Consider the following 71,766-nt stretch of genomic DNA (forward strand, 5'->3'; position numbering starts at 1 on the left):
AGACCACTCGCATCGCGGGCAATCTGGAGGATAAATAGGAAATCGTGCTCGTCGCCTTCCTCCAAGCAAATGTCGACGTATTCACATGGGAACCGTCGCAGATGCCTGGGATCCCTAGGGAGGTGATCGAGCACCATCTGGAGATCCACCCTGACGCCAAACCGGTGAGTCAGAAGCCTTGGAGACAGTCCATTGAGCGGCAGGATTTCATCCGTGAGGAGGTCCGGAAGCAGCTGTGCGCTGGCTTCATCGAAGAGGTCCATCACCCAGTATGGCTGGCCAATCCAGTCATCGTTCCCAAGGATAACGGGAAGCTTTGGATGTGCATCGACTACACCAACCTCAATAAGGCCTGTCCCAAGGACTCGTATCCACTTCCACGAATAGATCAAATCGTGGATTCTACCTTTGGGTGCGACCTCCTGTCCTTCCTAGATGCTTACTCTATAGCCGGCTCTGAACTTAAACCGTCTGTTATCGGGAGCACCAGCTTCGTAACCGAAGGTGCCGCAGCTTGGTTGTTGAACGAAGCCATCGTCTCAACAGTGGAAGTGAGTTCACCGGAGGTGGGCGCCAATGTTGGGGACTTGTTCTCAAATGCTATGAATTAAGAACAAGACAACATAAAATATTAATGGTTAAAGACCTTCGTTCTTCGAAGCATTATCTCTCTTAGGATATAATGATCTTCATACGAAGGTTATGAAGGACATACCTTCAACATCTCAGTATATAATAATGAAAGTAGGAGTATATGAAACATGAGAAGCATCATGAATAATCATATGAAATCATTAATGTATCATTATGAATGAATATAAACAATATTGAATTACATTTATACCTTCGGCTTGATAGAAGGCAAAAATCCAAGTGTGACGTGCAAGTGAATACAAGTCAGCGTGAACAGTACGGGGTACTGTTCACCTATTTATAGGCACGGGACACAGCTCGGTCAAAATTACATTTATGCCCTTGATGACTAGTTACAGTCATGACACAAATTATCATGGACTGATCGGTCTTTTCCTCTTTAAGTTGGTGCAGCCCTTCGTCTCAAGGCATGTCACTATACCGAAGCTTCCTAGATCGTAGCTTCGGCGTGTACCTTCGCGCTGTGTTTGCTTATATGCCGATCTTTCGAAGGTGTTTCTACTTAGAGGACCTTCGGCGAAGAAGCAGGCCCCCAACAGTGCACAAAATGGAGCACAACAAAGGGATGAAAATCTTCTCTTTTCCTTCCCAAACTATACTCACAAGTATCCCCTTTTGTCTTCAAGTGCAGACAACAAACAAAAGTAATTAATACCCACTGCTCACTGCTGCCATATACTCCAAACTGAATATTTACAGTGGAACTGGGCTCTCTAGACCTTGGTGATATATTTCACCCTCATCTTTATTAACATACACGAGTGAGAGCAGCAGGGGTGATCTTCTTCAGTTCAAATGAAACCCTGAACTCAACTGCCTTAAGACTGCTGCCCCATCTGCACACCTCCCTATTTAAGCCCCTGGTATCTTGCAATTTCCTTCAACAACAGACCTAACTCACTTACTCAAAGTTATTCTCTAGACATAGCTCTACCAACTTGGTATAGCAACCTCAGGTTGAAAATATTTAGAGCAAGAGTTATGGTAATCCAAAGTTAAGCAAAACACTGAAAATTCAGTTTCTGACTTCTGAAACAGCACAATACTGAGTTTGATAGAGGGTTTTGCAGCACCATTTTCTCCCAATTATATACAGCAGTAGCACCAATTCTTTGCAGTAACTTGTGCACCTTTATTTGGTCTCCAACTTTACTATAGAACCTTTAGTCCAACACCATATAGATTAACCACAACAGAGCTCCAAATTTGGCACTAAGCACTGAATTTTCGGTTTCAATTATTTGAAACTGCACACCTTGGAACAACTTTTTCTCCTAGATTTATGTGGAACCAAGTACACCTCAATATATAAAATTTGTTCACTGTACTCTGGTCTTCAACTTTACTGCAGAAACTTTGGTTCAAAACCACCTAGAACAGGCACTACACAGCTCCAAAACTGCACTAAAAATGCTGATTTCAGACTTTCAGTCCTGAATAAACTAAGTCATCAGAAACCTGATAATCCAACTTTGGGAAAGTTTTTCTCCACATTTTGTATAGGATCATGTCCATCCTCCTTTAAGAAAGTTGTTCAAAATCATATAGTATTCCTTTCCTCTACAAACATCATAGCCCAGAACCTTATAGAGTAGCCACAAATAGGCTTCAAAACTGCTATCAAAACACTGAAATTCAGTTTCAGTTACTGTTTCCAATATGAAAATTCAGAAATACAGCACCACCACTTGGAACCACTTTTTTTCCTTGGTTACAAATATTTCTAGGGGCAAGTTGCTTAATAAAATTTATACTCCTATAGTTCCTCTACAAGTTTTATACATTTGTTATAAAGACCATCTTCAAAATGCTTATAGGTCAGAATTTACAAGGGTTCAAAGTTAGCTAGTTTATATTAATTTCAGAAGTTCCCATTTGAACCCAAAACTGAATTTCTGCAAATTACTCCAAATTTATCCACACAACTTGGAATTCTCTAAATATGAAATTTGTTCACTTTTCCAAGTTCTACAACTTTGGTATATGGACTTTTAGCTAAATCTTTCTAGATTTTGAATTCCTCTTTTGGGCTAGTTTTAGGGTTTCAAATGTTCTTCACTTCCTTCAAGTGTTTCACCAATTTGATCCTTCCGCCAAAAAGCAAATGTATTCTTTGACCTAAGATCTGACTTTGGTTTATAGAGCTCATGTCCAAAGTGTCATTAGTTGAGCAGTTGTTTGCTTTGGTTATACACTATTTCACTTTGGCACGACTTAGGTTTTAAAGTCGATCCAATACCTCAAGTGTTTCTTCCACTTGACTAACACTTCAAAGTAGAATTGATCTAGGTTCTAAAACTGTTCTTTAGTAATTAAGACTCCAAGCCATCTTGTCACTTTCTTAAGAGATGACCATCACCTACGTGGTTCAAGCAACACTCTTAACCTAAGTCCTATGCTTTAGCACACAACCATCACACTATGGAAAAAGTTTAACCTAGTGAATACATTCTAGGTATATCAAACAAGATGATGCAAGTGCTTATGATGACATGCCACCGTTTTAGTTATCGTAACACCAGGAGTGTTACAGTCGTCTCGGTCGAAGGTGATGGTGTGGTCCGACAAATCTAGGTAGATTGGAGTCCCCACCTCAACCGATAAAACCTCCCGACGCTCTTGCTTTCGTTGCCTCAAAGAAAGGTTGACGGTGTCACCCCCAAAAAACATGTAGCAATTGTGCATGTCGGGGAAGCCATCACCCTTATCGTCCTCTCCATCGCTAGGAACCTTCTTGTTGCCTCCTTCTGTAGAGGGGTCGGGCTTGTTGTAAAAGCGTCGTAGCATGTCACATTCATCTTATGGTAAGGGCACGACTCCTTCAACATTTTGTCGAAGACACCCCCCCTTGAGGGGCTCGGGGGTTGCGTTTCTCGGATGCGGTGACAAGCTCGACGGCGAGGGCCTCAGGTGGGCCCTGTTGTATCTTCTTCTTCTTCTTACCCTTCTTCGGGTTGCGTTGGGTGGACGCCTCGGGGGCGCCCTCCTTCTACTTCCCATCGCCCTTGTCCTTGTGGAAGAGGGCTTCGACCTCCTCCTGCCCCGAAGCGAACTTTGTGGCAATGTCCATCAATTCGTTGGCCTTGGTCAGGGTCTTGCGACCCAGCTTGCTGACCAAGTCCCGACAGGAGGTTCCAGCAAGGAATGTCTCAATGACGTTGGAGTTGGTGACGTTGGGGAGCTCAGCGCGCTGCTTCGAAAACCGGTGAATGTACTCGTGGAGGCTTTCGTCAGGCTTCTGCCGGCAGTTTGGAGATCACAAGAGTTTCATGGGCGGACATATGTGCCCTAGAAATTCCCTTCGAAGACCCTGACTCGGTCTTCCCAGTCATGGATTTGTGCTGGCGGTAGGTGCTCGAGCCAAGCTCGGGCGGAGTCAGACAGAAAGAGGGGGAGGTTATGAATGATGAGGTTGTCATCATTCGTTCCCTCAAGCTGGCATGCTAGCCGGTAGTCGGCAAGCAAGAGCTCTAGTTTTGTTTCCCCTAAATACTTAGTGATAGTAGTCGGGGCTCGGAACCGAGGGGGGAATGGTGCCCTTCGGATGGCCTTGCTGAAGACCTATGGACCCGACGGCTCGAGAGAGGGGCTCCAATCCTCCCTACTGTCGTAATGGCCACTCCGCCGAGGGCAGTAGCCGTACGTCTCGTTGTGTCGAACGCGTCTGCCGAGACGGTCGTGGACACCTAGAGGTTGGCGGTTGTCTCGGAGACGATCGCGCACCGTGGATGCCCTCTCTCTGGTGGGCGCGGGGTGAACCGAGGCCTCCCTCTCGAAATGAGAGGGACCTGCCTGGTGACTTGAGGCGGGTTCTCGGAGTTGAGAGGCCGAGCTCTCGGCCTGCTGGACAACGGTGCATTCCAGGAGCTCCCGAAGTTCGCCGTGGACGTGATGTCCCTCGGTGGTAGAGGGCTCCTGCATGGTGCGGAGTAAGATCACAGCTGCTGCGAGGCTTTGACTGGCCCGGTTAAGGGCGGGAGGTGCAATAGCATCGACGTCCTCCATGATGCGACGCTGGATGTCAAGTGCCTTCGCGCGCGCCTTCGCCGAGGATTTTGCCGATGGCTTCCCTCTCCAGTGCCTGCCACAGCAGCTGCAACCGTTGTTGTTCCTCCCTGAGCTTGTCATGTAGTTCTCGGAGCTGCTCGAGGTGAGCCATGTGGCTTCCAGGAGGGGTCTAGGATCCACCTGGCTCCTCCGCTTCTTGAACGCGTGGGGGAGGCTGGTCACCCTCCCGTGGCATGCTGAGGTGATCTCCTTCGTCGGGGATCTCTGAGTGAATGTGGAGGCATTCCCAGGTTGGGTCGCAACCCTCCCCACCAGTGTTGTAACCTTCCGAGCTCTCGGAAAGCATTTTGTCGCATGCATACAAGAACTGCAGCATGGACTTAGGATCCCATAGCTCGAAGAAGTCCAAGCCAAAGCTCAGACCATCCTCTTCCTTGGAGTCCAAGCACCTCGAGGGGAAAGGAAGTCCGGCATACATCCTGGTGTCGGAGCTGGTGTCGAAACTTGGCTGAAAGGGAATAGGGTTGAACACAGACGGTTCTCCCCCAACCCTTGTCACATCTTGCCAAGGAACGACAGACTCCTCCTGACCCGCGGGTGGGAGGTTTGGCGTGGCTGGTATTGCTCGCTCAACAGCGTGGGAAGCTGGTGCTTGCCATGCGAGAGGAGGTGGTACCAGGAAAGTCGATGCAGGTGCCGTCGACGACGCTTCGGGCACGATGTCGATGTTGGCTAGGTACCTTGACAGGGAGTTTACGCCATGGGCCATCCCGGGGGTTTCACCAGGGCACGAGGTGCCATGGGTGGCACGTTTGCGGTTGTTCTGTCTTTGCCTCCTGCGATGAGAAGGGCGGCGACGGGTGCTCAGGCGCACGAGAGGGACAGACGGGAGGAGTACCATGTCGTACTCGATGCTGAGTGACATGAACTATAGGATCCCGAATCTAATCACCATCCCGAGCCTGAGCGGGTGATGAAAGCTTGCCATCTAGAGTCTTTGTAGGAACTGGAGGTGTTTCACAACAGACCCTTACCTGGCGCGCCAAATGTCGGTGTTCAGACTAAAAGTCCTAACCAACTAGTGAAAATGATGCTGCGTGCCTAGAATCTAGATGGTGTGCGAGCTGACACAATCGATTTATCCTGGTTCGGGCAATGCAAGGCCCTACTTCCCGCAGAGGGGTGATGAGGCTTATATTACTCGCACCAGGATGCCTGCAGTGGGAATTACAAGCACAACGGGAGAGGGGAAGTTCCCAAGTCCCTAAAACTGATTGAGGTAAGTGCCAATACCGAAAGACTTGGAGGGAAACTACTGAGTGTTCGTCTGCGTCTTGGAGGAACTACCACTGCCCTATTTATACACCTAGGAGATGTATGCTGTTGAGCCGGGGGCCGTCGTATTCCCAGGGGATATATCTTGGCGTCCTGTGAGTGACATGACGGTGCACTGCGTTGTTGACTTGTGCTCGCTGATTTCCTGCTGAGAGCCGAGGCCGAGGCTGAGGGGTTGGTCGTACGCCCGAGCCCCCAGGGGAGGGGTTGCCCATACCGTAGTTGTTGTAACAAGGATTCGGTATGGGTAAAAGCCCTGCTTATGGGGTGCGTCAGCGTCCCTGTGCTGGGTGACGTTGTGATTCCTTTGCTGTGATTATCGAGGTCAGAGCCCTGCTCGGACAAGACGAAAGTCTTCACGAGACGATGGTTGAGCCTTCCCTGACGTGTGCCACAGTTGGCAGAGTGGCCGCCTGCGGGATTTGCGGTGTGACAGGTAGCCGAAGCCGAGCTCGGGCGAGGCGGAGACATCACCCGAGGCCGAGCTCAATGTCGAGCGAGGCGGAGATTTGCTCCCGACGGCCAGTCTACTTCTCCAGTCGTATTAGATGTCCCATCGAGGGGATGGCAGGCGGCATGCGCGCACAGTGGTGAGAGCGTAATCATGCTGCTGCGCCTGGACATGGCCGCTGTCTTGTAGTCGCTGTGCTTCTGTGCCTCTGCGCGGGGTAGGTGTTTGTATTAAATGCGAGTGTCCCCTGCCAGTCTTCGGGTGCCTTTGTCCTATCTGTCTGAGATCGGCTCGGGCGAGACGGATGGAGCGGTGGTGACTTCAGGCGAGGCGGAGATTTGCATGAGGCGGGAGACCCTCTGGGAGGGGCCTCGGGCAAGGAGGTGACTCGGCCTCTTTCCTTCAGGGGTTAAGTCTTAACCTTTCCTGAGTGCGTTTTAGAGGGATAATATGGGTACCCCTAATTATGACACCCGACAGGCTCGACGCAGGCTTTTCTTCTGAGCCTTCGCTATCGTGGAGCTTCGCCTTTTGGGACCCCTCGCACTAGGCTTGGGGCAATCCACCCGGGCCCTCCGTGACATCGTGGGCGGCGAAGTTCGTGACTTCGTTCTTCACGTCTGGGCCTTCGCTTGTCCGCCATAGTGGGAGTCAAGCTATCATCTTTGTACGATGGTTGGTAGAGACTAGAGCGAAGGTCGTGTTGCGGAGCCCGACGATGCCTTCAATTTAGTCTGGTCCTGCAATCAGTCACGGTTAGTTTGTGGGTGAGTTCACAAAGGGTCGATTGAGGTCATCAACGTTAGGTTCAGCCTCCATACAAGCTTAATTAAATCTAACAAGTTTATCTCGTTTTTAGTATTTATTTATATAATTACTTTTATAATTAGAATATATTTGATATCTATAATTACCGTTCAAATATTTGATGTGGAATCACCGAACACCTAACTGCGGATACCAGCCTGCCCCATTCACCGTATCACCGTGACAATCCAAACAATACTTTGGCATTGTTTGTTTGTGCTTTTTTCAGCTTATGGTCACTAAAAGTTGCCGCGGATTGCTAAATGCCCGACTTTTCAGTTCGTTTTTATAAGAATCATTTTGGTAAAAACCATCCAAAATCAACATGAACACACAATCGGTTGAGTCATCGCGATAGTAGAAATCTATAGCTTTCTAGATCTTGAACTCTTTGTACCACTTCATCTTTCTTCGCACGTAATATTCACATAAATAGATTCTTCTCAGACAGAAATTTCTCCGCAGCCAAATTCTTAAAAAAATTGGTCAGAAAAAAAAAGATGAAGCCATTTGTCGATTGTAGCTCTCCGGCATCTGTCTCAGAATCTTTGCGCCCGCTGCCGTCCGCCGCTCCTCCTCCCACACCGGCGACCTCCGCCCGGTGTTCCATCCTCCCGCACCGCCTCCCGACGTCCGCGTCGCCCCCACGCATCCTTACCTTTTGTCGATTGCGCGGTACCGTCTACCCCACTAGGCAAGGCGGTACCCTCCGCCCAGCGTAGAGGCGCGCCTAAGCGAGCGCGTAAGAGCTCCTTTTTGAACACCCTTCCTACTGCCGACGGCAGCGGCGCATAGAAGAGCCAATCCGCCGGTTTGATCTGAAGCATGGACAAAGTAAGAAAGGGGGCGCCACTCGAACCCGCCCGTCCGGTGCTGCTACTTGTGGGGATCCTTTCTCTAATTCTCTATGTTTTTGGACTGATTTGGGTGTGGTTTTGTGCAGCAATCTGATGCCCAGGGGTCGGAGAAGGTTGCTGAGGAGAAGGTTCGTGTACTCACTCACCACACTTGTTTCATGGAAAAAGGTCCTTCGAGGGTACTTGGCACCTTTGTGCAGTCTGAACTGTATTTCTGTTTTGTTCAATTTAGCAACTTATTATATTCACTTTTTTTTGGTTATGCAGCAACTTGATGAGAAAGAGTTAGAAAGGAAGCTGAAAAAAGATCAAAAGGTATCAATCAAATTCTGTCTTGCATTGCTCTCTGTACTAGTTTCCCAGATATATTCTTTCGACTTGGCTCAGACAGTTTAATTGGTGATTGGATGGCCTGAAAACAGCAGTTAGTTAATACTTAACAGTAACTTCACGGAGTCAGCAATGATCTGAATTATGAGATCAGCCTGTTTTGTTATCGTGTATGTTATAATCATTTATGGGTTAAATGCTATGCTCTCAGGCAAAAGAGAAAGAAGAGAAAAAACTTAAGGCAAAGCAAAAGGAGGCGGCTAGGCTCCAGGTTCAAATATAGTACTCTAAATCTGTATATGACTGAGCAGATGATCCAGATGTCTAGTAGCTGAAATGCTTGCTGGATATGACTTAGGCACAAGCAACCTCAGACGGAACAAAGAAGGCTGAGAGAAAACAAAGGAAGAAAGCTGTGGAGGATGAAAATCCACAGGATTTCATAGACCCAAACACTCCTAATGGGCGGAAGAAATTGCTCGCGCCTCAGATGGCCAAACAATACAGTCCAAGTGCAGTTGAGAGATCGTAAGATGCTTGATTAGTTATTTGCATCTGTTGATTTTATAATTCGTAGCACTGGAGATGTCTGGCTCAACTGCATGATTCCTTTTATTGTATGCAGATGGTATGCTTGGTGGGAATCATCAGGATATTTTGGGGCAGATTCTGCAAGCACAAAACCACCATTTGTCATAGTAAGTGATTCATGCTCTTGAACAGTTGCAAAATAAGCTAGAAGCTGATTTGAATACTGCAACTTTTGACATCGCTGTAGTTCTTTTATATTGTCAACCACTGGTTAGCTTCCAACAAAGACTTGAGTTATTCCTTTTCAGGTTCTGCCACCTCCAAATGTGACTGGAGCTCTTCACATCGGCCATGCACTTACAGTGGCTATAGAGGTGTTCGTTTTTCTTTTTTGGTTTGCAGAGATCGTTATGCCATGTTAACGGTATAGATATTGGCTATACAATGGTTTTGTGACCAATGCAGGATGCTATGATACGCTGGCGTAGGATGTCAGGCTACAATGCTCTGTGGGTCCCTGGAGTGGACCATGCTGGCATTGCTACACAGGTCTGCATTTAGGAATTTGTTTACTATCAGATGATGCTTATATGATGAAACATGCAGTTTCTGGTGATGGAATTTGGCGAAAGGGCCTCTATACTAGTGGTTAAAGGCTCCTGAGTAGCACCTCCAAGTCCCGGGTTCGTGGAGGGTGAGGCGTCTACCTCGCTTGCTTTAGGGCATAAGGCGTCCGCTGCGGCTCATGGTGTCCGTAGGATGTCGTCGAGGTGTCATCGGAGCATCGTCGGATCGACGCCTTGGGGGCGAGCAGCGGCGAGAAGGGCACGGTGGCAGGGCGCGTCCTCGGCGGCGCGCGTGATCTGCTCCCTGCCCCCTCTTAGGCAGCGGCGGCGCGGCTGAGCGCGCAGGTCTCGGCGGGGCGACACGCAGGGAGAAAGAGGAGAGCTGCAGGGAGGGAGAGGGAGGGGATGGAGAACTGGTGGCTGAAAGGGCTGCAGGCTGTACCCTTGTAGCTGCTGGTGTCTGGGAGATAGATAACCCTAACATTGTGGGGCTGGGCTGGGTGACTGCTGGTGGACTTCTTTATTTTTTTCTCTTACCAGGCTGAAATAGGCCTACTAGGACTTACAGTTATGTTAGCTTGTTTATTATTTTCGAATTAGTAATATATATATATATATATATATATATATAATATTTGGTCTACTTTTTAATATTTATATATATAATTAAGGCGTCGCCTTACGCCTTTTCGCTTAAAAGGTGGGGGCGGGGCGCTCGCCTTACCGCCTTAATAATAACTATGAGAGTAATTCAAATTTTTGTACTTCGTTTTGACATCTGTTCTCATTTATACCAGGTTGTTGTAGAAAAGAAGCTTATGCGTGAAAGGAAGCTCACAAGGCATGACATAGGGCGTGAAAATTTTGTTTCTGAAGTAAGTATTTCTTTTGCATGGCATATGATTATATGTGGGCTGATGGAATAAGTCATGTGGTCAGCAGCAGTTGCAGTTTTGACTGCTGCAGGACAGCAGCAGTTGCAGCAGGACAACATGCAGCAGTCTTTTGACTGCACAGGACAGCAGTAGCAGCAGTCTTTTGACTGCGCAGCAGCAGCAACCTTTTGACTGCTGCAGGACAGCAGCAGTTGCAGCAGGACAGCATGCAGCAGCAGTCTTTTGACTGCGCAGGACAGCAGTAGCAGCACAACAGTTTTGACTGCACTTTAGTATCTAAAGGACATCACCTGTGTGCTGCAGCGTGTAGTGTAGTGTGTAGTGCAGTGTAGTGCAGCCCCTAGGGCTATAAATATGTGTCCCCAACCCCTCTAAGGGTATGACATTGTGTAGTGTTTGAGGAAATAAACAGAAAAATTGCCCCAACTCATAGTGTCATCCCCTTGATGAGAGTTAGAGTCCCTTTACTTACAATTGGTATCAGAGCCAAACTATCCTGCAGCCTAAACATCTCTTGCTCATCTCCTTCCCGCGCCTCACCCCACACTCAGTCGGCAGCAAGAGCTCCAACTGTTCCTTCCTCTCCTGCTCAGACGAGCAACCTTTCGTCTGAGACAGCCTCTTCCACACGCAGCGACCCCTCACTAGCCCACCATGTCCCTACGCTCGGTCACTTCGAGTGCGCGGCGCCAGCAGGAAGCCGAGGTCGCCGCGGCACAAGAACGAGAGCGAGCAGCAGCAGTGGCGAGGGCAGCACGGCTGGCGGCAGCGGAACTGGCAGCAGCGAGAGCGGAAGTAGAAGCAGCGGAGGCGGCAAATGCTGCACGTGCGGCGGCAGCAGAGCTCGAGGTTCTGCGAGGCAGTAGAGCTGGCAGCTCTGCTTCTGTCGACGACAACACCGACGAAGAGCTCAGGCTGGCGAGGGAAGCAGCACGAGAGCAGGCGGCACAGTGGGCAGCCGCGCACCCCCATGGGGGCGCGCGTGGCGGCAGCCCAGATAGGCGCCGACGCGCTGACGACGCTCCGGGCGAGGGCGCACGCGGCGGCAGCCCAGACGGGCGTAGACGCGCCGGCGGTGCTCCCGGCGGCGGCGACCGAGTCGACGGAGATCGCGGCCTCTACAGGCGGCGCGACTCTCCCTCCCCGGATCGGTACCATGGTCGCCGCATGGCCCAGGCCATTGTCAGGGACATCGGTCCCGGCGGTGGGTGGCCTACCCTCACCAAGACCAACTACGTCGAGTGGGCCGCGGTGATGAGGGTATGGCTCCAGGTTCGCCAAATGTGGGAAGCAGTTCGGTACGGCGACGTTGACTACCACGAGGATCGGCGGGCGCTGGATGCCCTTATTGCTGTAGTCCCGCCCGAGATGCAGTTTTCGCTTTCCCAGAAGCGAACTGCCAAGGAGGCCTGGGACGCCATCGCTGCGACCCGCATCGGCAGCGACCATGCCCGCAAGACCACACTGCAGACACTTCGCAAGGAGTGGGAGAACCTGGCCTTCAAGCCAGGTGAGGATGTTGATGACTTTGCTCTCCGCCTCAACACTCTGTTGCAGAAGATGGTGCAGTTCGACGACGACACCTACGATGAGGAGAGAGAGCTGTTGAGAAGCTCTTCCGTTGCATTCCCGAGAAGTATAAGCAGATTGCTCGCTCGATCGAGTCTCTGCTAGACCTCTCCACGATGACGATCGAAGAGGCGATAGGTCGTCTCAAGGTGGTCGACGGTTGTCGGGGACCATAATTAGGGGTACCCTCAAGACTCCTAATTCTCAGCTGGTAACCCCCATCAGCACAAAGCTGCAAAGGCCTGATGGGTGCGACTAAGTCAGAGATCGGTCCATTCGAGGGACTCGATCACGCCTCGCCCGAGCCCAGCCTCGGGCAAGGGCGGCTGACCCCGGAGGATCTACGTCTCGCCCGAGGCCCCCCTCCAGCGACGAACATACTTCCGGCTCGCCCGAGGCCCAGTCTTCGCCAAGAAGCGGCCCTGGCCAAATCGCCACGCCAACCGACCAAATCGCAGGGGCATTTAATGCAAAGGTGGCCTGACACCTTTATCCTGACAAACGTCCTCCAGTCGACAGAGCCGAAGTGACCGCAGTCACTTCGCCGCTCCACTGACCGGCCTGACAGAAGGACAGCGCCGCCTGCGCCGCTCCGACTGCTGTGCCACTCGACAGAGTGAGGCTGACAGGCAGCCAGGCCCGGCCTCAGGCACCATATGAAACTCCGCTCCGCCCGACCCAGGGCTCGGACTCGGGCTCAGCCCCGGAAGACGGCGAACTCTGCTCCGCCCGACCCAGGGCTCGGACTCGGGCTCAGCCCCGGAAGACGGCGAACTCCGCTCCGCCCGACATAGGGCTCGGACTCGGGCTCAGCCCCGGAAGACGACGAACTCCGTTTCGCCCGACCCCAGGGCTCGGACTCAGCCCTGGCCTCAGCCGACGGTCTTCGCCTCGCCCGACCCAGGGGCTCGGACTCGACCTCGGCCTCGGAAGACAGACTCGACCTCGACCTCGGAGGAGCCTCCACATCGCCCAACCTAGGGCACGGACCGACCACGTCAACAGGAGGCGCAATCATTACCCTACCCCAAGCTGACTCAGGCTACGGGGAACAAGACTGGCGTCCCATCTGGCTCGCTCCGCCAGACAAGTAATGATGGCGCCCCGCACGCTCTATGACGACGGCGGCTCTCAGCCCCCTTGCGGAAGCAAGAGGACGTCAGCAAGGACTCGACAGCCCCGACAGATGTCCTTCCGCCAGGCTCCAGCGCTCCTCCGACGGCCACGACACCACACGAACCGGGTGCCAAAACCTCTCCGGCTGCCACGATGGCATGTACTTAGGGCGCTAGCTCTCCTCCGCTAGACACGTTAGCACTCTGCTACACCCCCCATTGTACACCTGGATCCTCTCCTTACGCCTATAAAAGGAAGGACCAGGGCTCTCTTACAGAGGGTTGGCCGCGCGGGGAAGAGGACGGGACAAGCGCTCGCGTGAGGCCGCTCGCTCCCTCCCGCGTGGACGCTTGTAACCCCCTACTGCAAGCGCACCCGACCTGGGCGCGGGACAAACACGAAGGCCGCGGGATTTCCACCTCTCTCTCTCTCTCTCTCTCCGGCTGCCTCCCCCCTTCGCGCTCCGTCTCGCGCCGACCCATCTGGGCTGGGGCACGCGGCGACATTTCACTCGTCGGTCCAGGGACCCCCCGGTCTCGAAACGCCGACAGTTGGCGCGCCAGGTAGGGGCCTGCTGCGTGTTGACGAACAGCTTCCCGTCAAGCTCCAGATGGGCAGTCTCCAGCAACCTTTCCAGCCCGGGACGGTGCTCCGTTTCGGGAGTCTTGAGTTCATGTCCCTCGACGGCAGCTACGACATGATACTCCTTCCCCCGCCGTGCGACAGTGACAATGGCGGCCGACAGTCCGCCCGCCCGCGGCGGAATCGACGACGTCTTCCCCGCGCGGTGGAAGAACAACATTCGAGCTCACCCCGCCCTCTCCCCCGCCGACGGAGGAGGAGGCGGGGCAACCAAGGCCAAGCAGGAGGCGGCACCTCGTCGGCTGTCGAGCGAGTCGACGGCGCCGGCGCCCCAACGGGGGGCACGTCGAGCATCGACCTCGCGTCTGAGACGAAGACGAGCGCCGTCTCCCCGCAACACGCCAATCCCGAGCAAACGGACGACGCCAGCACGCTCGCGAAAGGCTTGCTGGGCGTCACCCTCGTACCTGAGACGACGGTGCAGTCCGTCCCTGACGTGACTTCGTCACCGCCCGTCGACCAAGAGGTACCCACTGATTCCCATCTCACACCTTTTGGATTCAGCCTCGACCCGCCAAGCGACTTCGCTTTGGCGGGCGCTCTCGTAGAGGCGAGTCCAAACCCTCTGGGGTATCGTATGCGGTCGCCCTGGGACCGGCTGACGGACGCCTCGACCTGCGGGCCCTCGGGGTCTGAGGAAGATGACGTGTCCGACTTATGTTGGGATTTCTCCGGACTTGGTAACCCCAGTGCCGTGCGGGACTTCATGACCGCATGCGACTACTGCCTTTCCGACTGTTCCGACGGTAGCCGCAGCCTCGGCGACGAGGACTGCGGCCCAAGTCGTGAATGTTTCCACGTCGATCTAGGGGGTCCCTACGAAGGCAACCATCTTGGTATGCCGGAGAACGGTGATCTCCCTAGGCCTGTGCCTCGCGTTGACATCCTACGGGAGCTAGCTGTGGTCCCCGTTCAGGCGGGGGGTCATGACCCACAGCTCGAGCAAATCCGCGGGGTGCAGGCCAGGCTCGACGAAGGAGCAGGAGCACTTGAGCCGATCCACCGGGACGTCGGGCAGGAATGGGCGGGCCAACCTCCGGCCGGAGAAATGCGTCATCTACCCCAGGGTATCCAGCACCGCATCGCCGACGATGTCAGGGTAAGGCCGCCACCCACTTCCAGTGGAGTCGGCCAGAACCTGGCTGCAGCGGCAATACTACTCCGCGCGATGCCGGAGCCATCAACCACCGAGGGGCGGCGAATCCAAGGAGAGCTCAAGAATCTCCTGGAGGACGCCGCGGTCCGACGGGCCGAAAGCTCCGCCTCCCGAAGGCAGGGGTACCCCTCGGAACATCGCGCCGCGACTTCCTGATTCATGCGGGAAGCCTCGGTCCACACCGGGCGCACGCGCGACACAGCGCCTGCGGCCCCGGGTCGCCTCGGCAACGAGCACCATCACCGCAACCGTCGGGCCCACCTCGATGAAAGGGTGCGCCGAGGCTACCACCCCAGGCGTGGGGGACGCTACGACAGCGGGGAGGATCGGAGTCCCTCGCCCGAACCACCCGGTCCGCAGGCTTTCAGCCGCGCCATACGACGGGCGCCGTTACCGACCCGGTTCCGAACCCCGACTACTATCACAAAGTACTCGGGGGAGACGAGACCGGAACTGTGGCTCGCAGACTACCGGCTGGCCTGCCAACTGGGTGGAACGGACGATGACAACCTCATCATCCGCAACCTCCCCCTGTTCCTCTCCGACACCGCTCGCGCCTGGTTGGAGCACCTGCCTCCGGGGCAGATCTCCAACTGGGACGACCTGGTCCAAGCCTTCGCCGGCAATTTCCAGGGCACGTACGTGCGCCCTGGAAACTCCTGGGACCTCCGAAGCTGCCGACAGCAGCCGGAAGAGTCTCTCCGGGACTACATCCGGCGATTCTCGAAGCAGCGCACTGAGCTGCCCAACATCACCGATTCAGATGTCATCGGCGCATTCCTCGCCGGCACCACCTGCCGCGACCTGGTGAGCAAGCTGGGTCGCAAGACCCCCACCAGGGCGAGCGAGCTGATGGACATCGCCACCAAGTTCGCCTCTGGCCAGGAGGCGGTTGAGGCTATCTTCCGGAAGGACAAGCAGCCCCAGGGCCGCCCACCGGAAGATGCCCCCAAGGCGTCAACTCAGCGCGGCGCCAAGAAGAAAGGCAAGAAGAAGTCGCAAGCGAAACGCGACGCCGCCGACGCGGACCTTGTCGCCGCCGCCGAGTACAAGAACCCTCGGAAACCTCCCGGAGGTGCCAACCTCTTCGACAAGATGCTCAAGGAGCCGTGCCCCTATCATCAGGGGCCCGTCAAGCACACCCTTGAGGAGTGCGCCATGCTTCGGCGCCACTTCCACAGGGCCGGGCCACCCGCGGAGGGTGGCAGGGCTCGCGACGACGACAAGAAGGAAGATCACCAGGCAGGAGAGTTCCCCGAGGTCCGCGACTGCTTCATGATCTACGGTGGGCAAGCGGCGAATGCCTCGGCTCGGCACCGCAAGCAAGAGCGTCGGGAGGTCTGTTCGGTAAAGGTGGCGGCACCAGTCTACCTAGACTGGTCCGACAAGCCCATCACCTTCGACCAAGCCGATCACCCCTCGTTGTCGACCCCATCATCAGCGACATCAGGCTCACCAAGGTCCTCATGGACGGGGGCAGCAGCCTCAACATCATCTACGCCGAGACCCTCGGGCTCCTGCGTGTTGATCTGTCCTCGGTCCGGGCAGGCGCTGCGCCTTTCCACGGGATCATCCCCGGGAAGCGCGTCCAGCCCCTCGGACAACTCGATCTTCCCGTCTGCTTTGGGACGCCCTCCAACTTCCGAAGGGAGACCCTCACTTTCGAGGTGGTCGGGTTCCGAGGAACCTACCACGCAGTACTGGGGAGGCCATGCTACGCGAAGTTCATGGTCGTCCCCAACTACACCTACCTCAAGCTCAAGATGCCGGGCCCCAACGGGGTCATCACCGTCGGCCCCACGTACCGACACGCGTTCGAATGCGACGTGGAGTGCGTGGAGTACGCCGAGGCCCTCGTCGAATCCGAGGCCCTCATCGCCGACCTGGAGAGCCTCTCTAAGGAGGTGCCAGACGTGAAGCGCCACGCTGGCAACTTCGAGCCAGCGGAGACGGTTAAGTCCGTCCCCCTCGACCCCAGCAGTGACGCCTCCAAGCAGATCCGGATCGACTCCGAGCTCGATCCCAAATAGGAAGCAGTGCTCGTCGACTTTCTTCGCGCAAACGCTGACGTTTTCGCGTGGAGTCCCTCGGACATGTCCGGCATACCGAGGGATGTCGCCGAGCACTCGCTGGATATCCGAGCTGGAGCCCGACCCGTGAAGCAGCCTCTGCGCCGATTCGACGAAGAAAAACGCAGAGCCATAGGCGAGGAGATCCACAAGCTAATGGCGGCAGAGTTTATCAAAGAGGTATTCCATCCCGAATGGCTTGCCAACCCTGTGCTTGTGAGAAAGAAAGGAGGGAAATGGCGGATGTGTGTAGACTACACCGGTCTAAACAAAGCATGTCCGAAGGTTCCCTACCCTCTGCATCGCATCGATCAAATCGTGGATTCCACTGCTGGGTGCGAAACCCTGTCTTTCCTCGATGCCTACTCAGGGTATCACCAAATTAGGATGAAAGAGTCCGACCAGCTCGCAACCTCTTTCATCACACCCTTCGGCATGTACTGCTATGTCACCATGCCGTTTGGCTTGAGGAATGCGGGTGCGACGTACCAGCGGTGCATGAACCATGTGTTCGGCGAACACATTGGCCGGACGGTCGAGGCCTACGTCGATGACATCGTAGTCAAGACGAGGAAAGCCTCCGACCTCCTTTCCGACCTTGAAGTGACATTCCGATGTCTCAAGGCGAAAGGCGTGAAGCTTAATCCCGAGAAGTGTGTCTTTGGGGTTCCCCGAGGCATGCTCTTGGGGTTCATCGTCTCCGAGCGGGGCATCGAGGCCAACCCGGAGAAGATCGCGGCCATCACTAGCATGGGGCCCATCAAGGACTTGAAAGGCGTACAGAGAGTCATGGGATGTCTTGCGGCTCTGAGCCGCTTCATCTCACGCCTCGGCGAAAGAGGCCTGCCTCTGTACCGCCTCTTAAGGAAGGCCGAGTGCTTCACTTGGACCCCTGAGGCCGAGGAAGCCCTCGGGAACCTGAAGGCGCTCCTCACCAACGCGCTCATCTTGGTGCCTCCTGCTGCCGGAGAAGCCCTCTTGATCTACGTCGCCGCGACCACTCAGGTGGTTAGCGCCGCGATCGTGGTTGAGAGACGAGAAGAGGGGCATGCATTGCCCGTCCAGAGGCCAGTCTACTTCATCAGCGAGGTACTGTCCGAAACCAAGATCCGCTACCCACAAATTCAGAAGCTGCTGTACGCGGTGATCCTGACGCGGCGGAAGTTGCGACACTACTTCGAGTCTCATCTGGTAACTGTGGTGTCATCCTTCCCCCTGGGGGAGATCATCCAGTGCCGAGAGGCCTTGGGTAGAATCGCGAAGTGGGCGGTGGAAATTATGGGCGAAACGATCTCGTTCGCCCCTCGGAAGGCCATCAAGTCTCAGGTCTTGGCGGACTTCGTGGCTGAATGGGTCGACACCCAGCTCCCAACAGTTCCGATCCAACCGGAACTCTGGACCATGTTCTTCGACGGGTTGCTGATGAAGACAGGAGCAGGCGCAGGCCTGCTCTTCATCTCGCCCCTCGGAAAGCATCTACGCTACGTGCTACGCCTCCACTTCCCGGCGTCCAACAATGTGGCTGAGTACGAGGCTCTGGTCAACGGGTTGCGCATCGCCATCGAGCTAGGGGTCCGACGCCTCGACGCTCGCGGTGACTCGCAACTCGTCATCGACCAAGTCATGAAGAACTCCTACTACCGCGACCCGAAGATGGAAGCTTACTGCGATGAGGTTCGGCGCCTGGAAGACAAGTTCTACGGGCTCGAGCTCAACCACATCGCCCGGCGCTACAACGAGACTGCGGACGAGCTGGCTAAAATAGCCTCGGGGCGAACAACGGTTCCCCCGGACGTCTTCTCCCGAGATCTGCATCAACCCTCCGTCAAGACCGACGACACGCCCGAGCCCGAGAAGGCCTCGGCACAGTCCGAGGTACCCTCGGCTCGGCCCGAGGCACCCTCGGCTCAACCCGAGGCACCCTCAGCTCAGCCCGAGGCACCCTCGGCCCCCGAGGGTGAGGCACTGCGCGTCGAGGAGGAGCGAAGCGGGGTCGCGCCTAATCGAAACTGGCAGACCCCGTACCTGCAATATCTCTACCGAGGTGAGCTACCCCTCGACCGAGCCGAAGCTCGGCGGTTGGCGCGGCGCGCCAAGTCGTTCGTCTTGCTGGGAGATGTGAAGGAGCTCTACCACCGCAGCCCCTCAGGCATCCTCCAGCGATGCATTTCCATCGCCGAAGGTCAGGAGCTCCTACAAGAGATACACTCGGGGGCTTGCGGCCATCACGCAGCACCCCGAGCCCTTGTTGGAAACGCCTTCCGACAAGGTTTCTACTGGCCGACGGCGGTGGCCGACGCCACTAGAATTGTCCGCACCTGCGAAGGGTGTCAGTTCTACGCAAGGCAGACCCACCTGCCTGCTCAGGCCCTGCAGACGATACCCATCACCTGGCCTTTTGCTGTGTGGGGTCTGGACCTCGTCGGCCCCTTGCAGAAGGCACCCGGGGGCTACACGCACCTGTTGGTCGCCATCGACAAGTTCTCCAAGTGGATCGAGGTCCGACCCCTAAACAGCATCAGGTCCGAACAGGCGATGACATTCTTCACCAACATCATCCATCGTTTTGGGGTCCCGAACTCCATCATCACCGACAACGGCACCCAGTTCACCGGCAGAAAGTTCCTGTACTTATGCGAGGATCACCACATCCGGGTGGACTGGGCCGCCGTGGCTCACCCCATGACGAATGGGCAAGTAGAGCGTGCCAACGGCATGATTCTACAAGGACTAAAGCCTCGGATCTACAACGACCTCAACAAGTTCGGCAAGCGATGGATGAAGGAACTCCCCTCGGTGGTCTGGAGTCTGAGGACAACGCCGAGCCGAGCCACAGGCTTCACGCCGTTCTTTCTAGTCTATGGGGCCGAGGCCATCTTGCCCACAGACTTAGAATACGGTTCCCCGAGGACGAGGGCATACGCCGACCAAAGCAACCAAGCTAGTCGAGAAGACTCGCTGGACCAGCTGGAAGAGGCTCGGGACATGGCCTTACTATACTCGGCGCGGTACCAGCAGTCCCTGCGACGCTACCACGCCCGATGGGTCCGGTCCCGAGACCTCCAGGTGGGCGACCTGGTGCTCCGGCTGCGACAGGACGCCCGAGGGCGGCACAAGCTCACGCCTCTCTGGGAAGGGCCGTTCGTCATCGCCAAAGTTCTGAAGCCCGGAACGTACAAGCTGGCCAACAATCAAGGCGAGGTCTACAGCAATACTTGGAACATCCAACAGCTACGTCGCTTCTACCCTTAAGATGCTTTCAAGTTGTTCATATACCTCATTCCCACGCAAAGTTTAGTCATCAAGGAAGGGTCAGCCTTGCCTCGGCAAAGCCCGACCCTCCCTCGGGGGCTAAAAGGGGGGAACCCCCTCTGCGTCGAAATTTTCCTCGAAAAAAGATCCTTTCTGTCAGAATGTCTTTCGTGCTTTTCGACTACTTCGAAAGTGGATCCTGAAAACGACGGAGTACACGTAAGCAGCCAAGGCTGACCGAGCCGAGGGACTCCTACGCCTCCGGGATACGGATACCTCACTCATCACCTTCTGGGATAAGTAACTCGCGTTCGGATAAGTGATTCCGCGGACCGAACAAGTCTTCACGCTCGAAAGCTTCTCTGCCGAAGCGATTCTTCGGGCCTTCTCGACTGCGTCGGTGACAGAACCCTATGGACGGGCAAGAGTGCGCGTAAGCGGCAAGGCCGACCGAGCCGAGGGATTCCTACGCCTCCGGGATACGGATACCTCACTCATCACCTTCTGTGAAAAGCAACTCTCGCTCGCACAGACAATTCTGTTACCAACGAAAAAGTCCAGATACTCGAAACAAGAGGAAAAGAAACGCAACTTTACAACACGACGATGGTGTGTTTGGGCCTCGGCGGCCGCAGAAAACACACACTACAAGATAATCCGATCCTGCAGGCTCGGATCTTGACAGTTGAAGCGAGCAGCAGCACCCTCGGCGTCAACTACACCTTCGGCGAGGTCCGACCTAGCCTCGGACGGCGACGCGGTCCGAGGATCTCCACTCTGAAGAACGACGTCATCATCACGCCCGGGCCATCGCCGCCAGGGTCTTCTCCAAGAATCCGGCTCGAGCAGGCGGCTCGGCTGGTCACCCCGAGGCCTCGGCCAGCTGTCCCCCGAAGACATCAGCCCGGCCCGAGGCCTCAGCAGATCAATCCCGGCGTCGGTCCCGCTAACGGAAGACCCGGCCAGGCTCCGGCCGACCAAGTCTTCTTTTTGAGCCAACTCTGCCTCTGTCCGTGCTGACACCGCTACCCCTGGCTTCGGCTCATCGAAGAGCGGCCGAGGGGTTCCTTTAACTAAGCAAGAGAAGCCTCGGACAGCAAGGCCGACCGAGCCGAGGGACTCCTACGCCTCCGGGATACGGATACCTCACTCGTCACCTTTGCACGGGGCGACTCACGCTTGGTGAAGCGGTTCAGACAACCAACAGGCGAGTCTTATTGCTCGAAAATGAGGAAAAAACACGGCTCCACGCCAAAAATACATACACGTTCAGGCCCCGACAGCCACAATGAACAAAACAATGGCATTCAAGGTGCCATTACAAACGGAACCCCAGTTCCACCTTCGCAGGTACGAACAACCCCACACGAGTGGGGGGCCTGCGGAGCAACAGAAGACCGACAAACGGCTCGCCGTCGCCCGCTCCAGCAGCGGCGACGACGACGACTTCTGCTCCGAGGGGCCGAACAGCAGCAGCGATGACCTCAGGGCGGATGCTGCTGCCATGAGGCCCTCGCCCGTGCCCTCACTCGTGAGGCAAGGACGGGCAGAAGGCCGTAGAGTTGGAAGTCGGTCCGTGGGCGGCCCCGGCTATCTCGTCGGCGGAAGAACCTCTTCCAGCTGCCGTGGCGGAAGGCGGCGCCGGGAGCGGCTCCGAAGCCACTCGGGTCAGAGAGCCAGGCACTGAGAGCACCTAGAGGGGGGGGTGAATAGGTGATCCTGTAAAACTTGAAATTTAACTCACAAAACTTGATTAGGAGTTAGCACAAATAATGCCAAGTGGCTAGAGAGGAGTCTCAACAAAACACAATAACCACAAGAGATCAATCACAAAGATGACACAGTGGTTTATCCCGTGGTTCGGCCAAGACCAACGCTTGCCTACTCCACGTTGTGGCGTCCCAACGGACGAGGGTTGCAATCAACCCCTCTCAAGCGATCCAAAGATCCACTTGAATACCACGGTGTTTTGCTTGCTTTACTATATCCCGTTTGCGAGGAATCTCCACACTTTGGAGCCTCTCGCCCTTACACTTGAAGTTCACAAAGAAGCATGGAGTAAGAGAGGGATGAGCAACACACTCAAGACACAAAGATCACAACAACACTACGCACACAAATCGCAACAAGAGCTCGCAACACAACTCAATGAGTTCACAACTCAACTAGAGCTCTAATTGCTATCGCAAGGAATCAAAGGTGCGGAATCGATGTCTTAGTGCTTAGGAATGCTTTGAGAATGCTTGGTGTGTTCCTCCATGCGCCTAGGGGTCTCTTTTATAGCCCCAAGGCAGCTAGGAGCCGTTGAGAGCATTCCAGGAAGGCAAATCTTGCCTTCTGTCGCCTGGCGCACCGGACAGTCCGGTGCACACCGGACACTGTCCGGTGCAGATTTCTTTCCTTAAATGGCGAAGCCGACCGTTGGCAGCCTGAGAGCCGTTGGCGCACCGGACACTGTCCGGTGCACACCGGACAGTCCGGTACCCCCTCCCGACCGTTGGCTTGGCCACGTGTCTCGCGCGGATCGCGCAGCCGACCGTTGGTCCGGCCGACCGTTGGCTCACCGGACAGTCCGGTGCACACCGGACAGTCCGGTGAATTATAGCCGTACGTCGCCGATGAATTCCCGAGAGCAGCCAGTTCGCCCGAGCCGGCCTGGCGCACCGGACACTGTCCGGTGCACCACCGGACAGTCCGGTGCTCCCAGACTGAGCAGAGTCTTGGCTGCTCGAGCCAAGACATTTCCAATTGTTCTTTTCCTGTTTCCAGCACTTAGACACAATACATTAGTCCATAAAACAATGTACTAAGTCTAGAAACATACCTTTTGACATGATTTGTACTTTGTCCACCATTTTACATAGATTAACACAAAGACACTTGTGTTGGCACTCAATCACCAAAATACTTAGAAATGACCCAAGGGCACATTTCCCTTTCAATCTCCCCCTTTTTGGTGATTTATGCCAACACAACATAAAGCAACTAGAACAAGTGCAATATCAATGCAAATGAAAACTCAAAGTTGTTTTGAATCAAATTTGACATATATGGATCACTCTTTGCCACCACTTGGTTTGTTTTTGCAAATCAAACTTAATTTCCTATCTCTAAGTCAAATCCACTTGTAGAGACATAAAGAGGGGTATTCCAAATGAAATTGATCAAGGATTTCAAAAACTCCCCCTTTTTCCCATAATCAACACTTTTCCCCACAAGAGGCCAACTTTTTGACAAAAGAGACAATAAGAGAGTTTTGACAAACCAAAAGCTCTAATCTACCATTTTCAAAATTACTCAAGTGGTAGCTGATCCATCTTATTGTAGCTGATCCATCTTATTGCTTTGGCCTTTATTTTCTCCCCCTTTGGCATCAAGCAACAAAACGGGATCAATCTTGGCCCTTTAACCCCATTGCCTCACCAAGATCATCAAATAAGAACACAAAGACAATAAGAGTACATGGGATGAACTTGGAAGAAGTTACCCTCTCATCGGAGTGCAGTGGAAGTCTTTCATAGTCCAAGTCCACCTTTTCCCTTTCAAACCTCCTTTGAGACTAAATCAAGCAAACTCAAGCAAACGGTTAGTCTCAAAGGGTCAAGTTGTAGCACAACTCCCCCTAAATATGTGCATCACTTGCACAGGAACTTGTGAGGTCCGGGGAGTGATTGTACAACTTGAGCACCATAGTAAGCAACAAAATGCATAAGGAACATGATCAAATGCATAAACACATGTATGCTATAAATCAATCCAAGTTCCACGAATCTAGGATATTTAGCTCACTACGCAGCCTGCAAAAGGTCTTCTCATCTAAAGGCTTAGTGAAGATATCGGCTAGCTGGTTCTCGGTGCTAACATGAAACACTTCGATATCTCCCTTTTGCTGGTGGTCTCTCAAAAAGTGATGCCGAATGTCAATGTTCTTTGTGCGGCTGTGCTCAACAGGATTTTCCGCTATTCGGATAGCACTCTCATTGTCACATAGGAGTGGGACTTTGCTCAGATTGTAGCCAAAGTCCCGGAGGGTTTGCCTCATCCAAAGTAGTTGCGCGCAACACTGTTCTGCGGCAACGTACTCGGCCTCAGCGGTGGATAGGGCAACAGAAGTTTGTTTCTTAGAGTTCCACGACACCAGGGACCTTCCTAAGAATTGGCACGTCCCCGATGTACTCTTCCTATCGACCTTACATCCAGCATAGTCGGAATCTGAGTATCCAATCAAGTCAAAGTTAGACCCCTTTGGATACCAGATCCCGAAGCAAGGCGTAGCGACTAAATATCGAAGAATTTGCTTCACAGCCACTAAGTGACACTCCTTAGGATCGGATTGAAATCTAGCACACATGCATACGCTAAGCATAATATCCGGTCTACTAGCACATAAATAAAGTAAAGACACTATCATAGACCGGTATGCTTTTTGATCAACAGACTTACCTCCTTTGTTGAGGTCGGTGTGTCCGTCGGTTCCCATCGGAGTCTTTGCGGGCTTGGCGTCCTTCATCCCAAACCTTTTGATCAAATCTTGCGTGTACTTGGTTTGAGAGATGAAGGTTCCATCCTTGAGTTGCCTCACTTGGAACCCAAGGAAGTAGCTTAACTCGCCCATCATCGACATCTCGAATTTCTGAGTCATCACCCTGCTAAACTCTTCACAAGACTTTTGATTAGTAGAACCAAATATTATGTCATCGACATAAATTTGGCACACAAAAAGATCACCATCGCAAGTCTTAGTGAAAAGAGTTGGATCGACTTTCCCAACCTTGAAGGCATTAGCAATTAAAAAGTCTCTAAGGCATTCATACCATGCTCTTGGGGCTTGCTTAAGTCCATAGAGCGACTTAGAGAGCTTACACACGTGGTTGGGGTACCGTTCATCCTCGAAGCCAGGGGGTTGCTCCACGTACACCTCCTCCTTGATCGGCCCGTTGAGGAAAGCGCTCTTCACATCCATTTGGTACAACCTGAAAGAATGGTGAGCGGCATATGCTAGCAAAATACGAATTGATTCTAGCCTAGCCACAGGAGCGAAAGTCTCCTCAAAGTCCAAACCTGCGACTTGGGCATAACCTTTTGCCACAAATCGAGCCTTGTTCCTTGTCACCACCCCGTGCTCGTCCTGTTTGTTGCGGAACACCCACTTGGTTCCCACAACGTTTTGCTTGGGACGAGGCACCAGTGTCCAAACTTCATTGCGTTTGAAGTTGTTGAGCTCTTCCTGCATGGCCAACACCCAGTCTGGATCTAGCAAGGCCTCTTCTACCCTGAAAGGCTCATAGAAGAGACAAAAGAGTAATGCTCACAAAAATTCACCAATCTAGAGCGAGTAGTTACTCCCTTGCTAATATCACCCAAGATTTGGTCGACGGGATGATTCCTTTGAATCGTCGCTTGAACTTGGGTTGGAGGTGCCTGAGGTGCTTCTTCCTCTTCAACTTGAACATCCTGTGCTCCCCCTTGATCATGCGCCTCCACTTGAGGTACCTGTTCGTCATCTTGGGTTGGGGGATGAACCATTGTTGAGGAAGAAGGTTGACCTTGCTCCGAATGTTCCTGTGGTCGCACATCGCCAATTGCCATGGTGCGCATAGCAGCCGTTGGAACGTCTTCTTCATCTACATCATCAAGATCAACAACTTGCTCTCTTGGAGAGCCATTAGTCTCATCAAATACAACATCGCTAGAGACTTCAACCAAACCCGATGATTTGTTGAAGACCCTATACGCCTTTGTATTTGAGTCATAACCTAATAAAAACCCTTCTACAGCTTTGGGAGCAAATTTAGAAGTTCTACCTTTCTTCACAAGGATATAACACTTGCTCCCAAATACACGAAAATAAGACACATTGGGTTTGTTACCAGTTATCAGCTCATACGACGTCTTCTTGAGGAGGCGGTGAAGGTAGACCCTGTTGATGGCGTGGCAAGCCGTGTTCACGGCTTCCGACCAAAATCGCTCGGGGTCTTGAACTCTCCAAGCATCGTCCTCGCCATATCGATGAGCGTCCTGTTCTTCCTCTCTACCACACCATTTTGTTGTGGTGTGTAGGGAGCGGAGAACTCGTGCTTGATCCCTTCCTCCTCAAGGAACTCCTCCACTTGAAGGTTCTTGAACTCAGACTCGTTGTCGCTCCTTATCTTCTTCACCTTGAGCTCAAACTCGTTTTGAGCTCTCCTTAGGAAGCGCTTGAGGGTCCCTTGGGTTTCAGATTTATCCTGCAAAAAGAATACCCAAGTGAAGCGGGAAAAATCATCAACTATAACAAGACCATACTTACTTCCTCCTATACTTAGATAGGCGACGGGTCCGAAGAGGTCCATGTGAAGCATCTCCAAAGGTCTTGATGTGGTCATCACATTTTTGGTGTGATGTGCTCCTCCTACTTGTTTATCTGCTTGACAAGCTGCATAAGGTCTATCTTTTTCGAAAGTTACATTGGTTAGACCTATCACGTGTTCTCCCTTTAGAAGCTTGTGAAGGTTCTTCATCCCTACATGTGCTATGCGGCGATGCCACAGCCAGCCCATGCTAGTCTTAGCAATTAAACATGCATCTAGACCGGCCTCCTCTTTTGCAAAATCAACTAAGTAGAGTTTGCCGTCTAATACACCCTTAAAAGCTAGTGAACCATCACTTCTTCTAAAGACAGACACATCTACATTTGTGAATAGACAATTATATTCCATATTGCATAATTGACTAACAGATAACAAATTATATCCAAGAGACTCAACTAAAAACACTTTAGATATAGAGTGCTCATTTGATATTGCAATTTTGCCTAATCCTTTCACCTTGCCTTGATTCCCATCACCGAATATAATTGAATCTTGGGGATCCTTGTTCTTGACGTAGGAGGTAAACATCTTCTTCTCCCCCGTCATGTGGTTTGTGCATCCGCTGTCGATAATCCAGCTTGAACCCCCGGATGCATAAACCCGCAAGGCAAATTTAGGCTTAGGTTTTAGGTACCCAACTCTTGTTGGGTTCTACAAGGTTAGTCACAATTGTCTTAGGGACCCAAATGCAAGTTTTATCTCCCTTGCATTTTGCCCCTAATTTTCTAGCAACTATCTTCTTATCCTTTCTACAAATAGCAAAGGAAGCATTTAAAGCATGATATATTGTAGAAGGTTCATTAACTTTCCTAGGAACATTGACAACATTTCTCCTAGGCATATGATGAACAACATTTCTTCTAAACATATTTCTACCATGCGTATAGGAAGAACTAGAAGCAAACATGGCATGAGAATCAAAAACATCATAAGCATTACAACTCCTACGAGCATTTCTAGATTGTCTCCTATCATGGTATATAAAAGCATGATTCTTTTTAGCATTACTAGCCATAGGGGCCTTCCCTTTCTCCTTGGCGGAGATGGGAGCCTTATGGCTTGTCAAGTTCTTAGCTTCCCTCTTGAAGCCAAGTCCATCCTTAATTGAGGGGTGTCTACCTATCGTGTAGGCATCCCTTGCAAATTTTAATTTATCAAATTCACTTTTGCTAGTCTTAAGTTGGGCATTAAGACTAGCTACTTCATCTTTTAATTTAGAAATACAATCTAGGTGTTCACTACAAGCATCAACATTAAAATCTTTACACCTAGTGCAAATTACAACATGTTCTACACAAGAGTTAGATTTATTTGCTACCTCTAGTTTAGCATTTAAATCATTGTTAATTCTCTTTAAGCTAGAGATAGCGTCATGACAGGTAGACAATTCACTAGAAAGCATTTCATTTCTTTTGACTTCTAGAGCAAGTGAATTTTGTGCACTAACAAATTTATCATGCTCTTCATATAAAAGGTCTTCTTGTTTCTCTAAGAGTCTATCCTTTTCATTCAAGGCATCAATCAATTCATTGATCTTATCTATTTTAGTTCTATCTAATCCCTTGAACAAACTAGAGTAATCTATTTCTTCATCACTGGACTCATCATCACTAGAAGAATCATAAGTAGTACTGTCTCGAGTACATACCTTCTTCTCCTTCGCCATGAGGCATGTGTGACGCTCGTTGGGGAAGAGAGATGACTTGTTGAAGGCAGTGGCGGCGAGTCCTTCATTTTCGGAGTCGGATGACGAACAATCCGAGTCCCACTCCTTGCCAAGGTGTGCCTCGCCCTTAGCCTTCTTGTATGCCTTCTTCTTCTCTCTCTTGCTCCCTTGTTCCTGGTCACTTTCATTATCGGGACAGTTAGCAATAAAATGACCAATCTTACCGCATTTGAAGCATAAACGCTTCCCCTTTGTCTTGGTCTTGCTTGGCTGTCCCTTGCGACCCTTTAGCGCCGTCTTGAAGCGCTTGATGATGAGGGCCATCTCTTCATCATTGAGCCCGGCCGCCTCAACTTGCGCCACCTTGCTAGGTAGTGCCTCCTTGCTCCTTGTTGCCTTGAGAGCAATGGGTTGAGGCTCCTGGATTGGACCGTTCAACGCGTCGTCCACGTATCTCGCCTCCTTGATCATCATTCGCCCGCTCACGAATTTCCCAAGGACTTCTTCGGGTGACATCTTGGTGTACCTAGGATTTTTACGAATATTGTTCACCAAGTGTGGATCAAGTACAGTAAAGGACCTTAGCATTAGGCGGACGACGTCGTGATCCGTCCATCGTGTGCTTTCTTAGCTCCTTATTTTGTTGATAAGGGTCTTAAGCCGGTTGTATGTTTGGGTTGGCTCCTCGCCCCTTATCATCGCAAATCTTCCAAGCTCGCCTTCCACCAACTCCATCTTAGTGAGTAAGGTGACGTCGTTCCCCTCATGAGAGATCTTGAGAGTGTCCCAGATCTGCTTGGCATTGTCCAAGCCGCTCACTTTATGGTACTCGTCCCTGCACAGAGAAGCTAACAACACAGTAGTAGCTTGTGCATTTCTATGAATCTGTTCATTGATAAACATAGGACTATCCGAGCTATCAAATTTTATTTCACTTTCCACAATCTCCCATATGCTTGGATGGAGAGAGAACAGGTGACTACGCATTTTGTGGCTCCAAAATCCGTAGTCCTCTCCATCAAAGTGAGGAGGTTTGCCAAGTGGAATGGAGAGCAAATGAGCGTTTGTACTTTGCGGAATACGAGAGTAGTCAAAGGAAAAGTTCGAATTAACCGGTTTCCTTCTCTCGTAGTCGTTGTCGTCGTTGTCCTTTTGGGAAGAAGCGGACTCATCACTGTCGTCGTAGTAGACGATCTCCTTGATGCGCCTTGTCTTCTTCTTCTTCCCATCCTTGCGTTTGTGGCCCGAGCCCGAGTCGGTAGGCTTGTCATCCTTGGGTTCGTTGACAAATGACTCCTTCTCCTTGTCATTGATCACAATTCCCTTGCCCTTAGGATCCATCTCTTCGGGCGGTTAGTCCCTTTCTTGAAGAGAACGACTCTGATACCAATTGAGAGCACCTAGAGGGGGGTGAATAGGTGATCCTGTAAAACTTGAAATTTAACTCACAAAACTTGATTAGGAGTTAGCACAAATAATGCCAAGTGGCTAGAGAGGAGTCTCAATAAAACACAATAACCACAAGAGATCAATCACAAAGATGACACAGTGGTTTATCCCGTGGTTCGGCCAAGACCAACGCTTGCCTACTCCACGTTGTGGCGTCCCAACGGACGAGGGTTGCAATCAACCCCTCTCAAGCGATCCAAAGATCCACTTGAATACCACGGTGTTTTGCTTGCTTTACTATATCCCGTTTGCGAGGAATCTCCACACTTTGGAGCCTCTCGCCCTTACACTTGAAGTTCACAAAGAAGCATGGAGTAAGAGAGGGATGAGCAACACACTCAAGACACAAAGATCACAACAACACCACGCACACAAATCGCAACAAGAGCTCGCAACACAACTCAATGAGTTCACAACTCAACTAGAGCTCTAATTGCTATCGCAAGGAATCAAAGGTGCGGAATCGATGTCTTAGTGCTTAGGAATGCTTTGAGAATGCTTGGTGTGTTCCTCCATGCGCCTAGGGGTCTCTTTTATAGCCCCAAGGCAGCTAGGAGCCGTTGAGAGCATTCCAGGAAGGCAAATCTTGCCTTCTGTCGCCTGGCGCACCGGACAGTCCGGTGCACACCAGACACTGTCCGGTGCGGATTTCTTTCCTTAAATGGCGAAGCCGACCGTTGGCAGCCTGAGAGCCGTTGGCGCACCGGACAGTCCGGTGCCCCCTCCCGACCGTTGGCTTGGCCACGTGTCTCGTGCGGATCGCGCAGCCGACCGTTGGTCCGGCCGACCGTTGGCTCACCGGACAGTCCGGTGCACACCGGACAGTCCGGTGAATTATAGCCGTACGTAGAGATGGCCAAACGGGCCGGCCCGGCCCGGCCCGGCCCGGGCCCGGTGAAGCCCGGCCAAAACCGGGCCGGGCCTGCTGAGCCAGCGGGCTTAAGTTTCTATCCAAGCCCGGCCCGCAGCGGGCCTAAACGGACCGGGCCGGCCCGTTTAGCACGAAAAAACGGGCCGAAAAGCGGGCTAAACGGGCCGGTAAGCACGTTTTAGTGTAAAAAAATGGGCTTAACAGGCTTAGAGGTAAACGGGCCGTGCCGGGCTAGCCCGCCGTGCCTAGTTTCCTGTCCAAGCCCGCCCGCTTATTCTACCGTGCCGGGCTCGGACCGGGCCCAAAAAGCGGGCTTCGTGCCGGGCTCACGGGCCTCGTGCTTTTTGGCCATCTATAGCCGTACGTCGCCGATGAATTCCCGAGAGCGGCCAGTTCGCCCGAGCCGGCCTGGCGCACCGGACGGTGCACCACCGGACAGTCCGGTGCTCCCAGACTGAGCAGAGTCTTGGCTGCTCGAGCCAAGACATTTCCAATTGTTCTTTTCCTGTTTCCAGCACTTAGACACAATACATTAGTCAATAAAACAATGTACTAAGTCTAGAAACATACCTTTTGACATGATTTGTACTTTGACCACCATTTTACATAGATTAACACAAAGACACTTGTGTTGGCACTCAATCACCAAAATACTTAGAAATGACCCAAGGGCACATTTCCCTTTCAGGCACGCGGCAGCTGCCAGCGCCACGAACGGCGAACGCCCTTCCCCCCGATCACTGAGGGAAGGAGCGGGCCACCGCCCGCGCAGGGGCCGACCCCAACTCGGCACACTCCCCTCCCCAGCACTGATGATGAAAATCCTTGAGGCTGAGGGAGGGGCAGAGGCCGCAGCCCGGCTTGCTTTCCCCCGCCATCGAACTGGAGGTCACCGTCTTGGGTGACCGCCGGCGGAGGGGTGCAGCCGGGCTGCATGATGAAAATCCTTGAAGCCGAACGATGGCTGAAAGGTACCAACTCCCACAGAGTTGCGTTCCTCCAACGACAAGGCGGAAGGATTGCGGGTGTCCCCCATCTGGGGGCTCGGAAGGTGGAAAGACACGGTGCATAAGGGAGCGCGAAGACATGGTCGCCTTTCAAGTGGGTCACCCTCCTTTTAAAGGCGACTCTCCCTACTTGCGTCCCCAGCCGTCGTGGGCTGAGTCTTCTCCAACACGCTCCAAGGTCCTCCCCCTACGGCGCGGGGGCTGGGTCCCACGCGTCATGCAAGCTGGCCCAGAGCAGAAGAAGCCAAACCGCCGCGCGCGGTGCATGCAACCGCCCAGCGGTTACGAGCATTCCTCCACTTTCGCCCAGACCAGCGGGCGAAAGGGCGGGCAGCCATGCAGGCGGCATGCAACCGCGCCAAGTGGGCGTGCCCCTCCGACTTCCAACGCACCCAGCATGGGGGCCCACGCCCACGCGTCATGCAACCGGCGCGCCGGTCGCTACGTGCAAGCAACTGCACCGCCACTCGCACCACTACCACGCCTCCTCGACTGCGGAACCAGTACCGCGACTCGAGGCGACTCTGCGTACGACCCAGCAGCGCCAGCCTGACGCGACGGTCAATACGGCCAAAAATGGGCCGGCAGTAATGGCGGTGGCAGGCGGACAGGAGCAGCGGTCACGTCGTCAGCCAAACATACGTCCCATCCAGGGACAGCGAGAGAAACCTCTCTCACGGCGTGAAGAAGGCACGCCCGTGTTCCGTTCCTCGAACGGCTCGCGCACGCGCAACGGCCGCCCCGCGAATCACTCGCCCCATCGCATTAACTTCGCGGCGGGACAGACGGCGCCTCTGGCAGGGGAAGCGAGCGACGCTTCGCCTTCGCCATAATGACCGCGTCAAAAAAGGTACGCCACGTCATTCGATTTCGTATCCTTTTCCTTTTCCTCTTTCTCTCTCTTACAACAGGGACCGGGAAAGGGGGATACCCCGAAAAGGATCCTTCTCCGTGAAGGAAACAGACTCCGAGCCTCCTTACTGATCAGAGGTTCAAAGGCTGGCCCCTCGGAGGGGTTTAACAGCCGCCTCAGAGCGCGTGGGCTCCACACCCACTACTGGTCAGAGGTTCGAAGGCCGGCCCCTCGGAAGGGTTCAACGGCCGCCTCAGGCCACTCGGGCTCCGCGCCCACTACTGATCAGGGGTTCATAGGATGGCCCTCGAAGGGTTCACAGCCGCCTCAGACATAGAGCGAGGGATGACCCTGGGTACGTTCGATATATAACCAAGGCTCGGGCTACGCTCCCGAGGTATCCTAGGACATTTCCGAGACCAGCGGGAACGATCTTGTAACGGACCCCGTCGACAGGGGGCCGGGTCCGGCAGATCACCCGCAGGTACTTTTGAGCGTGCCTCCGGGCCTCTAGCCGACCCCTAACAAATGGGTCACGGGCGTCCACTCGGATTACCCGCCAGCAGCTCACCGGAGACACCATGTTCGGCGCCCTCCGAGGGCAACATGGCGCTTTCCCCCCTCCTTGCGGAAAGGCGACGCAGGGGCGTATGTAAAAAAGTCGAGTCTGTCCTTGACCGTCCTCTCGTCCTGTGCGGAGGCTCGGGGGCTGCTCTCGCAAACCCGGCTCCGGCCAAACCGTTGACAGCGTCAACATACCAGCCCGAGAACTTGGGACCCGACCGTGCACCCGGGCTAAGGCCAGCTCGCATGAGGGAACGACCAGACCAGCCGAAGCATTGCGCGAGGCATTAAGACCTCGGAGGAGTCAAACCACTCCTCCGAGGCCTCGGGGGCTACACCCGGCGGGTGCGCTCGCGCGCACCCACCGGAACAAAACGCAACCGAGAAAGGCTGGCCCCCTTGCAAAAAAGTGCGACAAAAGCTTCAAGCGAGTGTTAACACTCCCTTCGAGGCTCGGGGGCTACTGTCGGGGACCATAATTAGGGGTACCCTCAAGACTCCTAATTCTCAGCTGGTAACCCCCATCAGCACAAAGCTGCAAAGGCCTGATGGGTGCGACTAAGTCAGGGATCGGTCCATTCGAGGGACTCGATCACGCCTCGCCCAAGCCCAGCCTCGGGCAAGGGCGGCCGACCCCGGAGGATCTACGTTGCCCGAGGCCCCCCTCCAGCGACGAACATACTTCCGGCTCGCCCGAGGCCCAGTCTTCGCCAAGAAGCGACCCTGGCCAAATCGCCACGCCAACCGACCAAATCGCAGGGGCATTTAATGCAAAGGTGGCCTGACACCTTTATCCTGACAAACGTCCTCCAGTCGACAGAGCCGAAGTGACCGCAGTCACTTCGCCGCTCCACTGACCGGCCTGACAGAAGGACAACGCCATCTGCGCCGCTCCGACTGCTGTGCCACTCGACAGAGTGAGGCTGACAGGCAGCCAGGCTCGGCCTCAGGCACCATAGGAAACTCCGCTCCGCCCGACCCAGGGCTCGGACTCGGGCTCAGCCCCGGAAGACGGCGAACTCCGCTCCGCCCGACCCAGGGCTCGGACTCGGGCTCAGCCCCGGAAGACGGCGAACTTCGCTCCGCCCGACCCAGGGCTCGGACTCGGGCTCAGCCCCGGAAGACGGCGAACTCCGCTCCGCCCGACCCAGGGCTCGGACTCGGGCTCAGCCCCGGAAGACGACGAACTCCGTTTCGCCCGACCCCAGGGCTCGGACTCAGCCCTGGCCTCAGCCGACGGTCTCCGCCTCGCCCGACCTAGGGGCTCGGACTCGACCTCGGCCTCGGAAGACAGACTCGACCTCGACCTCGGAGGAGCCTCCACATCGCCCAACCTAGGGCACGGACCGACCACGTCAACAGGAGGCGCCATCATTACCCTACCCCAAGCTGACTCAGGCTACGGGGAACAAGACCGGCGTCCCATCTGGCTCGCTCCGCCAGACAAATAATGATGGCGCCCCGCACGCTCTATGACGACGGCGGCTCTCAGCCCCCTTACGGAAGCAAGAGGACGTCAGCAAGGACTCGACAGCCCCGACAGATGTCCTTCCGCCAGGCTCTAGCGCTCCTCCGACGGCCACGACACCACACGAACCGGGTGCTAAAACCTCTCCGGCTGCCACGATGGCATGTACTTAGGGCGCTAGCTCTCCTCCGCTAGACACGTTAGCACTCTGCTACACCCCCCCATTGTACACCTGGATCCTCTCCTTACGCCTATAAAAGGAAGGACCAGGGCCCTCTTATAGAGGGTTGGCCGCGCGGGGAAGAGGACGGGACAGGCGCTCGCGTGAGGCCGCTCGCTCCCTCCCGCATGGACGCTTGTAACCCCCTACTGCAAGCGCACCCGACCTGGGCGCGGGACAAACACGAAGGCCGCGGGATTTCCACCTCTCTCTCTCTCTCCGGCTGCCTCCCCCCTTCGCGCTCCGTCTCGCGCCGACCCATCTGGGCTGGGGCACGCAGCGACATTTCACTCGTCGGTCCAGGGACCCCCCGGTCTCGAAACGCCGACAACGGCGACGAACCACAGGCTCCCTCTGGGCCTATCACTATCGGCGGGAAGCTACATCTCACTCGGGAGCAGTGGGAGGCCTGCCAGGGTGACAAGAAGAAGGGGGAGTCCTCCTCGACACGAGGCCGCAAATGCGGCAAGCAGCGCAAGGCGCGTGGAGGCGCTCAGGCCGGGGCGCGAGGACATGCTGAGGGTGGTGCACGTGGAGGTGCCCAAGGCAGCGCCGTCGGCAACAAGAAGCCGGAAGCTTGGCCACTGGGCCAGGGACTGTCGGCAGCCACGACGTGGTCAGGCCAACGTCGCACAGGCGGAGGCGGAGGAGGAGGCCCTGCTCCTGGCACATGCAAGCATCGAGCCATCTCCAGCGGCACCAGCCGCAGCGGCACTCCTCCACCTTGATGAGTCGAAAGCACGCGCTTTCCTCGGCGACGGCTCCAACAAGGACATGATCGAAGGATGGTGCCTCGACACCGGCGCCACTCATCACATGACCGGCCGACGGGAGTTCTTCACCGAGCTTGACTCTAGCGTCTGAGGCTCCGTCAAGTTTGGGGACGCCTCCGGCGTAGAGATCAAGGGCGCTGGCTCAGTCGTCTTCACCGCCGCGTCTGGTGAGCACAGGCTGCTCACCGGAGTCTACTACATCCCCGCGTTGAGGAACTCTATCATCAGCTTGGGACAGCTGGATGAGAACAGTTCGCGCGTGGAGGTTGAGCACGGAGTCATGAGGATCTGGGATCCCTCTCGTCGTCTTCTTGCCAAGGTACGCAGGAGTCCAAATCGGCTATACATCCTCAATGTGAAGGTGGCACAACCTTGCTGCCTTGCTGCTCGTCGAGACGACGGGGCATTGATAGTCGCCTAGAGGGGGGGTGAATAGGGCGAAACTGAAATTTACAAAAATAATCACAACTACAAGCCGGGTTAGCGTTAGAAATATCAACGAGTCCGCGAGAGAGGGCGCAAAACAAATCGCAAGAAAATAAGGAGAGTGACACGCGGATTTGTTTTACCGAGGTTCGGTTCTCGCAAACCTACTCCCCGTTGAGGAGGCCACAAAGGCCGGGTCTCTTTCAACCCTTCCCTCTCTCAAACGGTCCCTCGGACCGAGTGAGCTTCTCTTCTCTAATCAAAGCCGGGAACAAAACTTCCCCGCAAGGGCCACCACACAATTGGTGCCTCTTGCCTTGATTACAATGGAGTTTTGATCACAAGAACAAGTGAGAAAGAAAAGAAGCAATCCAAGCGCAAGAGCTCAAATGAACACGGCAAATCACTCTCACTAGTCACTAGGGTTTTGTGTGGAATTGGAGAGGATTTGATCTCTTTGAATGTGTCTAGAATTGAATGCCTAGCTCTTGTAAGTGGTTAGAAGTTGGAAAACTTGGATGGATATGGATGTGGGGTGGTTGGGGTATTTATAGCCCCAACCACCAAAAGGGACCGTTGGCTGGAGGCGTCTGCTCGATGGCGCACCGGACAGTCCGGTGCACACCGGACAGTCCGGTGCCCCTGCCACGTCATCACTGCCGTTGGATTCTAGCCGTTGGAGCTTCTGAGTTGTGGGCCCGCCTGGGTGTCCGGTGCACACCGGACATGCACTGTTTGATGTCCGGTGCACCGGTATGGGCAGCCCTGACGTCTGCGCGCGCTGCGCGCGCATTTAATGCACCGCAGGGAGCCGTTGGCGCCGCAGGGAGCCGTTGCTCCGCTGGCACACCGGACAGTCCGGTGCACACCGGACAGTCCGGTGAATTATAGCGGAGCGGCTGCCGCGCGAACCCGAGGCTGGCGAGTTCAGGAGGCCGAGCTTCCTTGGAGCACCGGACATGTCCGGTGCGCACCGGACAGTCCGGTGAATTATAGCGCGCCGGCTTCCGAGAATTCCCGAGAGTGAAGAGTTGGAGTCTGAGTCCCCTGGTGCACCGGACAGGTACTGTTCACTGTCCGGTGGCACACCGGACAGTCCGGTGCGCCAGACCAGGGGTGCCCTCGGTTGCCCCTTTGCTCCTTTATTGAATCCAAAACTTGGTCTTTTTATTGGCTGAGTGTGAACCTTTTACACCTGTATAATCTATACACTTGGGCAAACTAGTTAGTCCAAGGATTTGTGTTGGGCAATTCAACCACCAAAATTATATAGGAACTAGGTGTAAGCCTAATTCCCTTTCAATCTCCCCCTTTTTGGTGATTGATGCCAACACAAACCAAAGCAAATATAGAAGTGCATAATTGAACTAGTTTGCATAATGTAAGTGTAAAGGTTGCTTGGAATTGAGCCAATAAAACTACTTACAAGATATGCATGGAATGTTTCTTTCTTATTTAACATTTTGGACCACGTTTGCACCACTTGTTTTGTTTTTGCAAAACCTTTTGTAAATCCTTTTCATAGATCTTTTGCAAATAGTCAAAGGTAAATAAATAAGAGTTTGCAAAAGCATTTTCAAGATTTGAAATTTCCTCCCCCTGTTTCAAATGCTTTTCCTTTGACTAAACAAAACTCCCCCTAAAAGAGATCCACCTCTTAGTGTTCAAGAGGGTTTTGATATACCATTTTTGAAATACTACTTTCTTCCCCTTTTGAACACAATAGGATATCAAATGATAAAGACTTTTGGAAAGCACTAAGTTTTTGAATTTGGTGGTGGTGGTGCGGTCCTTTTGCTTTGGGCTCATTTCTCCCCCTTGTTGGCATGAATCGCCAAAAACGGAATCAATTAGAGCCCTTGATGCTCATTTCTCCCCCAAAGAAGAGAGAGTTGCTCGGAGTGGTGGCGAAGTATGAGTTACGGAGTGGAAGCCTTTGTCTTCGCCGAAGACTCCAATTCCCTTTCAATATACCTATGACTTGGTTTGAAATAAACTTGAAAACACATTAGTCATAGCATATAAAAGAGATATGATCAAAGGTATTCAAAAGAGCTATGTGTGCAAGCTTAGCAAAAGAAATTTCTAGAATCAAGAATATTGAGCTCATGCCTAAGTCTGGTAAAAGATTGTTCATCAAGTGGCTTGGTAAAGATATCGGCTAATTGATCTTTAGTATTAATGTAAGAAATCTCGATATCCCCCTTTTGTTGGTGATCCCTAAGAAAATGATACCGAATGGCTATGTGCTTAGTGCGGCTATGCTCGACGGGATTGTCGGCCATTTTGATTGCACTCTCATTATCACATAGCAAAGGGACTTTGGTTAATTTGTAACCGTAGTCCCGCAGGGTTTGCCTCATCCAAAGCAATTGCGCGCAACAATGTCCTGCGGCAATGTACTCGGCTTCGGCGGTGGAAAGAGCGACCGAATTTTGCTTCTTTGAAGCCCAAGACACCAAGGATCTTCCCAAGAACTGGCAAGTCCCTGATGTGCTCTTCCTATTAATTTTGCACCCCGCCCAATCGGCATCCGAATAACCAATTAAATCAAATGTGGATCCCCGAGGGTACCAAAGCCCAAACTTAGGAGTATAAGCCAAATATCTCAAGATTCGTTTTACGGCCGTAAGGTGGGATTCCTTAGGGTCGGATTGGAATCTTGCACACATGCAAACGGAAAGCATAATGTCCGGTCGAGATGCACATAAATAAAGCAATGAACCAATCATCGACCGGTATACCTTTTGATCCACGGACTTACCTCCCGTGTCGAGGTCGAGATGCCCATTAGTTCCCATGGGTGTCTTGATGGGTTTGGCATCCTTCATCCCAAACTTAGCAAGAATGTCTTGAGTGTACTTCGTTTGGCTAATGAAGGTGCCCTCTTGGAGTTGCTTGACTTGGAATCCTAGAAAATACTTCAACTCCCCCATCATCGACATCTCGAATTTCTGTGTCATGATCCTACTAAACTCTTCACATGTAGACTCGTTAGTAGACCCAAATATAATATCATCAACATAAACTTGGCATACAAACAAGTCATTTTCAAGAGTTTTAGTAAAGAGTGTAGGATCGGCCTTGCCGACTTTGAAGCCATTAGCAATAAGGAAATCTCTTAGGCATTCATACCATGCTCTTGGGGCTTGCTTGAGCCCATAAAGCGCCTTAGAGAGCCTATAGACATGGTTAGGGTGCTCACTGTCTTCAAAGCCGGGAGGTTGCTCAACATAGACCTCTTCCTTGATTGGTCCGTTGAGGAAAGCACTTTTCACGTCCATTTGATAGAGCTTAAAGCCATGGTAAGTAGCATAGGCCAATAATATGCGAATTGACTCAAGCCTAGCTACGGGTGCATAGGTTTCACCAAAATCCAAACCTTCGACTTGTGAATACCCTTTGGCCACGAGTCGAGCTTTGTTCCTTGTCACCACACCATGCTCATCTTGCTTGTTGCGGAAGACCCATTTGGTTCCTACAACATTTTGGTTAGGACGTGGAACTAAATGCCATACCTCGTTCCTCGTGAAATTGTTGAGCTCCTCTTGCATCGCCACCACCCAATCCGAATCTTGGAGAGCTTCCTCTACCTTGTGTGGCTCAATGGAGGAAACAAAAGAGTAATGTTCACAAAAATGAGCAACCCGAGATCGAGTAGTTACCCCCTTATGAATGTCGCCGAGGATGGTGTCGACGGGGTGATCTCGTTGGATTGCTTGGTGGACTCTTGGGTGTGGCGGTCTTGGTTCTTCCTCATCCTCCTTTTCTTCATCATTTGTATCTCCCCCTTGATCATTGCTATCATCTTGAGGTGGCTCGTCTTCTTGATTTTGCTCTTCATCATTTTGAGCCTCATCCTCATTTTGAGTTGGTGGAGATGCTTGCATGGAGGAGGATGGTTGATCTTGTGTACTTGGAGGCTCTTCGGATTCCTTAGGACATACATCCTCGATGGACATGTTCCTTAGCGCGATGCATGGAGCCTGTTCTTCACCTATCTCATCAAGATCAACTTGCTCTACTTGAGAGCCGTTAGTTTCATCAAACACAACGTCACAAGAGACTTCAACTAGTCCAGTGGACTTGTTGAAGACCCTATATGCTCTTGTGTTTGAGTCATAACCAAGTAAAAAACCTTCTACAGTTTTAGGAGCAAATTTAGATTTTCTACCTCTTTTAATAAGAATGAAGCATTTGCTACCAAAAACTCTAAAATATGAAATGTTGGGCTTTTTACCGGTTAGGAGTTCATATGATGTCTTCTTGAGGATTCGGTGAAGATATAACCGGTTGATGGCGTAGCAGGCGGTGTTGACTGCTTCGGCCCAAAACCGGTCCGGTGTCTTGTACTCATCAAGCATGGTTCTTGCCATGTCCAATAGAGTTCGATTCTTCCTCTCCACTACACCGTTTTGTTGTGGCGTGTAGGGAGAAGAGAACTCATGCTTGATGCCCTCCTCCTCAAGGAAGCTTTCAATTTGAGAGTTCTTGAACTCCGTCCCATTGTCGCTTCTTATTTTCTTGATCCTTAAGCCGAACTCATTTTGAGCTCGTCTCAAGAATCCCTTTAAGGTCTCTTGGGTTTGAGATTTTTCCTGTAAAAAGAATACCCAAGTGAAGCGAGAATAATCATCCACAATTACAAGGCAATACTTACTACCGCCGATGCTTATGTAAGCGATCGGGCCGAATAAGTCCATGTGTAGTAGCTCCAGCGGCCTGTCGGTAGTCATGACATTTTTGTGTGGATGATGGACTCCAACTTGCTTCCCTGCCTGGCATGCGCTGCAAATTCTGTCTTTCTCAAAATGAACATTTGTTAATCCTAAAATGTGCTCTCCCTTCAGAAGCTTATGAAGATTCTTCATCCCAACATGGGCTAGTCGACGATGCCAGAGCCAACCCATGTTAGTCTTAGCAATTAAGCAAGTGTCGAGTTCAGCTCTATCAAAATCTACCAAGTATAGCTGACCCTCTAACACTCCCTTAAATGCTATTGAATCATCACTTCTTCTAAAGACAGTGACACCAACATCAGTGAATAGACAGTTGTAGCCCATTTGACATAATTGAGAAACGGAAAGCAAGTTGTAATCTAAGGAATCTACAAGAAAAACATTGGAAATGGAATGGTCAGGAGATACAGCAATTTTACCAAGACCTTTGACCAAACCTTGATTTCCATCCCCGAATGTGATAGCTCGTTGGGGATCTTGGTTTTTCTCATATGAGGAGAACATTCTTTTCTCCCCGGTCATGTGGTTTGTGCACCCGCTGTCGAGTATCCAACTTGTGCCCCCGGATGCATAAACCTACAAAACAAATTTAGTTCTTGACTTTAGGTACCCAAACTGTTTTGGGTCCTTTGGCATTAGATACAAGAACTTTGGGTACCCAAACACAAGTCTTGGAATCCTTGTGTTTGCCCCCAACAAATTTGGCAACTACTTTGCCGGATTTGCTAGTAAGCACATAAGATGCATCAAAAGTTTTAAATGAAATGGCATGATCATTTGATGCATTAGGAGTTTTCTTTCTAGGCAACTTGGCATGGGTTGGTTGCCTAGAGCTAGATGTCTCACCCTTATACATAAAAGCATGGTTAGGGCCAGAGTGAGACTTCCTAGAGTGAATTCTCCTAATTTTGCTCTCGGGATAACCGGCAGGGTACAAAATGTAACCCTCGTTATCCTGAGGCATGGGAGCCTTGCCCTTAACAAAGTTAGACAAATTTTTAGGTGGGGCATTAAGTTTGACATTGTCTCCCCTTTGGAAGCCAATGCCATCCTTGATGCCAGGACGTCTCCCATTATAGAGCATGCTTCTAGCCAATTTAAATTTTTCATTTTCTAAGTCATGCTCTCTAATCTTAGCATTTAGTTGAGCTATGTGATCATTTTGTTTTTTAATTAAGGCTAGGTGATCATGGATAGCATCAACATTAATATCTCTACATCTAGTACAAATGGAAATATGCTCAACATTAGATGTAGAGGGTTTGCAAGATTTTAGTTCAACAACCTTAGCATGCAACATATCATTTTTAGTTCTAAGGTCGGAAATAGTAGCATTGCAAACATCAAAATCCTTAGCCTTAGCAATTAGTTTCTCATTCTCATTTCTAAGGCTAGCAATGGAAACATTTAACTCATCAATCCTAGCAAGTAAATCAACATTATCATTTCTAGGATCAATGCAAACATGAGAATCTACCTTAGCAATTAATTTAGCATTTTCACTTCTAAGGTTGGCAACAGTGTCATGGCACATGCTTAGCTCACTAGATAATTTGTTACATTTTTCTACTTCTAGAGCATAAGCATTTTTAACCTTAACATGTTTCTTATTCTCCTTGATTAGGAAGTCCTCTTGGGAGTCCAAGAGATCATCCTTTTCATGGATGGCACTAATTAGTTCATTTAATTTTTCCTTTTGTTCCACGTTAAGGTTAGCAAAAAGAATGCGCAAGTTTTCCTCCTCATTTTTGTCATCATCCTCATCACTAGATGTTTCATATTTAGTGGAGGACCTTGATTTTACCTTCTTTTTGCCGTCCTTGGCCATGAGACACTTGTGGCCGACGTTGGGGAAGAGAAGGCCCTTGGTGACGGCGATGTTGGCGGCGTCCTCGTCGTCGGAGGAGTTGCTTGAGCTTTCGTCGGAGTCCCACTCCCGACAAACATGGGCATCGCCGCCCTTCTTCTTGTAGTATTTCTTCTTCTCCTTTCTTCTTCCCTTCTTGTCGTCGCCCCTGTCACTGTCACTAGACATAGGACATTTTGCAATGAAGTGACCGGGCTTACCACACTTGTAGCAAACCTTCTTGGAACGAGGTTTGTAGTCCTTCCCCTTCCGTTGCTTGAGGATTTGCCTAAAGCTTTTGATGATTAGGGCCATCTCCTCATTGTCGAGCTTGGAGGCGTCAATTGGTTGTCTACTTGGTGTAGACTCCTCCTTCTTCTCCTCCGTTGCCTTAAAGGCCATTGGTTGCGCCTCGGAGGTGGAAGGCTCGTCAAGCTCGTTGATCTTCTTGGAGCCCTTAATCATGCATTCAAAACTCACAAAATTCCCGATGACTTCCTCGGGGGTCATTAGTGGATATCTTGGATTACCACGAATTAATTGAACTTGTGTGGGGTTAAGGAAAATAAGAGCTCTTAGAATAACCTTAACCACTTCGTGGTCATCCCACTTTGTACTCCCGAGGTTGCGCACTTGGTTCACCAAGGTCTTGAGCCGGTTGTACATGTCTTGTGGCTCCTCCCCTTGGCGAAGACGGAAGCGACCGAGCTCCCCCTCGATCGTTTCCCGCTTGGTGATCTTGGTGAGTTCATCACCTTCGTGCGCCGTCTTGAGAAGATCCCAAATCTCTTTGGCGTTCTTCAACCCTTGTACTTTGTTGTATTCTTCCTTGCTTAGAGAGGCAAGGAGGATGGTTGCGGCTTGGGAGTTGAAGTGCTCGATTTGGGCCACTTCGTCCGTGTCATAGTCCTCATCCCCTATTGATGGTACCTGTACACCATACTCAACAACATCCCATATACTCTTGTGGAGAGAGGTTAGATGAAATCGCATTAAATTACTCCACATAGCATAATCTTCACCATTAAAAGTTGGTGGTTTACCTAATGGGACGGAAAGTAGAGGTGTATGTTTAGGAACACGAGGATAGCGTAGGGGAATCTTACTATACTTCTTACGCTCTTGGCGTTTAGAAGTGACGGACGCCGCGTCGGAGCCGGAGGTAAATGTTGATGAAGTGTCGGTCTCGTAGTAGACCACCTTCCTCATCCTCTTGTGCTTGTCCCCACTCCGATGCGGCTTGTGAGAAGAAGATTTTTCCTTCTTCTCCTTGTGGTGAGAAGAGGAAGATCTTTTCTCCTTCCGCTTGGAGGAGTTCTTCTTCTTCTCCCTTTTCTTGGTGCGGGACTCTTCCGATGAGGTGCTCCCTTGGCTTGTAGTGGGCTTGTCGCCGATCTCCATCTCCTTCTTGGCGTGATCTCCCGACATCACTTCGAGCGGTTAGGCTCTAATGAAGCACCGGGCTCTGATACCAATTGATAGTTGCCTAGAGGGGGGGTGAATAGGGCGAAACTGAAATTTACAAAAATAATCACAACTACAAGCCGGGTTAGCGTTAGAAATATCAACGAGTCCGCGAGAGAGGGCGCAAAACAAATCGCAAGAAAATAAGGAGAGTGACACGCGGATTTGTTTTACCGAGGTTCGGTTCTCGCAAACCTACTCCCCGTTGAGGAGGCCACAAAGGCCGGGTCTCTTTCAACCCTTCCCTCTCTCAAACGGTCCCTCGGACCGAGTGAGCTTCTCTTCTCTAATCAAAGCCGGGAACAAAACTTCCCCGCAAGGGCCACCACACAATTGGTGCCTCTTGCCTTGATTACAATGGAGTTTTGATCACAAGAACAAGTGAGAAAGAAAAGAAGCAATCCAAGCGCAAGAGCTCAAATGAACACGGCAAATCACTCTCACTAGTCACTAGGGTTTTGTGTGGAATTGGAGAGGATTTGATCTCTTTGAATGTGTCTAGAATTGAATGCCTAGCTCTTGTAAGTGGTTAGAAGTTGGAAAACTTGGATGGATATGGATGTGGGGTGGTTGGGGTATTTATAGCCCCAACCACCAAAAGGGACCGTTGGCTGGAGGCGTCTGCTCGATGGCGCACCGGACAGTCCGGTGCACACCGGACAGTCCGGTGCCCCTGCCACGTCATCACTGCTGTTGGATTCTAGCCGTTGGAGCTTCTGACTTGTGGGCCCGCCTGGGTGTCCGGTGCACACCGGACATGCACTGTTTGATGTCCGGTGCACCGGTATGGGCAGCCCTGACGTCTGCGCGCGCTGCGCGCGCATTTAATGCACCGCAGGGAGCCGTTGGCGCCGCAGGGAGCCGTTGCTCCGCTGGCACACCGGACAGTCCGGTGCACACCGGACAGTCCGGTGAATTATAGCGGAGCGGCTGCCGCGCGAACCCGAGGCTGGCGAGTTCAGGAGGCCGAGCTTCCTTGGAGCACCGGACATGTCCGGTGCGCACCGGACAGTCCGGTGAATTATAGCGCGCCGGCTTCCGAGAATTCCCGAGAGTGAAGAGTTGGAGTCTGAGTCCCCTGGTGCACCGGACAGGTACTGTTCACTGTCCGGTGGCACACCGGACAGTCCGGTGCGCCAGACCAGGGGTGCCCTCGGTTGCCCCTTTGCTCCTTTATTGAATCCAAAACTTGGTCTTTTTATTGGCTGAGTGTGAACCTTTTACACCTGTATAATCTATACACTTGGGCAAACTAGTTAGTCCAAGGATTTGTGTTGGGCAATTCAACCACCAAAATTATATAGGAACTAGGTGTAAGCCTAATTCCCTTTCAGGCATGGCAGTGGCACGAGCGCTTCGGGCACCTTAACTTCGAGGCCCTGAAGCGGCTCAGTGCCAAGGAGATGGTACGAGGCCTGCCGTGCCTTGACCATGTGGAGCAATTCTGCGATGTCTGCGTGTTGACAAAGCAGAGACGGCTCCCCTTTCCCCAGCAGTCGAGCTTCCGAGCCAAGGAGAGGCTCGAGCTCGTGCATGGGGACTTGTGTGGCCCGGTGACACCAGCCACACCAGGAGGACGACGCTACTTCTTGCTGCTCGTCGACGATCTCTCCCGCTACATGTGGGTGATGATCCTTGGCAGCAAGGGAGAGGCTGCGAACGCCATCAGGCGTGTGCAGGTCGCTGCGGAGGCGGAGTGCGGTCGCAAGCTGCGCGTGCTGCGCACCGACAACGGCGGCGAATTCACGGCGGCTGAGTTCGCGTCGTACTGCGCGGATGAGGGCGTTCAGCGCCACTACTCCGCGCCGTACAGCCCGCAGCAGAACGGCGTCGTCGAGCGGCGCAACCAGACGGTTGTGGGGATGGCTCGGGCTCTCCTCAAGCAGAGAGGAATGCCAGCTGTCTTCTGGGGAAAGGCGGTGGTGACAGCGGTTTACATCCTCAACCGCTCGCCCACCAAGGCTCTCAACAGGATGACACCGTACGAGGCTTGGCATGGGCGCAAGCCGGCGGTCTCTCACCTACGGGTCTTCGGCTGCCTCGCGTTCACCAAGGAGCTTGGCCACATCAGCAAACTCGACGATAGGAGCACCCCGGGGGTGTTCATTGGCTACGCGGAGGGCTCGAAGACCTACCGCATCCTTGACCCAAAAACACAACGTGTGCGTACGACGCGCGACGTAGTGTTCGACGAAGGGCGTGGGACAAGGCGGTGGACGACGGCACGACGCCGACGTACGACTTCACCATCGAGTACGTCCACTTTGAGGGAGCTGGGGGAGTAGGCAACTCTTCTTCGAGCAGGTCTACCCCAGCCCCCAAGTCTCCACCGACTCCAACGCCAAACTCTCCAGCTCTTGCTACAACGAGCTCTTCACCACCACGCACTCCAGCCACGACTCCGGCTACAGCGAGCTCTTCGCCACCACGTACTCCAGCACCGACGGTACCCTCTCCGGGAACGTCCTCTCCGACACCAGCTCGTGTCGAGCACGACCCAGTGGAGCTCGTGACCCCTCTGTCCCGCGACGAGGAGCGCGTCGACGCGTGCTACGACGGCGAGCCGTTGCGGTATCGAAGGGTGGAGGGCCTTCTCATCGACCCGTCGGTGCCAGGCCCTGCATCTCGCATTCTGGCAGGAGAGTTGCATCTTGCATGCGACGATGGTGAGCCTCGGTCTTTCGCGGAGGCCGAGAAACATGCGGCTTGGCGTGCCGCGATGCAGTCGGAGATGGACGCGGTTGAGACGAACCGCACCTGGGAGCTCGCTGATCTCCCTCATGGTCATCGCGCGATCACCCTTAAATGGGTGTTCAAACTGAAGAGGGATGAAGCCGGCGCCATCGTCAAGCACAAGGCTCGCTTGGTGGCACGCGGTTTCCTACAGCAGGAGGGGATCGACTTCGACGATGCTTTCGCCCCCGTGGCACGGATGGAATCCGTGCGACTCCTCCTTGCACTGTTAGCCCAGCAGGGCTGGCACGTTCATCACATGGACGTCAAGTCGGCGTTTCTTAACGGCGACTTAAAGGAGGAGGTCTACGTACACCAGCCGCCAGGTTTTGCGATCCCTGGCAAGGAGGGCAAGGTGTTGCGCCTGCGCAAGGCTCTCTATGGCCTGCGACAGGCACCAAGGGCGTGGAATGCCAAGCTGGATTCCACGCTCAAAGGAATGGGTTTCACGCCAAGCCCGCACGAGGCGGCCATCTATCGGCGGGGCAATGGAGGAAGTGCCCTGCTGGTGGGTGTCTACGTCGACGACTTGGTGATCACCGGCGCCAAGGATGCAGAGGTGGCAGCGTTCAAGGAAGAGATGAATGCCACCTTCCAAATGAGTGACCTGGGGCATCTCTCCTTCTACCTGGGGATTGAGGTGCACCAGGGAGACTCCAGGATCACACTTCGCCAGACCGCCTACGCCAAGCGCATTGTTGAGCTGGCTGGGCTCACCGACTGCAACCCAGCTCTCACTCCGATGGAGGAGAGGCTGAAGCTGAGTCGCGACAGCACGACGGAGGAGGTGGATGCTACACATTACCGGCGTCTTGTGGGGAGCCTTCGCTACCTCGTCCACACACGGCCTGACTTGGCATACTCCGTCGGCTACGTTAGTCGGTTCTTGCAGCGACCAACGACGGAGCATGAGCAGGCTATGAAGAGGATCATCCGCTATGTTGCGGGGACTCTCGACCACAGTCTCTACTACCCGAGGTGCCCTGGGGAGGCACACCTTGTCAGGTACAGCGACAGCGACCACGCCGGTGACATCGACACTAGCAAGAGCACAAGCGGGATCCTCTTCTTCCTCGTCAAGTGTCTCATTAGCTGGCAGTCGGTCAAGCAGCAGGTGGTGGCCATGTCCAACTGCGAGGCCGAGTACATAGCGGCGTCTACTGCTTCGACTCAGGCGCTCTGGCTGGCTCGACTGCTCGGTGATCTCCTCGGGAGAGACACTGGAGCGGTGGAACTCAGGGTGGACAGCCAGTCCGTTCTGGCATTGGCCAAGAACCCCGTGTTCCATGAATGGAGCAAGCACATCCGGCTGAGATACCACTTCATCCGAGACTGCTTGGCAGAAGGGAGCATCAAGGCGCGCTACATCAACACCAAGGATCAGCTTGCAGACCTGCACACCAAGCCCCTTGGGAAGATCAAATTTGTTGAGCTTTGCTCCAGGTCCGGAATGACCCAACTTTCTCACAAGACGACACACAAGACTTAGGGGGAGAATGATGGAATAAGTCATGTGGTCAGCAGCAGTTGCAGTTTTGACTGCTGCAAGACAGCAGCAGTTGCAACAGGACAACATGCAGCAGTCTTTTGACTGCACAGGACAGCAGTAGCAGCAGTCTTTTGACTGCGCAGCAGCAGCAACCTTTTGACTGCTGCAGGACAGCAGCAGTTGCAGCAGGACAGCATGCAGCAGCAGTCTTTTGACTGCGCAGGACAGCAGTAGCAGCACAGCAGAGGACAGCAGTTTTGACTGCACTTTAGTATCTAAAGGACATCACCTGGTGCTGCAGCGTGTAGTGTAGTGTGTAGTGCAGTGTAGTGCAGCCCCTAGGGCTATAAATATGTGTCCTCAACCCCTCTAAGGGTATGACATTGTGTAGTGTTTGAGGAAATAAACAGAAAAATTGCCCCAACTCATAGTGTCATCCTCTTGATGAGAGTTAGAGTCCCTCTACTTACATGGGCCAACTGTTTCTCTATCCCTTATTTTACCATTAACAATGGACTCAGTCTCTGGTTCTGTAACATCATGTTCTGAAATGAATGTGTTGTCTGCCTTTTTTGATTCTTTAATTCTGCTCTTGATGTATCATTTTTAGGTTTGGTGTTTGCTTATTCCATTTCTTTGTCATCTTACAAACAGGTACTCAAATGGAAAGATCAATATGGTGGTACAATATTGAATCAATTGCGCCGGCTTGGGGCTTCACTTGATTGGTCCCGTGAGGTAACATACCTATTTATTTTAGTTTGGGAAAATATTTCTTGTGCTTGAACCATGCATATTAACACATAGTAACTTCATTTCAAATTTGGCACCAGGCTTTTACAATGGATGAGCAAAGATCAAAAGCTGTAACTGAAGCTTTTGTCAGGTTACACAAGGAAAGCCTGATATATAGGTCAGTTTCCTCACGCTTTTTATTGGAGTGTTAGAATGAAATATTCCACAATTCAGTTTTCTACGATTCTTTACCTGTTCCTGTTTTTCAGTTGGCAACCTAGTTGTCACATCTTATGAATTGTTTATTTTTTTCAGAGATTATCGCCTTGTGAATTGGGATTGCACACTTCGAACTGCAATTTCTGACATTGAGGTTGATGGAACTTTATATTATTTATGATAGACTTTGTGATCCTTTGTACGCATGATTAGATAATTTTCTGATGGAAAATACTTTTTTGTCAGGTTGATCATATTGATCTTAAAGAAGACACTATGTTAAAGGTCCCTGGTTATGCCAATCCTGTACAGTTTGGTGTATTGATATCTTTTGCCTATCCTCTTGAGGAAGGACTCGGTGAGATTGTTGTAGCAACCACCAGAATAGAAACAATGCTGGGCGATACAGCAATAGCTGTTCACCCTGAGGATGAAAGGTATAAGCATCTGCATGGAAGATATGCAGTCCACCCCTTCAATGGACGAAAACTCAAAATAATCTGTGACGCGGAGTTAGTTGATCCCACTTTCGGTACTGGGGCTGTCAAGGTAAGACCTGTGGCTGAGGACTACTATTTTATCATCTTATATTGTACCTACCTGTACCTTCCTCATACCTATCATCTTAGACTGTATTGTTCCTTGCTGTTTTTTATGCAGATTACTCCTGCTCATGATCCAAATGACTTTGAGGTTGGAAAGCGTCATAATCTTGAATTCATCAACATATTCACAGATGATGGAAAAATAAATAGCAATGGAGGTGCACAATTCGATGGAATGCCAAGATTCACCGCTAGAGTTGCTGTTATCGAGGCACTGAAGGAAAAGGTATCATTACTGGATTTGCCTAACTATTCATTAAAAAGTATCTGAAAGTACCTGATTATCCATCACTTTTTATGAATGTATGCATTACAGCGTGGAATTGTGTGCATAATCTAACAAAGTGAAAATGACAATAGTGAAATATCATGATTGATGTGCCATAATTGTGTTTTATGTATTTATTTGTAATGTGTTGTCCAAAGAAAACAATCAGTATGAGCCACATTAGTCTATATTCTAGTGTGATTTACTTTCAGTTCAGCATTAGTATTGGAAACAACTTATCATTTAATTTCAATAAATATTGATTCTATTCGAACTTGCGATTGCATCAGGTATTCAGGTTGGAATTAGCTATCCATAATTATGATTTTTCTAGAATACCATGTATTACATATATCCTTCACACTGGAAATCATGGATAGCTTATTTGATAGTTCCATCATTTTTAAGACGTTGGTCTTTGCCTTCTTGTTTTATATACGGATTTTGATTGTAACATTTTTTTCTTGTAATTAAGGGGTTGTATAAGGACACAAAGAAGAATGAAATGAGCTTGGGTGTTTGTTCAAGAACTAATGATGTAGTGGAACCTATGATAAAACCACAGTGGTTTGTTAATTGCAGCACCATGGCCAAGGCAGGCCTTGACGCTGTAAGGTCAAAAAAGATTGAAATTATCCCCCAGCAGTATGAGCAAGACTGGTACAGGTATTACATACAATGTGTTGTCACTTGTAATTACCATGTCAAATGAATGAGATAACTCTGAATAAATGACCTATCCATTACTGCTATCTTTGCAGATGGCTTGAAAATATACGTGATTGGTGTGTCTCAAGGCAACTTTGGTGGGGTCATCGTATACCTGCATGGTATGTGACACTAGAAGATGACCTGGATAAAAACCTTGGTTCTAACAATGACCGCTGGATAGTTGCAAGAAATGAAAGCGATGCAAAACTTGAGGCACAGAAAAAGTATGTAGGAATGAAATTACGTCTAGATCAAGACCCTGATGTACTGGACACATGGTTTTCATCTGGTCTTTTCCCCTTAACAGTACTTGGTTGGCCGTCTGATACCACTGACCTCCGTGCTTTCTACCCTACATCGGTACTAGAAACTGGACTTGATATTCTCTTCTTTTGGGTAGCAAGGATGGTGATGATGGGAATGCAACTTGGTGGTGACGTGCCATTTCAGAAGGTATAGCAGCATTCTTCGTTTTGTTAGCAGTCTATTTGTTCATGTGAGGTACTCTATTCAAATCCTATCACTGCCTTTTACATCCCTTCATGTGGTTAATTTATGTAACATTATACTCTGATCAAGAGACACATGCTAGAGCAATGATCAATCTTACCCACAATACTGTGGTTTTTTAATCAAGTTAATAGACCTTATTTAGATGAAATAGGGACCTGCCCATTTTAGATTATATACTGGTTTGCCCTTCATCTCTACAGGCCACACTGATATTTAGCATATATTGTTCACATGCTTCACATCATTCATTAGCAGACCGTGGTGTCATTTCTGTTGCAGTCTATAAATTCATGAAGCCACCATATTTTTTCTTGCTGCAAATTATTCTTTTATTTTTTTCACCTCAATTATCATGTCACCCATGTATCGTGCGTCTACAAAAACACTACAGCCTAGTCTAGTATATTTCCTAATCATCTCTTCTCCGATGATCAATAACCATGTGTTCTCTTCTCAGGTTTATTTACATCCTATGATTCGGGATGCACATGGCCGAAAGATGTCAAAATCACTTGGTAACGTTGTTGACCCTCTTGAGGTGATAAATGGCATGTCACTGGATGGTCTTCTGAAACGTTTGGAAGAAGGCAATCTGGATCCAAATGAATTAAACATTGCAAGAGATGGGAAGACGAAGGATTTTCCTGATGGCATAGCAGAATGTGGTACCGATGCGCTCCGCTTCGCACTGATATCGTACACCTCCCAGGTTCTTATGGCACCCAGTTGAGTTTTTTCATGTTTAATGTAGCATACATGGTTTTATGCAATCCCCCCCCCCCCCCCTTCAGTCTGACAGGATAAATCTTGATATCAAGAGGGTGGTTGGATATAGACAATGGTGCAACAAATTATGGAATGCCATTCGTTTTGCGATGGGCAAACTGGGTGATGATTACATTCCGCCGGCAACTGTTGATGTGTCTCTTATGCCACCAATATGCAAGTGGATACTCTCAGTGCTTAACAAGGCTGTTGGAAAAACTGTTACTTCTTTAGAAGCATACAAATTGTCTGATGCAACATCTGCTATATACTCGTGGTGGCAGTATGAGCTATGCGATGTATTTATAGAAGCTATCAAACCTTACTTCAGCGATTCTCAAGAGTTTGAATCAGCAAGAGCTGCCTCCAGAGATACCCTGTGGATTTGCCTGGAGACAGGTCTGCGTCTGCTCCATCCGTTCATGCCCTATGTAACAGAAGAGCTCTGGCAACGTCTTCCACAGCCCAAAGATTCTAGTAGGAGGAAAGATTCGATTATGATTTCAGAGTATCCATCTCTTGTTGAGGTAATACTTGCGTCCTATTGTTTTTGTAGGAAATATTCAATTGTGATTTGAGGAAAGAGTACTTAACTACTTATTGCCCATGGGAACATATGGTTCTTTATGATAGGAATGGAGTAATGGCGGGGTTGAAAATGAAATGGACATTGTCTTGGATGCTGTCAACAAAATAAGGTCTCTGAAGCCTCCAACAGATTCAAATGAAAGGTACGTGTATGTATATTGCCATCTGTTTTGCTTGTGTTTAGTATTCTCTTGGTTGATTCCTTCGATCTGTTTTTGCAATACGGAGTAATGGCTTACTGATACTTTCTTTTTTTATATAGACGGCCTGCTTTTGCACTTTGCCGAGGCCAAGAGGTCGCTGCTACTATCCAATGCTATCAATCTCTAATCGTGTGTCTTTCTTCCATATCACATCTCAAGGTTGTGCCTTATACTTCTGTATGTTATTTTATGGAAATATCTTTTCCCTTTCACCATTTACAATCAGTTTATTCTTTATGGATTGGAATTTATGCTGAAACGTAATGGAGTTTTGTGACCTCAAATAGCTACTATTCGACTTGCGGGGGGTTATTTACGTAGGTCGAGAAAACTCCAAACCTCTGCCCCATCCATACACAACGGTATTGTAGCCCATGTGAGAAATGATCGTGGCCGAGGCTGGACCTTTAGACCTATGCTTTTGCGTGGGACAACCGAGTGGAAGTGTAAGAGAGCTACGCATCATATATATTAAGAAGAAACAGGTCTAAAATAGACCAATTCAAAAGTCTGAGGCCAACCCACTCATGGCGGCCGAAAACAACAAAACATAAAAACATTCAACATTATAGCTAATGCAGCAAACTACATTATAGCTAATGCAGCAAACTACAGTTGGATGCCAGGAATGGGAGCAGTAAGGAGGGAGAGATTCTTAGCTCCCGCCAAAATCCACATCTCTAATTCCTGACTGAACTGGGAGATAGCAGCACCCATATTAGGAGGAAATCTGTCGAAGACTCCTATTTCTGTGCTTCCACAATGTCCAAGCTCCAAGGATTATTAAGGAGTTGATCCCCTTCTGCGCAATCCCAGAAATCTGCATAGAGACCCACTTCCACCAAGCCTGAAATTTGACCCTACGAGCATCGAACTCAGGAGTTGAATAGTGCTACTCAGACCAACTAACTAACTCAGCTAGTTTTTTTCTCGAAAAACGTAGGAGGACTACGTTTTAGATATATATTAAGAAGAGAGAGACAAGGGTCTAAGAGACAAAAAGAAACTAACTCAGCTAGAGGCCCTTTCGCTCAAATAGCTATTATTATCCATTGGTTCTTCCCAAATAACATTTCTTCATATCTTTTTTTGCCTGTTACCATCTCTGTTCATAAATATATGACACCGTTGACTTTTTTAAAAAAATTTTGACCATTCGTTTTATTTAAAATATTTATTCGAAAATGTAAAAATTTAAGTCATGCTCAAACGGCCTTGTATGATAAAACAAATCACAACAAAATAAATAATAACTCACATATTTTTGAATAAAATGAGTGGTCAAAGTTTTTGAAAAAGTCAACGACGTCATATATTTATGAACAAAGGGAGTAGTATTTATATGCTACTTACTTATGATAGGAAAAAAAAAATTAAAATCCACCTGGGTTAAAAGGTCCTGAACAAAAGCACTGATCTGTTTTTGGAATTTATTCAGATCCTGACAGAGAGTGATGAAACTCCAGCCGATTGTGCAACTGCTGTTGTCAACAAAGACTTGTCTGTGTACCTTCAGCTCCAAGGAGATTTAAATGAAGATGCTGAGCGTGAAAAGCTAAGGAAGAAAAAAGATGAAATTCAAAAGTAAGTGCACTTGTCTTCTTAGGTCCATTTTTGACAGTAGATATCCTCATGTTTCAGTGTTGTTCAATCTTATCGGTAACATATCTCTTATCATATACGCAGGCTACAAAATGCACTGGCACAGAAAATGGACGCCTCTGGGTATCGCGAGAAGGCTCCACAGAGCGTGCAGGAGGAGGACATGAGAAAGCTCACCGCTTTGTTGGAACAACTAGAGGTCATCAGTGAAGCTGAGAAGAAATTAGACTCAAACTGAGCCTGTACCGAAGTTGGTCCCCACATTTTTCTTGTTTGCAAAAAGCTCCTGTTTGCTCAGGTTTTCAATTGATGGTTCAGATGGAAGCCACACTTTTGCAGCGTGTAAGAATATTCACTGGCTGTACAGAACCATATTTTTGGGTGTTCGATTTTTTCAAGTTAGAAACTTCTGATGATGCATATGGGAAGTCTGTCAGAATATGCAGCAGCCGAAATCTGTTAATCAAATTTATTAGAATGGTCTCAATTGTCTCATTCCTCATGCTACACAATTTAGCTTGCTTATTCTTTCTACGAAAAAAACTAGAGTCAGATGACGATGGTCCACTTTATATCACAAACCAAACACCCTATCTCTTCTATTAAAACCTAAAACCTGAAGTGAATTCAGGCGTTGTCCGCTATTCGGGGCTCTCCAGCCACCACTGCGTCAACGCGTTGTCGTGTGCTCACGGATCTGAAAGTTTGCTTCAATTCAGCAGAGCCGCGAGCGTAGCGTCCCGTATTCCTCTCTCAACTGCATCCACCTTCGCCTTCGTATGTCTCCTCCTCCTCCACAGCCGGGCCCGCCTCCCCCTCCCCCTTTCCCTCAGGATTCTTTGATGGTCTGCTTCTGCTCGCACCAGCCAGTTTTGGCCGACGTGGGGCCACATCGCTTGGAAGCAACTGAGCATCTGGCAAGGGCGGCATCGGAAAGACCACCACAACCGGCAGCCTAGCCATCTCCCTCGTACGCCTCAGCCTCCCAGCTGTCGACGCCGACGACGGCCTCCACAACCTCGACCTTCTGCTCGGCTTCAAGAACCGTGTCCACCTCGCTGCCGCCAACGTCCTCGTGGGGGACTATCCACTAAACCAACCATTCGTCTCTCACCGCGTGCTCCACCCACGACCTCCATTTCCTCTGCACGAACTGCAACCACGACGGTAGGTGGAGCAGCAACAGGTTGCCTTTGTAGAACAACTATTCCGTAGGGGACGTGAAGGATGCCTCCCTGTGCCTGTTGCCGGCGTCGGTTCTCTGGAACTCAAAACGGGACGAGGATGGCGACGACTCTGGCGTTGTGGTCGAGCCACCGGAGAGTGGAGAGGGTGCCTCTGCCGCATCATACAATGCAACATGTTGCTGCTCTGCACCGCTGCAAGCTGTTGCAGTGGGGTAATGTGGACTTAACATCATACAATGCAGTTTATAGGGACTGCTTGTCTGCATGATCGATTGTACTTTGACCACAACGCTGATAATTGCATATTCGTTGGATAGCGATCCTAACTGTGTTGATGTTTTCGAGAGCGCATAATCAAAATGGAAGTTTTTCACGGTTGCACAATGATAGACTGACCATATTGGAGGCCTGGGATGGTTGAGAAGGCAAAGACACACTTCACGCTGGCTGGAAGTGTAAACCAGTCTGATCCGGCTGAGTAGCGGAAGCTACATGAGGTGGAAATCCATCAAGGCAGATGCATGGAAAATTAGAGATTGGAAGAGTTCACTCGGGATGCCGATGCGTCCATCGCCACCGGAGCCGGCTCCTCTCGATTGGCAACCCTTCGTTACAATTTTTTTGTTTGAAAAGATGTGGCCTTTTCTTGGTGATCGAGTCATTCACAATGGAAGCAGACTTTGCACTGCAGCTTCTTGCCTTGGGGGTCGCACATATTAGAGGAAGCTGATTCGACTATTACAAGCGTATTGAAATTGGATGATGTGTCATTGCCTTCAACGCCAACCAAAGTCATGTCAGTTCATTCTTATGTCCATATTGTCCAAGCTCACCTCAGAATCAGATTATGGCTTTCTAAAACTGAAACTATGTTATAGAGCTCATTAGACATGTTTATCCTGTAACAAAACCAGGGAGATGCACAAGAAAATAATACAAAAAGGATTTGATGTCGCAACAGTGATATAATCATGTATGTAGTCTAATTAGTAATTACTATGTTTGATGCCCTTGAACAAAGAAGTAATGCGTAGTTTATCTTAAGCAAGCTTGTAAGTGCAGCCGCCAGCTTATGTTGCTCCTAATTCCTCATCTTCATCTGACAACTCTGAAGGGTTCACCACGAAATGACCTGCACTCCATCTAAGTTCCCCTCATTTGAGCAGGCTTGTTCCTGCATGCATCAAACACTAACAGTCCAGTGGCTTCTGACCATTCAACTAATAATCTCTCAACTTCATCATAATATATCCTTCGTTCCATCTGCATCATAGTACAGATGTGAAAAAAAATGAAATTAAGTGTTTCTTCTGCACGATTTGGCAAAAATCATACCACAAGCTTGGGCAGTGGGCACATTGACTGCCATGAATCTGGGACCAAGCCTGAGAACTCTACCATTGAATGCCACAATAGTTTCCTTCTCTAGACCGGCTGAGCGCCCGATAGGGCGCTTTCCTATTCTAGTACTATTTAAGGTCTGGAAGCCTTACAACATATGCGCCAGCGTGGGTTTTTTTAATATACATGATTCTCAAAACATGGATTGAAATATTGCATATTATGCTTTTTATGTCTTTGATCATGAATTAGTATAATTTTGAATTTCTATATTATGCTTATATCAATGTTCAAATTATAGAAAAACATTCTCGGGTCTCAAAAGTCCAAGTGAATATGCTAAACAAGTATTCATACTTATATGCACATATTTAAGGGAGGAAAGTCTATAATTTGAATTTAGAGACTAACATCATTTAAAATGTTTGGCTAAAGTAATTTCAAAATTTATATTCTTGCTAAAAATAGGAAATGTAGGCAAAGAGCCATAGACTACTTTACAAAGGGGGAGAAATTTTCAAAACAGAACACTGAAGAAAAATGTTTGATTTGCAAAAGGATTTTTCAAAGGAGAGAAAGTCTTAAGTTCGCAAAATAAAAATGCATAGTGGTTGCAAAAGTGGTCCAAAATGCTAAATTCATAACAAACTTACGCTTAGCATAGTTTTGAACTTCAATCAGTATCTTATGAACATGTTTTCTTTAACAAACAATTTACAAATTAGTCATTTAATATTTGCTTTGGTTGTGTTGACATCAATCACCAAAAAGTGAGAGATTGAAAGGAAAATTGACTCTAAGCTATTTCTATATTGATTTTGGTGTTTGATGACCATCAAAACATTATGAACTAACTGGGTTGTTAAGTATATGGTCACAATTTCATAAGAATAAATATAGAAGATTCAAGTAAGAATAGCTCAAAGCTTAGTAAAGAAGGTCATAATTCGGAATAATTAAACTCTGAGTGGTTTGAGTGTTTGGATAAATTCTAAGTGACCGTAGAAACATTTTGGAGTTACTTAGAAGAGTCAGAGAACTCAAAATTGGAAAATGTAGTCTTGGCTAGATTGAATACTTTTATTTTTCTGTATTTATTTTAGTTAGCTAATGTAATTAGTTTTAAAAAGAATTATTCACCTCCCTTTAATCTACCATAGCAACCCTACACCTTTGTATGTGTGTGATCATGATCTCCATCTCCATCACCTCCTATGCCTCATTAATCACCATCAAGTGGACTCTAACTAATCATACTTAATGAAAGCATTAGTCTATATGGTTGGCACTCAATCACCAAAACCAAACTAGGGTTTTAACTCTTGATAATTCCCCATGCCTCTTCTCAAAAGAATTATGAAGATCTCAAGAAGTTTCTAGAAGTCTGTCAAAAGTGATTGGCATACAAAATCCAAAACTGACCTTGTGGAGTGGTGTTTACCTGCAAGTTTAGTGATTCCACTTGTGCTCTTTTGTAAGACCTTTGTGTTTATTTAAAACAATATTATAGGTTTATTTAATACATATTACTTTGATTATTCACTAGTAATGTCACTATATGTATGGAAACTTGTCCCGGTATACGTATATTTAGCATTTGAATTTATCCTTAGCATTAGGTGTGATAGAGGCACCTCTCTAGAAAGAGTGTATAAAATTAATTCATCACTTTTCTGTGTAGTTGGATGAATACAAACTTTGCACCAAAGTTGTAGATCTTGACAAGATCTATAACTTTGTGGTTGACTAGTTTTTCTACTTAAATGTTTAAAGAATAGAAAATGTTTTAAGTACTTAGATTTTGAAATCTAAATTTTTTAAATAACCTTGTATATCGACAAGTTTTATACTAAAGTTGTAGTTCTCAATGCAATTTACAATTTCTAAGCTTATACGTTTTTTACTCAAAGTTATTTATAGTCCTAAGTAGATATATAAATTTCTTATATTTTGAAATAAAAAATTTTATAATTTTCAACTGATTAATAAAACTTAGATCCAAATGATTTTAAATTGAAAACATAATGCTGGACATGTTGGGTAGGTTCTTAAACCCTAGGTTGAAGCTGTTTGATACCCTTAGCTGGGTCAGTGTTCCGAAGTGAACAATCTTAGGGCGTGCTTGACATGACTCTAGAGCTAAACTCCAAGGAGGAGCTGACTAGAGCCTATCAAACATCCTAACTCCAGAGTTGCAAACTCCATGTAGTTTTTAAAGGTGCGATATAAAATTTTGGAGTACCTCTTTCCCTGCTCCGAAATCTCTAAAAAACAACGTAGACATGAAGTTTGGAGTTATTTATCTGCCATTGGTTATGAGAAAACAATCTAAACTCTAGAGCAGAGCTGCTCCACCTAGAGTTTTGAAGTAGGGCTACTCTGGACTGAAGCGGAGCCATGCCAAACACGTCCTTAGTGTACCTTAGTTTATCTAGTATCATAAGCATACAATTCATATCTATCCAATCTATCTTGAACCCTTGTTGCCATCATAGGACAAACTTGATTCTTAGATAGAACACTCATATTCCCCATGAAATTGATATCTTCAAGTACTCATGGATACATGCACTTGCGATTCTATCTATATGCCATTGTTGGTGTCAAAGTTTTTGAAGTGGGTCACATGAACCCATGAACAACCATCAACTCATGGGATCTCCACCTACTTCTCCATCATGGAAGAAGTTGTCCGAGCTAACTTCACAAATGAGTAGGGTTGGGAAAGACATAGGGCCGCTCACAAGGGGAATAATGATTATTGCATACTAGTACAAAAGCAATTATAAGGACAAGAGAACACTTTTGGATCTGCTATGGGGGTAGTCTCTTGAGTCATGACTTGTAGCTCTGTGAATCATCAAGGACCCTAAGTGGTGTTTTGGTAATTAATGACAACCATATATGGACTAACAATTCTTGGAGAAATAAGAATGCAGGTTGGACCACAGGGAGAAGGTCTTTATCGAAAGTCTTGGAGACTTAAAACATTGGTTGTGAATCCGGTGAAGGCAAAGGTATAACATATGTTTTGTTTTTACCGGTCACCATGTGTTTAGAGAAGAAATTGACTTGATTAGAAGGCTAGATAGTCGTACTATTAGGAGGGGTCGATGACAATTATCTGTGTGAAACCTAGTGCCCCATAGAGCATTTAGATGTTGCATTTGCATGAGGACTAACATCGCTTCCGATTTCGAGGATTAAAATCTTTTTAAAAGCATGTTTAAAAAGTGAGCTAAATGTCTATGTCGCAGACCATCCGGGCTAGGTGGTCGGACCATCTGGCGACCTACTTAGAGAGGTCATAAATGTAATTTCTTCGGTATGGTCCGAAGTAATTATATTGCAGACCGTCCGGGCCTTGGCACCGGACCATCAGTAGTCCTGACCATAGATGTATATGATTTGCACAAGTCCCTGTGTGTTTGTGCGAACAGTCTAGCCAGAGGATGCAGACCATTCGCATGTGCCAAAATGGAATTGGGCAAGGATTGTGTGGTTTTTGACATTTATACTATGGACTATTCGGGTGTTTGGCTCGGATAGTACTGACTCCAAGTCGTGGACCGTCTGGCCTTGGAGGGCGGACAATCTGCCCGTGTAAAGTCACTTCGTCAATGCTCGGGTGCATTAAGTTGCCAGGTCTCGAACCATCCGGCCAGGGTGCGCGGACCGTTCGAACTTGCCTTATTCTGACAGCTTTGACAGTATTCAAATGACATTTATAGCCATTACTGATGCGACAGACTGTACGGCCAGAGGGCGCGGACCGGATGCATGTGCACAGAATATGTGCTACATGCACATAACTGCTAGTATTGTTTGTGAACTTATAAATAGAAGTGATGCTCGTGTGTGAGAGCTCTCTTGGCAATTCCTAGCACACATTGAGCATATTTATGATCTTCCTACTCACTCACTCACACATTGCTTGAGATTGCATCCTTGTGAGTGAATGAGTGTTCCTAGTGCATTTGCATCATTTGGTGATCTTGAGACACTATGTGGCACACCGAGCAAGCGCCATAGACTTGTTACTCTTGGAGATAACCGTCTCCTAGACAGCTTGGTAGTGTCTTCGTCGAGTTCTCCGTGAACATTATGGAAAAGCCGCGGTGATAATTGTGAGGGGTTCGCTCCTACCTCGCCGGAGTGGTAAAGGCGACGCTAGTGGAACCGAGGTATTGAGTGATTTCTTGTCCCTTGGCTCAAAGATCAAGCCACGTCTTGATAGAGGAGCAAGTGTTGAAAGAGAAATGTGACCTTGGGCCATTTCTATAAACGTTTTGGTGATTAGATGCCCAACACATATTATTTTGGTTGATATGTGCTAAGTGCTAAAGAGATGCAAATCAAGAATCAAGGTATGACTCTAGCCTTAGTGAATTGTTTTTGGTACTAATATATTTTTCTAAGTGCTAGGAATCCTATCAAGCAAATGAGATTGGATTGAAGAAGTTTGGCACCAGCCTACAGTGCACCGGACTGTTTGGTGTGCACCGAACAGTGTCTGGTGCATAGGCAGCAAACTTGCTGCTCTCGGGAAATCGCCGAGGGCACTATGGCTAAAATTCACCGGACTGTCTGGTGAGCCAACAACGCCCGCGCCAACGGTCGGCAGCGCGATCAGCGGGCGACAGGTGGCCAGAGCCAACGGTCACAAGACCGCACCGGACTGTCTGGTGTGCCAAGGGGACTGAAGGATCAACGGTCGGCTTCGTCAGAAAAGGAAAGAAATCGGGCACTGTTCATGTCCGATGGTACACCGGACTGTTTGATGCGGCAACCGACAGAAGGCAAGAATTGCCTACCAAATGGATATCCAACAGCTCCTAGCTGCCTTGGGGCTATAAAAGGAACCCCTAGACGCATGGAGCAACACACCAAGCCTCCATTGAACATCCTAAGACGTCTAGACTCCACATGCACGCATCTGGATCATTGCGATTGAGATTTGAGCACTTGTCGAGTTGTGAACTTATTGCGCTGTGTTTTGTGTGCTCGTATCTTGACTTGTGTGCGTGACATTGCTGCGATTCTAGCTTTTGCGTGTGTTTCTTTCCCTCCCGTACTCTTGTGGTTTTCAATGTGATCAACTTTGTAAGGGTGAGAGACTCCAACTTATGGAGATTCCTCACAAGTGAAGCATCGACTATAAGGAAGAAAACCGTGGTATTCAAGTAGATCATTGGATTGCTTGAAAGGGGTTGAGTGCAGCCCTCGTCCATTGAGACGCCACAACGTGGAAGTAGGCAAGTGTTATACTTGGCCGAACCACGGCATAAAAATCTCTGTGTCACCTGTGTCTATTCTTGTGTGATCTTCCACTCACTTGATAATTGCTCTAAGTTTAATACTCACTTTGTAAAGAGCAAATTAAGTGAAGAAGCCATCTCTTTCTCTCTAGACATTGCACCTTAGTTTTGATTTCACTAACATTTCATAAACCAAGTTTGTGCTATTTAGTGTTGATTTTTACAAGATCACTTATTCACCCCCCTTTATGTGCTCTTAATTGGTATCAGAGCCGTACTCTTCATTAAGGGACTAACCGCCCGAAGAGATGGATCCTAAAGGTAAGGGGATGGTGATCAACGACAAGGAGAAGGAGACCCTCTACGTCAACGAGCCAAAAGACGACAAGCCCACTGACTCAGGCTCGAGTCACAAGAAGAGGGATGGAAAGAAGGAGAGGCGCATAAAGAAGATCATCTACTACGACAACGACACTCCTCTTCTTCACCAAGGGATGACGACGACGAAGACTCTTCGTCGAAAAAGAAAACGGTTAATCATAACTATTCTTTTGATTATTCTCGCATCCCTTATAATTCAAATACCCATTTACTATCTATTCCACTTGGAAAACCCCCACACTTTGATGGAGAGGACTATTCATTTTGGAGTCATAAAATGTGTAGTCACTTATTTTCCCTCCATCCTAGTATTTGGGAAATTGTTGAAAATGGAATGCATTTCGATAGTACTGATAATCATGTATTCATAAATGAGCAAATATATAAAAATGCCCAAGCTACTACTGTTTTGCTAGCATCTCTATGCAAGGATGAATACAACAAAGTGAGCGGCTTGGACAATGCCAAGCAAATATGGGATACCCTCAAGATCTCTCACGAAGGTAATGATGCCACCATGATCACCAAGATGGAATTGGTAGAAGGCGAGCTGGGGAGGTTCGCCATGATAAGGGGAGAGGAGCCAACTCAAACTTACAACAGGCTCAAGACCCTTGTCAACAAGATTCGAAGCTATGGGAGTACAAGATGGACGGATCATGACATCATCCGACTCATGCTAAGGTCATTTATCGTTATTGATCCTCATCTTGTAAATCTTATTCGTGAGAACCCCAGGTACACCAAGATGACACCCGAGGAAATTCTCAGAAAATTTGTAAGCGGACGCATGATGGTGAAAGAAGCGAGGTATGTGGACGATGCTTTAAACATACCGCTTCCTCTCCACGAGCTGCAACTCGTTGCTCTCAAAGCAACTAGCAGCAAGGAGGCGCTGCCTAGCAAAGTAGCACAAGTGGAGGCTGCCGGGCTCAACGAGGATGAAATGGCGCTTATAAGCAAGCGCTTCAAGACTGCCTTGAAGGGACGCAAGGAGTATTCCAACAAGAACAAATCAAGGGGAAAGCGCTCCTGCTTCAAGTGCGGTAAGTCTGGTCATTTCATAGCACAATGTCCCGATAATGATAATGACCAGGCACAAGAAAAGAAAGGGAAGAAGGAAAGAAAGAAGAACTACAGGAAGGCAAAGGGCGAGGCGCACATTGGAAAAGAATGGGACTCCGACTGTTCTTCATCCGACTTCGATGATGAAGGACTAGCTGCCTCGGCCTTCAACAAGTCCTCCCTCTTCCCCAACGAATGACACACGTACCTCATGGATAAGGAGAAGAAGGTACATATATGAGATACACCTAAGTATACTTCTTCTAGTAATGAGGAATCTTTTGATGATTAAGTAGATTACAGTGATTTATTCAAAGGACTAGATAGAGCTAAGGTAGATAAAATAAATGAATTGATTGATACTCTTAATGAAAAGGATAGGTTGCTAGAAAAGCAAGAAGATATTCTGTATGACGAACATGATAAATTTATTAATGTTCAAAAATCTCTTACTCTAGAAATTAAGAAAAATGAAATATTGTCTTCTGAGCTGTCTACCTGCCATGATTCAATTTCTAGTCTCAAAACTTTGAATGATGATTTAAATACTAAGCTAGAAAAATTTAATGTGGCTAGTTCAAGTATAGAGCATGTTGAAATCTGCAATAGGTGTAAAGATTTTAATATTGATGCTTGCAATGAACATGTCTCTACCATTCTTAATTTAAATAATGATGTCGCAAGTCTTAATGCTCAACTTAAGACTTGCAAGGATGATTATGAGAAATCAAAATTTGCTAGGGATGCCTACACTATTTGTCGGGTACCATAATTAGGGGTACCCCCAACACTCCTAAACTCGGCTGGTAATCACCATCAGCACAAGCTGCAGAGACTGATGGGCGCAATTCAGGTCAAGGCTTCGTCTACTCAAGGGACGCGATCTCGCCTCGCCCAAGCCCAGCCTCGAGCGGGAACAGTAGTCCCAGGCGAATTCACGCGTCACCCGAGGGCCTCCTCGAGCAATGGGCGCACCCTCAACTCGCCCGAAGCCCAGCTCGGGCAGGCTTCGTTGTGAAGCAACCTTGGCCAAATCACCTCACCAACCGACCGTATCGCAGGCGCATTCAATGCAAGGATCGCCTGACACCTTATCCTGACACGTGTGCCTCAGTCGATAAGGTCGAAGTGACCGCAGTCACTTCGCCCTTCCACTGACCGACCTGACAGGAAAACAGCGCCGCTCGCCCCTCTCCGACTGCTGTGCCACCCGCCTGGGTGAGGCTAACAGCAGTTGAGTCCAGCCTCAGGCGCAACAGGAAGCTCCGCCTTGCCCGACCTTGGGCCTCGGTCTCAGAAGGAGGTCTCCGCCTCGCCCGACCCCAGGGCTCGGCCTCAACCTCGACCTCGGAAGGTGGTCACTGCCTCGCCCGACCCTAGGGCTCGGCCTCAACCTCGACCTCGGGAGGAATCGCGTCCACGCCCGACCCCGGCCTTGGCCTCAGGAGGAGTATCCGCCTCGCCCGACCTTGGGCTCGGACCGACCACGCCACAGGGGGTACATCATTACCCTATCCCTAGCTAGCTCAGGCTACGGGGGAACAAGACCGGCGTCCCATCCAGGCTCGCCCCGGTAACAAGTAATGATGGCTCCCCGCGTGCGTCCATGACGACGGCGGTTCTCAGCCCCCTACGGAAGCAAGGAGACGTCAGCAAGGTCCTAGCAGCCCCGACAGCTGTGCTTCTACAGGGCTCAAGCGCTCCTCCGACGGCCACGACACCGCGTACACAGGGCTCTAGCACCTCTCCGACAGCCACGTTGGCATGTACACAGGGCTCTAGCACCTCTCTGCCGGACACGTTAGCGCATAGCTACACCCCTATTGTACACATGGACCCTCTCCTTGCATCTATAAAAGGAAGGTCCAGGGCCCTCATTCGTGAGGGTCGTCGCGCGGGAGGATGGGCTGACGAACTGGCTCCCTCTCTCTCTCCCTCGCGAACGCTTGTAACCCCTACTGCAAGCGCATCCCCCTGGCGCAGGATAACACGAGCCGCGGTTTTTCCCCCCTTCATGTTCCATCTCGCGCCAACCCATCTGGGCTGGGGCACGCAGCGACAATTTTGCTCGTCGGTCCAGGGACCCCCCCCCCCCCCCCGGGGTCAAAACGCCAACAGTTGGCGCGCCAGGTAGGGGCCTGCTGCGTGTTGACGAACAACTTCTCCTTGAGCTCCAGATGGGTAGTCTCCAGCAACCTCTTCAGCCCAGGACGCTGCTCCGTTACGGGAGTCTTGAGTTCATGTCCCTCGACGGCAGCTACGACATGGTACTCCTTCCCCCGCAGCGCGATAGCGACAACGGCGATCGTCAGCTCGCCCGGCGGCGGCGAACTCGACGATGTCTTCCCCCCGTGGTGGAAGAGCAGCATCCGGATTTGTCCCGCCGCCTTCCTCGCCGCAGGAGGAGGAGGCGGGGCAACCGTGGCCGGGCAGGAGGCGACATTTCGTCGGCTGTCGAGCGAGTCGACGACGCCAGCACGCTCGCAAAGGACTTGCTGGGCGTTAGCCTCGCGCCTGAGACAACGACGAGCGTCGTTTCCCCGCAACATGCCAACCCCAAGCGGACAGATGACGCCAGCACCCTCGCGGAGGACTTGTTGGGCATTAGCCTCGTACCTGAGATAATGGTGCAGTCCGTCCCCGACGCGACCCCGTCACCGTCCATCGATCGAGAGGTACCGTCCGTTTTCCACCCTGTGCCTTTTAGATTTAGCCTCGATCCACCGAGTGACCTCGCTTCGGTGAGCACTTTCGTAAAGGCATATCCTAACCTTCCGGGGTACCATATGTGGTCAACCTGGGACCGACTGACGGTCGTCTCGAACTACGGGCCCCGGGTTCCGAGGAAGAAGACGAGCCCGACTCTGGTTGGGATTTCTCTGGGCTCGGTAATCCCAGTGCCATGCGAGACTTCATGACCGCATGTGACTATTGCCTCTCCGATTGCTCCGATGATGGCCACAGCCTTGACGACGAGGGTTGTGGCCCAAGTCGCGAATGTTTCCACGTCGATCTAGGGGGTCACGATGAAGGCAACCACCTTGGTATGCCAGAGGATGACGATCCCCTAGGGCCTACGCCTCACGTTGACATCCTGCGGGAGCTAGCTGTGGTCCCAGTCCCTGCGAGGGGTCAGGACACACAGCTCGAGCAAATCCGCGAGATGCAGGCCAAGCTCGACGAGGAAGCAGGACAACTTGTGCAGCTCCGGCAAAACATCGAGCAGGAGTGGGCAGGCCGAGCACTAGCCAAAGAAGCGTGTCATCAGGCCCGGGACGTCCAGTGCCGTATCACTGACGATGCCAGGGCAAGGCTGCCCCCGGCCTCCAGTGGGGTCGGCCAGAATCTGGCTGCAGCAGCAATACTACTCCGAGCGATGCCGGAGCCATCCACCACCGAGGGGCGGCGTATCCAGGGAGAACTCAAGAATCTCGTGGAGGATGCCGCGGTCCGACGGGCCGAGAGCTCTGCCTCCCGAAGGCAAGGGTGCCCCCCGAAGCATCGCGCAGCGACTTCCCGATTCATGCGGGAAGCCTCGGTCCACACCGGGCGCACGCGGGACGCGACGCCTGCAGCCCCGAGTCGCCTCGGCAACGAGCACCACCGCCGCGACCGTCGAGCCCGCCTCGACGAGAAGGTGCGCCGAGGCTACCACCCCAGGCATGGGGGACACTACGACAGTGAGGAGGATCGAAGTCCCTCGCCTGAACCACCCGGTCCGCAAGCCTTCAGCCGGGCCATACGATGGGCGCCATTCCCGACCCGGTTCCGAGCCCCGACTACCATCACCAAGTACTCGGGGGAAACAAGGCCGGAACTGTGGCTTGCGGACTACCGGTTGGCCTGCCAGCTAGGTGGAACGGATGATGACAACCTCATCATCTGCAACCTCCCCTTGTTCCTCTCTGACACCGCCCGAGCTTAGCTGGAGCATCTGCCTCCTGCGCAGATCTCCAACTGGGACGACCTGGTCAAAGCCTTCGCTGGAAACTTCCAGGGCACGTACGTGCGCCCTAGGAACTCCTGGGATCTCCGAAGCTGCCGCTAGTAGCCAGGGGAATCCCTGCGAGAGTACATCCAGCGATTTTCGAAGCAGCGCACCGAGCTGCCCAACATCACCGACTCGGATGTCATCGGGGCGTTCCTCGCCGGCACCACATGCCGCGACCTGGTAAGCAAACTGGGTCGCAAGACCCCCACCAAGGCGAGCGAGTTGATGGACATCGCCACCAAGTTCGCCTCTAGTCAGGAGGCGGTCGAGGCCATCTTCTGGAAGGACAAGCAGCCTCAGGGACGCCAGCAGGAAGACGTCCTCGAGGCGTCCGCCCAGCGCGGCACGAAGAAGAAGGCGAAAAAGAAGTCGCAAGCTAAACGCGACGCCGCCGATGCAGATCTTGTCGCTGCCGCCGAGCATAGGAACCTTCGGAAGCCTCCCGGAGGAGCCAACCTGTTCGACAAGATGCTCAAGGAGTCGTGCCCATACCACGAGGGTCCCGTCAAGCACACCCTTGAGGAATGCGTCATGCTTCGGCGCTACTTCCATAAGACCAGGCCCCCGGTGGAAGGTGGCAAAGGCCAAGACAACGATAAAAAGGAGGGCGACAAGGCAAAGGAGTTCCCCGAGGTCCACGGTTGTTTCATGATCTACGGTCGGCAAGTGGCGAACGCCTCGGCTCGGCACCACAAGCAGGAGCGCCGGGAGGTCTGCTCGGTAAAGGTGGCGGTGCCAGTCTACCTAGACTGGTCTGACAAGCCCATCACCTTCGACCAAGGCGACCACCCCGACTGCGTGTCGAGCCTAGGAAAGTACCCGCTCGTTGTCGACCTCATCATCGGCAACACCAGGCTCACCAAGGTCCTCATGGACGGAGGCAGCAGCCTCAACATCATCTACGCCGAGACCCTCAGGCTCTTGGAAATCGATCTGTCCACGATCTGGGTCGGTGTGGCACCCTTTCACAGGATCATCCCCGGGAAGCGCGTCCTGCCCCTTGGACAACTCGATCTGCCCGTCTGCTTCGGAACTCCCTCCAACTTCCGCAGAGAAACCCTCACGTTCGAGGTGGTCGGGTTCCGAGGAACCTACCACGCGGTGCTGGGGAGACCATGCTACACCAAGTTCATGGCCGTCCCCAACTACACCTACCTCAAGCTCAAGATGTCGGGCCCCAACGGGGTCATCACCGTCGGATCCACGTACCGACACACGTACGAATGTGACGTGGAGTGCGTGGAGTACGCTGAGGCCCTCGCCGAGTCCGAGGCCCTCATCGCCGACCTGGAATGCCTCTCCAAGGAGGTGCCAGATGCGAAGCACCACACCTACAACTTCGAACCAGCGGAGGCGGTTAAGTCCGTCCCTCTCGACCCCAGCAACGACGCCTGCAAGCAAGTCTGGATCGGCTCCGAGCTCGACCCCAAATAGGAAGCAGTGCTCGTCGACTTTCTCCGCGCGAACGCCGAGGTGTTTGCGTGGAGTCCCTCAGACATGCCCGATATACCGAGGGATGTCGCCAAGCACTCACTAGATATCCGAGCTGGTGCCCGACCCGTGAAGCAGCCTCTGCGCCGTTTCGACGAAGAAAAGCGCAGAGCCATAGGCGAGGAGATCCACAAGCTGATGGCTGCAGGGTTCATCAAAGAGGTATTCCATCTTGAATGGTTAGCCAACACTGTGCTTGTGAAAAAGAAAGGTGGGAAATGGAGGATGTGTGTAGACTACACTGGTCTAAACAAAGCATGTCCGAAGGTTCCCTACCCTCTGCCTCGCATCGATCAAATTGTGGACTCCACTGCTGGGTGCGAAACCCTGTCATTCCTCGACGCCTATTCAGGGTATCACCAAATCAAGATGAAAGAGTCCGACCAGCTCGCGACTTCTTTCATCACACCTTTTGGCATGTACTGCTATACTACTATGCCATTTGGTTTGAGGAATGCAGGTGCAACATACCAAAGGTGCATGAACCACGTGTTCGGAGAGCACATCGGCCGAACGGTCGAGGCTTACGTCGATGACATCGTAGTCAAGACGAGGAAAGCCTCCGACCTCCTCTCTGACCTTGAAATGACATTCAAGTGTCTGAGAGCGAAGGGCGTGAAATTCAATCCCGAGAAGTGTGTCTTCGGAATCCCCCGAGGCATGCTCCTAGGGTTCATCGTCTCCAAGCGGGGCATCGAGGCCAACCCAGAGAAAATCGCGGCCATCACCAACATGGGGCCTATCAAAGACTTGAAAGGAGTACAAAGGGTCATGGGATGCCTTGCGGCTCTAAGCCACTTCATCTCGCGCCTCGACGAAAGAGGCCTACCCTTGTATCGCCTCTTAAGGAAGACCGAGCGCTTCTCTTGGACCCCCGAGGCCGAGGAAGCCCTCGGAAACTTAAAGGCACTCCTTACAAGTGTGCCCATCTTGGTGCCCCCCCCGCTGCAGGAGAAGCCCTCTTGATCTACGTAGCCGCAACCATTCAGGTGGTCAGCGTCACGATCATAGTCGAGAGACGAGAAGAAGGGCATGCACTGCTCATCCAGAGGCTGGTCTACTTCATTAGTGAAGTGCTATCCAAGACTAAGATCCGCTACCCGCAAATTCAGAAGCTACTATACGCAGTAATCCTGACGCGGCGAAAGTTGCGACACTACTTCGAGTCTCATCCGGTGACTGTGGTGTCATCCTTCCCCCTGGGGGAGATCATCCAGTGCCGAGAGGCCTCGGGTAGGATAGCAAAGTGGGCGGTGGAGATCATGGGTGAGACAATCTCGTTCGCTCCTCGGAAGGCCATCAAGTCCCAAGTCTTGGTGGACTTCATGGCTGAATGGGTCGACACCCAGCTACCAACAGCTCCGATCCAACCGGAACTCTGGACCATGTACTTTGATGGGTCACTGATGAAAACAGGAGCCGGCGCGGGCCTGCTCTTCATCTCACCCCTCGGGAAGCACCTCCGCTACGTGCTGCGCCTCCATTTCCCGGCGTCAAACGACGTGGCCGAGTACGAGGCTCTGGTTAACGGGTTGCGCATCGCCATCGAGCTAGGGGTCGGCGCCTCGACGCTCGTGGCGACTCGCAGCTTGTCATTGACCAAGTCATGAAGAACTCCCACTGCCGCGACCGGAAGATGGAGGCCTACTGCGACGAAGTTTGGCGCCTAGAAGACAAGTTCTACGGGCTCGAGCTCAACCACATCGCTCGACGGTACAACGAGACTGCGGATGAGCTGGCTAAAATAGCCTCGGGGCGGACAACGGTTCCCCCGGACGTCTTCTCCAGAGACATACATCAGCCCTCCGTCAAGACCGACGACACGACCGAGCCCGAGGAGGCCTCGGCCCAGCCCGAGGTATCCTCGACCGCTGAGGGTGAGGCACTGCGCGTCGAGGGAGAGCGGAATGGGGTCACGCCTAATCGAAACTGGCAGACCCCGTACCTGCAATATGTCCACCAAGGAGAGCTACCCCTCGACAAGGCCGAAGCTCGGCGACTAGCGCGGCGCACCAAGTCGTTCGTCTTACTGAGTGATGAAAAGGAGCTCTACCACCACAGCCCCTCAGGCATTCTCCAACGATGCATATACATCGCCGAAGGACAGGAGCTATTGCAAGAGATACACTCGGGGGCTTGCGGCCACCATGCAGCACCTCGAGCCCTCATTGGGAATGCCTTCCGACAAGGTTTCTACTGGCCGACTACGGTGGCTGACGCCACTAGGATTGTACGCTCCTGCCAAGGGTGTCAATTCTACGCAAGACAGACGCACCTGCCCGCTCAGGCCCTGCAGACGATACCCATCACCTGGTCGTTTGCTGTGTGGGGTCTGGACCTCGTCGGTCCCTTGCAGAAGGCACCCGGGGGCTTCTCGCACCTGCTGGTCGCCATTGACAAATTCTCCAAGTGGATCAAGGTCCGACCCCTAACCAGCATCAGATCCGAGCAGGCGGTGGCGTTCTTCACCAACATCATCCATCGCTTTGGGGTCCCGAACTCCATCATCACCGACAATGGCACCCAGTTCACTGGGAAGAAGTTCCTGGACTTCTGCGAGGACCACCACATCCGTGTGGACTGGGCCGCCGTGGCTCACCCCATGACGAATGGGCAGGTGGAGCGTGCCAACGGTATGCTCCTGCAGGGACTTAAACCGAGGATCTACAACGACCTCAACAAGTTC

General features: G+C 50.9%; 1 protein-coding gene across 4 annotated transcripts; it reads left to right on the forward strand.

Moving 5' to 3' along the window:
• The first annotated feature begins 7,660 nt into the window (after positions 1-7,660).
• Positions 7,661-54,861, forward strand: LOC103641233 (valine--tRNA ligase, mitochondrial 1). Of its 4 annotated transcripts, none has more exons than XM_008664592.3 (22): positions 7,661-8,125; positions 8,199-8,291; positions 8,380-8,427; positions 8,654-8,713; positions 8,801-8,970; positions 9,068-9,140; positions 9,282-9,347; positions 9,439-9,522; positions 10,337-10,414; positions 48,812-48,895; positions 48,991-49,070; positions 49,208-49,265; positions 49,358-49,660; positions 49,772-49,942; positions 50,460-50,650; positions 50,746-51,148; positions 51,666-51,917; positions 52,000-52,500; positions 52,607-52,704; positions 52,824-52,923; positions 54,203-54,348; positions 54,451-54,861. In XM_008664592.3, the coding sequence occupies exons 1-22, from the start codon at positions 8,081-8,083 to the stop codon at positions 54,602-54,604; spliced, it is 3,258 nt and encodes a 1,085-aa protein (XP_008662814.1). In that variant the 5' UTR covers positions 7,661-8,080; the 3' UTR covers positions 54,605-54,861. The 4 variants fall into 4 exon arrangements, with proteins under 4 accessions (XP_008662814.1, XP_008662817.1, XP_008662818.1 ...); XM_008664595.3 differs by having other exon boundaries at positions 8,199-8,240; XM_008664596.3 differs by having other exon boundaries at positions 7,713-8,089; positions 8,199-8,240.
• The last annotated feature ends 16,905 nt before the right edge of the window (positions 54,862-71,766 follow it).

The sequence above is a fragment of the Zea mays genome, chromosome 10, assembly GCF_902167145.1.
Source record: "Zea mays cultivar B73 chromosome 10, Zm-B73-REFERENCE-NAM-5.0, whole genome shotgun sequence".
NCBI lineage: Eukaryota > Viridiplantae > Streptophyta > Magnoliopsida > Poales > Poaceae > Zea > Zea mays.

What these genes read in the sequence shown, in the direction of transcription:
- LOC103641233 (XM_008664592.3), top strand. Translation starts at nt 8,081, where the DNA reads ATGGACAAAGTAAGAAAGGGGGCGCCACTCGAACCCGCCCGTCCG. An exon ending in CACTTACAGTGGCTATAGAG is followed by an intron (nt 9,348 to 9,438) that starts GTGTTCGTTTTT and finishes TGACCAATGCAG; the next exon opens with GATGCTATGATACGCTGGCG. An exon ending in GTGACGTGCCATTTCAGAAG is followed by an intron (nt 51,149 to 51,665) that starts GTATAGCAGCAT and finishes TTCTCTTCTCAG; the next exon opens with GTTTATTTACATCCTATGAT.